Source organism: Pristiophorus japonicus, chromosome 6, assembly GCF_044704955.1.
Source record: "Pristiophorus japonicus isolate sPriJap1 chromosome 6, sPriJap1.hap1, whole genome shotgun sequence".
NCBI classification, from domain to species: Eukaryota; Metazoa; Chordata; class Chondrichthyes; family Pristiophoridae; genus Pristiophorus; species Pristiophorus japonicus.
Window position 1 is genome coordinate 230,163,720 of NC_091982.1, and position 72,089 is coordinate 230,235,808.

Here is a 72,089-nt window from a genome sequence, read left to right on the forward strand (position 1 = left end):
GGATAGAGTTTACTCCAAACACGCAACCTGCATAATGCTCAATCTGTCTTCCAAATGCAGTAAGCAATTCTTCTGAGCTTGGAAAGTGAACAGCTGCGAGATAGGAGCTTTTATGGCAGTTTTGCAGCAGCCAAGCAATGAGATGATTCTGTGGTCATTCAGCTCCCGACCTGCTTACCTGATATGGGTCCCGAGCAGCATAGACCCCGTGGATGACCTCGTAAAATGTAAAGGTGAGCTCCAAATACTTCTTAATGTGTTGTTAACAAGGTTATAATGACCTGAATTGCCTCCCCCACTGCTGCATGTCGTGTCTGTTCAGCGCCGACAGACCCGACATCTGGGAAAGACGCATGGCGGCGGGTTGACAGCAGGGTCTCGACCCGATTTTTTTCCCATCCAACCTGCCACTGAACGCGCCCCCTGAACCCTCAAAATATTCATGGTCAAAATAACGTAATGTAACTGAGTACTGTAGACGTGAGTAAGTGTGACCTTAGCTCCTTTATTCAAACTCCAGAGTGTTGGTACAGCATGGGAGGCTTGTTTATATAGAGTGCTGCCCAGGAATGCTTTGCTTGATGATTTGGACTGCCCGTTCTGCCTGGCCTTGAACGGGGCAGATATGACGTGCTTGATCCCATTGCGGGTCATGAATTCCTTGAATTCAGCGCTGGTGAAGCACGGCACATTGTGGCTGACAAGGACATCAGGCAGGCCGTGCGTGGCGAACATGGCTCGTAGGCTTTCGATGGTGATAGTGGACATGCTTACAAACATTATTACACACTCAATCCATTTTGAATAAGCATCCACAACAACCAAAAACATTTTGTGCCTAGAAACAGGCCTGCAAAGTCAACGTGGATCCGAGACCATGGTTTGGAGGGCAATGACCAAAAGCTTAGCGGTACCTCCCTGGGTGCATTGCTCAGTTGAGAACACGCATGACTCCAAATCTGAGTCGATGCCGGGCCACCACACATGGGATCTGGCTATAGCTTTCATCATTACTATGCCTGGGTGGATACTGTGTAGGTCGCGTATGAATGTTTCTCTGCCTTTCTTAGGCAAAACCACACGATTGCACCACAAAAGACAGTCCGCCTGTATGAACATTTCATCTTTGCGCCGCTGGAATGGCTTGATATCTTCATGCATCACCACTGGGACTCTGGATCAGCTCCCATGGAGGACAGAGTTTTTTACAAGGGACAGTAAAGGATGGTGGCTGGTCCAGGTCTTGATCTGGGAGGGCTGTAATGGGTGACTTTTCATTTTCAAATGCATCCATCACCAAGAGCAAGTCTGTAGGCTGTGCCATTTCCACCCTGGTGGTGGGCATTGGTAGCTGACTGAGGGCATCAGCGCAATTCTCTGTGCCTGGTCTGTGGTGGATTACATAGTTATATGCAGACAGCGTAAGCGCCCATCTTTGGATGCAGGAGAGGCATTGGTATTAATCCCTTTGCTCTCTGAGAATAGCAATATGAGCGGCTTATGGTCAGTTTCTAACTCAAACTTGAGACCAAACAGATGCTGGTGCATTTTTTTCACTCCGTAAACGCATTCCAGAGCTTCTTTTTCAATCATGCTATAGGCCCTTTCGGCCTTGGACAAACTCCTGGATGCATAAGCGACCAGTTGCAATGTTCCCAATTCATTTTCTTGTTGTAGCACACACCCAGCCCAGTACGAAGACGCATCGCAAGCTAGCACTAAATGTTTACATGGGTTATACAGAACAAGCAGTTTGTTGGAATGTAACAGATTTCTGGCTTTCTCAAAAGCAACCTCTTGTGATTTCCCCCATACCCAGTCATCTCACTTGTGCAGCAGCACATGTAGGGGTTCTAGCAAGGTGCTTAACCTGGGCAGGAAATGACCAAAATAGTTGAGTCCCAGGAACGACCGCAGCTCTGTCACGTTCTGTGGCCTCGACACATTCTTGATGGCCTCTGTCTTGGTGTCGGTGGGTCTGATGCTGTCTGCTGCGATTCTTCTCCCTAAGAATTCGACCTCTGGTGCCAGGAAAACACACTTTGAGCATTTCAACCTGAGTCCCATGCGACCTAGCCAAGTTAGATCCTCTTCCAGGTTCTTCAAGTGACCTGTGACCAGTATGTCGTCCTGGAAAACCACAGTACGTGGAACCGACTTTAGCAGACTCTCCATGTTCCTTTGAAAAATTGCGGCAGCTGATCGAATCCCAAACGGGCATCTATTGTAAATTAACAGTCCTTTGTGCGTGTTGATACAGGTGAGGCCTTTCGAAGATTCCACCAGCTCCTGCGTCATGTAGGCCGAGGTCAGGTCCAACTTGGTGAATGTCTGTCCTCCAGCCAGGCTTGCAAATAGGTCGTCTGCCTTGGGAAGCGGGTACTGGTCCTGAAGCGAGAAACGGTTAATCGTTACTTTATAGTCCCCACAAATTCTTCTGACCGTGCCATCACCTTTAAGAACCGGAATAATTGGGCTGGCCCACTCATTCAACTCCACCAGCACGATGATGCCTTCTCGCTGCAGCCTGTCCAGCTCAATTTCCACTTTCTCAATATGGGAACCAGATGGGGAAGTTGAGTGGTCAGCAATTTTGTAGGAATAGGGTTGAGAGAGCAGGAGGTTGGTCTCATTGACAAGATGAGCTTTGAAAGTACAAGAGGGGAATTAGGAGCGAAACTAGAGAAATATGCAAATTTAAGGTTGGAGCAGGGGAAAATGGAGAGGACATAAAGCTCGGTGGGCTAGGGGAAGAGAGGGAAGTAGCAGTGGCAGTTGAACGGATGTTGTTGATGTCTTTAACAAACAAGTCCATGAGCTCCACATTTATTGTTGAAGGTGAGGGAGGAGGAGTTAGGGGAGGATGGTTTGAGAAGACCTTTAATGCTGGAGAAGAGAAGCCTGGTGTTATCTTTTCCATCCGGGATGATCTTAGAATAGTGGCCGGTTTTAGTGAAGGAGAGCAGGACCCGATAGTGCTTTATATGATCTAACAATATCTAATGATGAATGGTTAGACCAGTTATCTGCCAGAGATGTTGAATTCTGAGACCTTTGGACATAAGTGAGTGGAGATGAGGGGTAAACCATGGGGAATCTCTAGGGTGAGAGTGTATTGATTTTAATGGGGACAAGGGCATCAAAGTGGTGGAGAGGGTGTGATTTAACAAATCAGTAGCTGCAGAAATGTCATGAAAAATGTTATGTATGGAGAAAGAGTCAGACTGAACACTGTGAGCTCAAAATAAAGTGTGACCTTAGTCTTTTATTGCAGGTCTCCAGAGTGCCTCTCCAACCTGTGTGGCCTCCTTAAATACCAGTGCTCCCAAGGGATTATGTGATCCCTTGGGACTCCAGGGGATGAGCCCTCTAGTGGCTGTACAGAGTATATACAAGTATACACTTATAACAACACTCCTCCCCAAAGTCAATAGCGTAACTATTTACAATGTGAGTCGATCTGGGCCCCTTCCTGCCCTGGTTGATCATCTCGGTGTGATGGTTTTGGAGAATCAATTGTTGGGCCCTCGCTGGGCTGCTGTGCAGCTGGCTTTGCTGTGCTGCCTGGTGTGTTGGGCCCTGCTGGGCTGCTATTGGTGTCGGTTGCCACTAATGTGTATGTTGGGGGTCAAAGAAGGTAGGGTCCAAAGTGGGTTGCTCAGGACAGTCCGTGAATCTGAGTTTGATTTGGTCCAAGTGTTTCCGGTGAATGAGTCCATTTGAAAGTTTGACCCGAAACACCCTGCTCCCCTCTTTGGCCACAACAGAGCCAGGAAGCCACTTGGGACCTTGTCCATAATTCAATACAAATACAGGATCATTGATTTCAATTTCGCGTGACACCTTGGCGCTATCATGGTGTGTACTTTGTTGAAGCCGCCTGCTCTCTACCTGTTCATGCAGATCAGGGAAAACTAACGAGAGCCTTGTCTTAAGTGCTCTTTTCATGAGCAGTTCAGCAGGTGGGATCCCAGTGAGCGAGTGGGGTCTCGTGCGGTAGCTAAGCAGGACTTGGGATAGGCGAGTCTTCAGTGAGCATTCCGTTACCCTCTTCAAGCCTTGCTTGATGGTTTGCACTGCTCTCTCATCCTGATCATTAGACGCTGGTTTAAATAGGGCAGATGTGACATGTTTGATCCCGTTGCGGGTCATGAATTCTTTGAATTCAGTACTGGTAAAACATGGCCCGTTGTCGCTCACCAGGACATCAGGCAGGCCGTGTGTGGCAAACATGGCCCGCAGGCTTTCAGCAGTTTCAGTGGACGTGCTAGCCGACATTATATCACATTCAATCCATTTGGAGTACGCATCTACAATGACAAGGAACATTTTATCCAAGACCGGGCCTGCATAGTCGACATATACATTAGACCACGATTTGGAGGGCCAAGACCATAAACTTTGCAGCGCCTCCCTGGGTGCATTGCTTAACTGCGAGCATGTATTACATCTGTGCACACAGGACTCTAAGTTCGCACCAATACTGGGCCACCAGACGTGGGCTCTGGCTACCACTTTCATCATTACAATGCCTGGGTGGGTAAAGTGGAGATCTCTGCCCTTCTTGGGAACCACTGCACGATTTCCCCACAGAAGGCAGTCTGCCTGTATAGACAATTCATCTTTGTGCTGCTGGAATGGCTTTATCTTCTTCTGCATTTCTACAGGGACACTGGACCAGCTCCCGTGAAGCACACAGTTTTTGACTAGGACAATTAGGGGTTCTGGCTCGTCCAAGTTTTGATCTGCCGGGAAGTGACGGTTGATTCCTCACTCTCAAATGCTTCCTTAACCATGGCTAAATCTGCGGGTTGCGCCATTTCCACCCCCGTAGTGGGCAATGGCAGCCTACTGAGAGCACTGGCGCAGTTTTCTGTGCCTGGCCTGTGACGGATGGCGTTGTTGTATGCGGTCAACGTGAGCGCCCATCTCTGGATGCGGACCGAGGCATTTGTATTTATCCTTTTACTCTCGGAAAACAAAGATATAAGTGGCTTATGGTCAGTTTCCAATTCGGATTTTAGCCCAACCAGATATTGATGCATTTTCTTTACTCCATAGACACACACTAACGCTTCTTTTTCAATCATGCTGTAGACTCACTCAGCCTTACACAGGCTCCTGGATGGGTAAGCAACCGGTTGCAGTTTCCCAAAATCATTAGCTTGCTGCAATACACACCCAACGCCATAGGACGATGCATCACATGCTAGTACCAAATGCTTACATGGATCATACAACAAAAGCAATTTGTTTCAGCATAACAATTTTCTAGCTTTTACAAAGGCATTTTCTTGGCTTTTGCCCCATGCCCATTCATCCCCTTTTCGCAGTAAGACATGCAGTGATTCTATCAGTGTGCTGAGACCTGATACGAAGTTACCAAAGTAGTTCAGGAGTCCTAGAAACGACCGTCGCTCCGTCACATTCTGTGGCCTTGATGCCTTCTCGATTGCCTCCGTCTTCGCGTTCGTGGGCCTGATACCGTCCGCCGCAATCCACCTTCCCAAGAACTCCACTTCAGGTGCCAGGAAAACACACTTCGAGCGTTTTAACCTGAGCCCCACGTGGTTGAGTCGACTAAGAACCTCCTCCAGGTTCTGCAGATGCTCGACTGTGTCCCGGTCTGTAACCAGAATGTCGTCCTGAAAGACCACAGTGTGCGGGACTGACTTCAGTAAGCTTATCATGTTTTTCTGGAATATCGCCGCCGCTGATCGAATTCCAAACGGGCATCTGTTATAAATAAAAAGACCTTTGTGCGTGTTGATGCAGGTGAGGCCCTTCAATGATTCCTTCAGTTCTTGCTTCATGTAGACTGAAATCAGATCCAGCTTCGTGAACATCTTTCCTCCCGCCAGCGTTGCAAAGAGGTCGTCGGCCTTTCGTAGTGGGTATTGGTCCTGCAGGGAGAACCGATTGATAGGTACTTTGTAATCGCCACAGATTCTGACGGTGCCATCTCTCTTGAGTACTGGGACAATAGGACTGGCCCACTCGTTGAACTCGATCGATGAAACGATGCCTTCTCTTTGCAGCCTGTCTAGCTCGATCTCTACCCTTTCTCTCATCATGTACGGTACTGCTCTTGCCTTGTGATGGATGGGTCGCGCCCCCGGAATTAGGTGGATCTGTACTTTTGCTCCTTGGAATTTCCCGATGCCTGGTTCGAACAGCGAAGGAAATTTGTTTAAGACCTGGGCACATGAAGTGTCGTCAGTGGGCGATAACGCTCGGACGTTGTCCCAGTTCCAGCATAGCTTTCCTGGCCATCTCCTGCCGAGCAGCGTGGGACCATCGCCCGGTACAACCCAGAGTGGTAGCTTGTGCACCACTCCATCGTAGGAGACCTTTATGGTAGCACTGCCGATTATGGGAATCAGTTCTTTTGTGTAAGTTCTTAGTTTCGTGCGAACTGGAGTTAAGACTGGCCTTGAGGTCTTGCTGCATCACAATCTTTTGAAAGTCTTTTTGGCCATGATTGACTGGCTCACGCCCGTGTCCAGCTCCATTGACACCGGGAGTCCATTTAGTTCAACATTCAGCATTATCGGGGGACACTTTGTGGTGAACGTGTGCACTCCATGTACCTCTACCTCCTCAGTCTGAAGCTCTGGTTCATCGTGATCCTCCGTGGATTTGTCCTCCTCCGCAGCTTGTTGGTTTGCAGGTTTAACAGGGTTTGCAGCTTGCCTGCACATACATTGGAGGTGTCCCATTGTTCCACAGCCCCTGCATCATACCCTTTGAATCGGCATGAACAGAAACAATGATTAATGAGCTTGCATTCATCACCTTGATGGTGGACTCTGAGACACTGCGGATGTGCAACTGCAGGCATGTGTGTCCTGCCCTGTACGTTACAATTTGAAAACAACATCACTTTGTTCACAGTACTTGTAGCAGCACTTGTGTGCTGAGAGATTTGCTTAGTATTGTCACTGGTGGCAATGAATGCCTGGGCTATTGCTATGGCCTTCCTCAAGGTTGGGGTCTCTACAGTCAAAAGTTTGCAAAGTATGGTTTCGTGGCCAATACCAAGTACGAAAAAGTCTGAGCATGTGCTCCAAATGTCCTTCAAATTCACAATGTCCTGCAAGGCATCTTAGCTCGGCGACATAACGCACCACTTCCTGGCCTTCAGATCTTTTATAGGTGTAGAACTGGTACCTCGCCATCAGACCGCTTTCCTTCGGGTTCAAATGCTCTCAGACCAGTGTGCACAAATTGTCATACGATTTCTCCGTGGGTTTCGCTGGAGTAAGCAGATTTTTCATGAGGCCATACGTTGGTGCCCCACAGATAGTGAGGAGGATCGCCCTTCGTTTGGCAGCGTTCTCTTCTCCTTCTAGCTTGTTGGCTATGAAGTATTGGTCGAGTCGCTCCACAAAAGTTTCCCAATCATCTCCCTCCGAGAATTTCTCCAGGATGCCCACTGTTTTCTGCATCTTTGGGTTCGCTATCTTTATCGCGTCGCCAGTTGTTATGTATGGAGAAAGAGTCAGACTGAACAATGTGAGCTCGAAGTAAAGTGTAACCTTATTCTTTTATTGCAAGTCTCCAGAGTGCCTCTCCAACCTGTGAGGCCTCCTTAAATACCTGTGCTCCCAAGGGATTATGGGATCCCTTGGGACTCCAGGGGATGAGCCCTCTGGTGGCTATACAGAATAAATACAAGTATGCATATATAACAAAAAATTGTTAGACAGTTGAGAATTCGAAAGTGCAGTGGTAAGCGATTAAAGGAGAGTTTTTTTCCAGGGATGGACACAAAAATGTACAGCCACTTTTCCAGCAATGCCCACCTTGAAGAAGTTCTGCTCTTCTCTCCAACAGGATTTCCATTTGTCTCTTTAACTTTGTTCATCTTCATTGCTTTCTGTTTCCCCTCTCGTGTTTGATCAGGTTTCTTCCAAAACATACCTTCACAGGCACATCTCTTTCCGCAGCAACTGTCTTCAGCTCTGACTTATTCCACATTCATTGTGGTGGGGGCATAGATTCCAACTGAAATGACACACTTCATGTTTTGGATCCACCCAGAATTATAGGTCTCTGTTAAGTATGGAAGAACTCCACAAGACTGAGTACTGTGAGCTAAAAATGATGTGACCTTAGTCTCTTTAATACAACTCCAGAGTGCCTAAGCAGCATGGCAGACAACCTTTTATACTCCCTTGCATGAGGTGTGCAGGTGACCCTTGGGCCTCCAACAGTTGCGCCCTCTGGTGGCAAGTCTTACACAGTTACAATGTTTACATACATAACAATCTCCAAGCTATTCAGCGTTTCTCGAACCATTGCTCTCGCCGCATCCTGAGTTCAACGCTGTGTGCCGTCATATGCACGCTCTTAATCTCTCTCTTCAGCAGCACCGACTCACTCTATCTAAAAGCTGTCTTGGTCTGCAGTTCCATTTAATCATCTGGCGCTTTAACAAAAAAATATTTTCTCTTCCTTTCAGGTGTCAAGGATCGGATCACAAGCTTCAACAATTCTTGGATACCATCCCTTCGGAACCTTCTTCCCTTTCACATTCGTTTGACCATATCCCTTCTTCCAATCTCACCCCCTGCAGCATTTTCACTAATGTCTCTGACCTTTTCCTCTCTGATCCCGAACGATCAGTCCCCAGCAAAAGCCTGAGCTTCATCCCCCTATGCCCCCACCTCAATGAATTTTGAGCTCGGAACAATGTTGAGCTCTTTTTCTGTCGCCTTCACCTCTGCGTGCACTTTGTCCAGAAGTCTTCTCCCTGTAAAGCGAGCCCTTTCTCCCATCTTCAGAATTCTAATTCTACTTGGATCCCTCCCTCTGGCCTACTCCTGCTCCTATTTCTTATGTTCTTATTAAAGGTTGTTGTTTTGAGAAGAGGGGTGGTGATGGCAGATTTGAAGGCGAGGGGAACAATACCTGAGGAATTAGATACATTAACAGTGTCCGGTAATATGGGAACCAGAAAGGGAAGTTGAGTGGTCAGCAATTTATTAGGAATAGGATTGAGAGAGCAGGAGGTTGGTCTCATTGACAAGATGAGCTTTGAAAGTACAAGAGGGGAATTAGGAGCGAAACTAGAGAAATATGCAAATTTAAGGTTAGAGCAGGGGAAAACGGAGAGGACATAAAGCTCGGTGGGCTAGGGGAAGAGAGGGAAGTAGCAGTGGCAGTTGAACAGATGTTGTTAATGTCTTTAACAAACAAGTCCATGAGCTCCACATTTATTGTTGAAGGTGAGGGAGGAGGAGGCAGGGGAGGATGGTTTGAGAAGACCTTTAATGCTGGAGAAGAGAAGCCTGGTGTTATCTTTTCCATCCGGGATGATCTTAGAATAGTGGCCGGTTTTAGTGAAGGAGAGCAGGACCCGATAGTGCTTTATATGATCTAACAATATCTAATGATGAATGGTTAGACCAGTTATCTGCCAGAGATGTTGAAGTCTGAGTCCCTTGGACTTAAGTGAGTGGAGATGAGGGATATACCATGGGGAATGACTAGAGTGAGAGTGTATTGAGTTGAATGGGGACAAGGGCATCAAAGTGGAGAGGGTGTGATTTAACAAATCAGTAGCTGCAGAAATGTCATGAAAATTGTTAGCGAAAGGCTAGACAGTTGAGAATTAGAAAGTGCAGTGGTAAGGGATTGAAGGAGAGTTTTTTTCCAGGGATGGACACAAAAATTTACAGCCACTTTTCCAACAATGCACACCTTGAAGAAGTTCTGCTCTTCTCTCCAACAGGATTTCCGTCTGTCTCTTTAACTTTGCTCATCTTCATTGCTTTCTGTTTCCCCTCTCGTGTTTGATCGGGTTCTACCAAAACATACCTTCACAGGCACATCTCTTTCCGCAGCAACTGTCTTCAGCTCTGACTTATTCCACATTCATTGTGGTGGGGGCATGGATTCCAACTGAAATGACAGCCTTCACATTTTGGATCGACCCAGAATTACAGATATCTCCAAGCTATTCAGCGTTCCTTGAACCACTGCTCTCGCCGCATCCTGAGATCAACACTATGTGCTGCCATATGCACGCTCTTAATCTCTCCGGCAGCACCGACTCACTCTATCTAAAAGCTGTCTTGATCTGCAGTTCCATTTAATCATTCACCTCATCTGGTGCTTTAACAAAAAACATTTTCTCTTCCTTTCAGATGTCAAGGATAGGATCACAATCTTCAACAATTCTTGGATACCATCCCTTCGGAACTTTCTTCCCTTTCACATTCATTTGACCACATCCCTTCTTCCAATCGCACCCCCTGCCGCATTTTCACTAATGCCTTGACCTTTTCCGCTCTGACCCCGAATCATCAGTCTCCAGCAAAGGCCTGACCTTCATCCCCCTATGCCCCCACCTCAATTAATTTTGAGCTCGGAACAATGTTGAGCTCTTTTTCTGTCGCCTTCGCCTCCGCATACACTTTGTCCAGAAGTCTTCTCCCTGTAAAGCGAGCCCTTTCTCCCATCTTCAGAATTCTCATTCTACTTGGATCCCTCCTTCTGGCCTCTGACCGTGTCTCAATCTTTGCATTGGGAACTGCCACCATGACATCAGCCATCTCAATTTCTCTGCTCCCCTCGCTCACTCCAACTTACCTCCCTCTGAACTTGGAGCACTCCATTCTCTCAAATCCAACCCTAACATTGTTATTAAACCTGCTGACAAGGGTGGCGCTGTTGTTGTTTGGTGAACCGACCACGACCTTGTGGAGGCTGAGCGCTAACTCTCTGATACCTCCTCTTACCACCCCGTGGACCATGATCCCACTGCCCAACATCAAGCCATAGTTTCCAAGACTGTTTCTGACCTCATCTCCTCTGGAGATCTTCCTTCCATGGTGTCGAACCTCATAATCCCCCCAGTCTCGCACAGCTCACTTCTATCTCCTTCCCAAGATTCACAAACAGGACTGCCCTGGTAGACCCATCATTTCAGCCTGTTCTTGCCCCGTGGAACTGATTTCTCCCTATCTCAACTCTATTTTTCTCCCTTTGTCCAGTCTCTTCCCACCTACATTTGGGACTCTTCTAACACCCTCTATCAGTTCAACAGTTTCCAGTTTCCTGGCCCTAAGCGTCTTCTTTTCACCATGGTAGTCCAATCCCTCTACACCGCCATCCCCCACCAGGATGGCCTGAGGGCTCTCAAGTTCTTTCTTGATCTGAGACCCAACCAGTCCCTGTGCACCACCATCCTCCTCTGCCTGGCTACACTTGGTCTCACATTGAACAACTTCTCCTTTGACTCCACTCACTTCCTCCAAATAAGAACATAAAAATTAGGAGCTGGAGCAGGCCATATGATCCTTCGAGCCTGCTTTGCCATTCAATAAGATCATGGCTGATCTTCAACCTCAACTCCACTTTCCCGCCCGATCCCCAAATCCCTTGATTCCCCTATCCAAAAATCTATCTATCGCTGCCTTGAATATGTTCAACGACTCCGCATCCACAGCCCTTTGTGGTAGAGAATTCCAAAGATTCACAATCCTGTGAGTGAAGAAATTCTCCTCATTTCAGTCTTACATTGCCAACCCCTTATCCTGAGAGTGTCCCCTAGTTCTAAATTCTCCAGCCAGGGGAAACAACCTTTCAGCATCTATCCTATTCATCCCCTTCAGAATCTGATATGTTTCAATGAAATCACCCCTCATTCTTCTAAACTCCAGAGAGTATAGGCCTAATTTACTCAATCACTCCTCATAGGACAACCCTCTCATCCCAGGGATAAATCCAATGAACCTTCGTTGCACCTCCTCCAAGGCATGTATGTCCTTCCTCAGATAAGGAGACCAAAACTGAGCACAGTACTCCAGGTGTGGTTTCATCAAAGTTTTATACAATTTAATAACACTTCCTTACTCTTGAGGGCTGAAAGTCACCCCTGCCCGAAACGGGTCGCACCTTCAGCTATTGAAGTGATTTCTCTGCTGTGTTGGATGAGGTGGCCTCTTTTGCGAAATTCAGCTCTTTGTCGTTTTTTTTGAAGTGGACCAGAAGTCGGTCATAATGGGGGCGGACGTGGGGCGGTGAGCACTCTAGAGCGGCAGAAGTGAAGGCGGGACGGAGTCTCTGCCGCTGTCAGTCAGCAGCAGAGCGGTCATGACACCATTACGCGTGTGTGTCACCACGTCTCTCCCCTTCACTTAAAGGGGAGGGAAGCAGCGATTCTTTAGGTTCAGTCCACTGGGCCACCAGGGAGGGTTTCGGCCAGGCCAGCGATCTGGCACCCAAGAGGTGGTGCCAGGCTGCCTGTTAGCGGCCTGGCCAAACCCGGGGGCACAATTGTCCGGCTGACCTGGAAGTCGACTGGCAAAATCACTAAAATGGCAGTGGGCCTTCGCCTTTAATGGCTGCCGCGCAGCCAAGGCCCACACACAGACGACAGGGTGTGCCGACAGAAAAAGCTGTCGGGGGCACCACTTGGCGGATCAAGGATTTTTACAGCTAAATTTGACTGGAGGTGCGGGAGATTGATGGTGCATGCTTTGATCACGCACTTAGGACCGGTTGGCAGCGGCAGGGCGGAAGTGGGGACCGCCAGAATATTCCCCGAGCTGAATTTCGCTGGCGGCGGACATTGGACCGAAAATCGACGGCCACTCAACTCCGCCGCTTTCCAGTGGTAAGCGGCCTTTTTGGGGAGCTGAATTTCCCCTTGTACTCCAACCCCCTTACAATAAAGGCCAGCACGCTAACATTTTGTGTTTGCTGTACGAGGACACCTAAATCACACCAACATTTAATAGTTTCTCACCATTTTAAAAATATTGTGTTTTTCTATTCTTCCTACCAAAGTGAATAACCTCACATTTCCCCACATTATACTCCATCTGCCACCTTATTGCCCACTCACTTAACCCTTTGCAGGCTCTGTGTGACCCCCTCACAGCTTTCTTTCCCACCTAGCTTTGTATCATCATCAAATTTGGATACATTGCACTCGGTCCATTCATCTAAGTCATTAATATCGATTATAAATAACTGAGGCCCCAGCACTGATCCGTGTGGCACCCGCTAGTTACAGCCAGCCAACTGGAAAATGACCCGTTTATCCCTACTCTCTGTTTTCTGTTCGCTAATCAATCCTCTATCCATACTAATATATTACCCCAACCCTATGAGCCCTTACCTTGTGTAGCAACCTTTTATGTGGCACCTTATCGAAGACCTTTTGGAAATCCCAATCTACTAGATTTGAATAGAATCATACAATGGTTACAGCACAGTGGTTGGTAATTTAGCCCATCGAACAAATGCTGGCTTTCTGCAAGAGCACCTCAGCTAATCCCACTCACCTGTCCTTTCCCCATAACCCTGCAAGTTTTTTCTTTCAGGTACTTATCCAAATCCCTCCGAAAACCATGATTGAGTCTGCCTCCACCACCCTTTCAGGTAGTGCATTCCAAATCCGAACCACTCACTGTGTAAAAAGGTTTTTTCTCTTGTCGCCTTTGGTTCTGTTGCCAATCACCTTAAATCTGTGTCCTCTGGTTCTCGATTCTTCTGCCAATAGGAACAGTTTCTCTCTATCTACTCTGTCTAGAGCCATCATGATTTTTAACACCTCTTATCAGATCTCCTCTCAACATTCTTTACTCCATGGAGAACAACCCCAGCTTCTCTAGTCTATCTACTACATCTGCTGGTTCAGCTTTATCTACCCTACTATCAATCATTCTCACCTCAGCTTTGGAATACAACTCTTTTGTCCATGTTTGAACCAAGGCTGTAATGAGATCTGGAGCTGAGTGGCCCTGGCAGAACCCAAACTGAGCATTGGTGAGCAGGTTATTGGTGAGGAAGTGCCACTTGATAGCTCTGTTGACCACTCCTTCTATCACTTTGTAGATGATTGCTGGTCAGGTGATAGGACGGCGATTGGCCAGGTTGGAATTGTCCTGTTTTTATGGATAGGCCATACCTGGGGAGTTTTCCATATTGTCGGGCAGATGCCAGTTTTGTAGCTGTACTAGGACAGCTTGGCTAGAGATAGGGCTATTTCTGGAGCACAAATCTTCAGCACTGCAACCTGGATGTTTTAAGGACCCAGAGCCTTGGCTATGTCCAGTGCACTCAGCTGTTTCTTGATATCACATGTAGCGAATCAAATTGGGTGGATACTGGCATCTATGATGGTGGGGACATCAGGAGGAGGCTGCGAAAGATCATCTACTCGGCACTTCTGACTGAAGATCGTTATGAACACTTCAGCTTTGTCTTTTGCACTCATGTGCTGGGCTCTGTCATCATTAAGGATTGCTTAATTGTCCACCATCATTCATGACTGGTTGTGGCAGGACTGCAGAGCTTTGATTTGATCCATTGGCTGTGGGATTGCTTAGCTCTGTTTATAGCATGCTGCTTCTGCTGTTTAGCATACATGTAGTCCTGTGTTGTAGCTTTACCAGGTTTCCATCTCATTTTCAGGCATACCAGGCACTGCTAATGGCATGTTCTTCTACACTGTTCATTGAATGAGGGGTGATCATCTGGCTTGATGGTGATGGAAGAGTGAGCGATATACTGGGCCATGAGGTTAAAGATTGTGGTGTAATACAATTCTGCTGCTGCTGATGGCCCACAGCGTCTCATGGATGCCCAGTTTTGAGCTGCTAGAACTATTTTAAAGTTCTCCCACACAGCATGGTGATAGTGCTACATGACATGATTGTGGTTGCCCTCAGTGTGACGATGGGACTTGGTCTCCACAAGGATTGTGCAGTGGTCACTCCGACTAATATTTTCCTGGACAGATGCATCTGCAACAGGCAGATTGGTGACGACGAGGTCAAGTATGTTATAGCCTGATGTTGGTTCTCTCACCTCTTGCCGCAAGCCCAGTGTGGCAGCTATGTCCTTCAGGACTTGGCCTGCTCGGTCACTTGTGGTACTTCCGAGCTACTCTTGTTGAAGGACATTGAAGTCCCCCATGCAGAATATATTGTGTGCCCTTGCTACCCTCAGTGCTTCCTACAAATGGTGTTCAACATGGAGGAGTACTGATTCATTACCCGATGGAGGGTGGGAATCAGCAGGAGTTGTATATCATATGTGGTGTGATGCATGATATGCCAAGAATGGGACACTGGATGTAGAGTATTTGGAGTGAATATATGTGAAGATAGTTTGTCTGATTTAAAAAATATATATTTCTCAACTTCATGATTCTCTCTCTGGCTCAGTTAGTTAATCCAGTGAGTAGCAGATCCACACAATCCAGGAATGCCTACGATTCAATCCTTGGTCTGTGCTGAATTAGCTCATTTCAGCCAGGGCCTGTAAGGGTCTAAAATGGTCCTGATTGGGATTGGCAATGATGCATACCCTTCTAATACCAACAGTCAATGCTCACATATAATTAATGGGCGACTTACTGTAGACAGTGCACATGGAGCTGTACCTCTGAAAGAGTCAACATCTTCAGGGGAAAAGAGATGGGAAGAAAATTGGCAAGATAAAACTATTGCTCAACTTTTTACAATGTATTTGGAGTGTTGGTAAAGACACAGTAATTTGAGGAAAACAAATCAACATCATGAAAGCAGTATCATTGATTTATCAATACATCCTCAATGTTGTCCTCACCTGAATACAATGACAACTATTTTTGATAATAAATCCTATTGTACTATTTATTGATAAGTTAATGAGGAAAGCATTTTCTGTAATAACATCAGTAAAGACACCTAAAGTATCATAAAACAAGTGAAGCCGCTTCATTTCATTGCCACTTTATCAAAACCGAACAATTATATTATTTTTTGTGGAAAGAAAGCAGTTGATATATTAGTGAATTGCAAATGCTTTCAGTTCACAGAAGTGTCATAAATATCAGTTATTAATCACTTCTTGATAGGATTCACAAAATATAAAAATGAAATTCTGATTTTAGTTTTTTCATGTAAATCCTATGAAATAAAACTAGACTGTTTTGATACAATTCATTTTCTAATTTGTTTTTATAGTAACCAAAATCTTTTTTAGGCCAGTAACGATAATGCATTTGCAAAGACTGTAATTAGAAACCTTCTTGTTATAGTGAACATTAACCTGATCCCTGTAGAACGGTCACCATAGCCAACAGAGGAGAACATTATTTTGTTACTGTTCATGGCTTCCTAATAACAAGGCTGGACTGTATTTCTGAAACACTCTGGAAGCGAAATCTATGCTATTTCAGAAATTAAATGAAGTTCAGTGGCCAATATATTAATGGTTCTTTAGTACATTCAAATTAAGTTAACAATAGTCTTCTTTGTGCTAGAAATCTCTGCCTCTTATTAATTGAGGAAAATATTTCGTCTTATCTGCATTGGCTATGCTTTGATATTCTAAATTTACAGCTGACAACCTTCCTTTCTTAGCACCTCTTTAGCCCTGAATGGGCTATGAAGGTGCTCAGCTTTTGATCACATTAGATGGGTTACACAGCTTCACAATGACGGAGTGTGAAATAATATAGCCACAGGGAGTGTATTAATATGACAATTTTGCAATTATGTGTTGAAATAGAATTGGCACTGTAAATTGTAATGTAAACAACTTCATATTAAAATATACACACATACCAAACCAAAAATGAATCCAGCATGCAGTCAGAGACAAATTCTTTTCTCAATCTGCTTATTGCTGATCAAATATAAAAATGGTAAAGATTCTTCTATGTGTTCTAGACAGTAACTGAGTGATGTTAACAATAAGTTGAAAGTGTGTTATAAGGAAATAGCAGAATGAGGTTTACAGCTGATATCATAAACTGTAAAAGTGATGTTTCAGTGATTTATCATATGAATCCTCTGACATATGTTACTGTCTGGAAACAGACTTCTACATATATTTCCCATCACTCCTTGTTGGGGTATGTTCCATGGGCATTGCTCACCCTTTCATATTTTTCCCAAGTGACCATTCTTATGGGTAGAAATGAGTCTACACCTGCTTTCAGACTCGGTGCTGCGTGAGCAATACATGCCTGAATACAGAGGTCTGAGGCTGTCTCAAAATTGACCCTCAGGTCTCATCTACATCTTTGGCCCAATAAGAAAAAATAATTTAGGGCCACCGGCTGCGGCCCTCAGGTCTGTTTAGGGAGGGGTTTGGATCAGGCAATGGGAGAGGGTGCGATCGCCAGGATTGTGGAAGCGAATCGAGTGCTTCTATTCCTCCTGGCTCCACAGAAAGGTTTTACTTACTTTTGATTGGTGACCACAGGAGCCGCCGAAGAATCCTGAGTGGTGCAGGCCTGATAGCTTCGTCACTCATTGGGACATATTCCTTTGTGTGGCTGAAACCCACTCCGCACCACTTAGATGGAAGTTGGCAGGCGGCCAAGGGATGCCCGATCTATGCCCGCCAGTTCCGGGCAGAAAGTGGACTGGCGGCATTTAAATGAAGCCTGGCAGTTAAAATCACTGTCTGCTGCCTTTGCCTGCTGTGAAATCAACTTGCTTGAACAGTTTCCCACTGTGAACCTGCTCTGAGATAGTATCCACCCCAAGGTTTGTAATGTAGTAAAGACATAATAAAATGGAAAAAGTAACAAGAAAATATTGAAATGATTTATACAGTTTCCATCAGTAGCCTATGCTTCACTGGAAGACTCAACTTCATGGGGTTTCCAAGCATCATTACTGTAGTGCTCGACTATGTCAACGTCCAAGCCAGGGATCGCAAGGATGTGCGCATCACCCGTGCCATGACAGGAGCTAACGACTGCTAGATAGGAGCTAACGATTGCTGGACCACCGCCTAATCTGTCCCATCATCAACATCAATATAGCCCCAAAGCGGCGATGGCAGCAGAAGCAGTGCCGCAAAAGAATCAACGTTGGAGCACTCAAAGACCCAGCTAAGAGAGCTCTATACAGCCAGCGCCTCATAGCTAACCTGGCAACCCTTGATGATCCCGAGACGCAGAATGCCCACAGTGCTTGGTCTGCCCTCCAGGCCACCACAATCAGTGCGAAGAGACAGTTGGTCACTCAACCAGGAAACATCAGGACTGGTTTAATGAGAATGACCAGGAGATCCAAGAGCTAATAAATCGCAAGCGCAAGGCATTTCTGAACCTAAAACAACAATCCAACTTGGGAGCAGCAAAGCAGCTTTACAGACGGCTTAAGGCTGAGGTCCAACAAAAAATCCGTGACCTAAAGAATAGATGGTGGGTGGAGAAAGCACAGGAGATTCAGCAGCTGGCTGACAGCCATGATGTGCGAGGATTCTTCACCGCAGTCAAGGCCCCCTATGGCCCAAGGCCCCACCCCACTGCTGGCCAAGAACAGGGAGACACTCATCAAGGACACCAAGGCAATCAGGGCCCACTGGAAGGAGTACTTCGAAGATCTCCTTATCCGAAATTCTGCCTTTGACTCGAGTGTCTTTGACACGATCCAGCAACATGCTACCTGCCACTATCTCAGCAAAACCCCAGCTCTACACGAGGTAGAAAAGGCCATCCGCCAGCTCAAGAACAACAAGGCAATCGGAGCGGATGGAATCCCCGCTGAGGCACTAAAGCATGGCGGAGAGGCACTATTGGCATGAATGCATGACCTCATCTCTCTCATCTGGAAGGAGGAGAGCATGCCGGGAGATCTGAGATGCAGTTATCGTGACCATCTTTAAAAAAACGGACAAGTACGGCAATTTCAGAGGAATCTCTCTGTTATCAGCCACTGGGAAAGTCATCACTAGAATTCTCCTCAACAGTCTTCTCCCTGTGGCTGAGGAACTCCTCCCGGAATCACAGTGTGGATTTTGTCCCCTACGGGATACAACGGACATGATTTTTATGGTGCGACAACTGCAAGAGAAATGCAGGGAACAGCACTAACACTTGTACATCGGGACCTGGGGGTACTTGTGCATGAAACACAAAAGGATAGTATGCAGGTACAGCAAGTGATTAGGAAGGCCAATGGTATCTTGGCCTTTATTGCAAAGAGGATGGAGTATAAAAGCAGGGAAGTCTTACTACAGCTATATAAGGTATTGGTGAGGCCACACCTGGAATACTGCGTGCAGTTTTGGTTTCCATATTTACGAAAGGATATACTTGCTTTGGAGGCAGTTCAGAGAAGGTTCCCTAGGTTGATTCCGGGGATGAGGGGGTTGACTTATGAGGAAAGGTTGGGTAGGTTGGGCCTCTACTCATTGGAATTCAGAAGAATGAGAGGTGATCTTAATCTAAATGTATAAGATTATGAGAGGGCTTGACAAGGTGGATGTAGAGAGGATGTTTCCACTGATGAGGGAGACTAGAACTAGAGGGCACGATCTTAGAATAAGGTGCCGCCCATTTAAAACAGATGAGGAGAAATTTCTTCTCAGAGGGTTGTAAATCTGCAGAATTCGCTGCCTCAGAGAGCTGTGGAAGCTGGGACATTGAATAAATTTAAGACATAAATAGACAGTTTCTTAAACGATAAGGGAATAAGGGGTTATGGGGAGCAGGCAGGGAAGTGGAACTGAGTCCATGATCACATCAGCCATGATCTTATTGAATGGCGGAGCAGATTCGAGGGGACCGTATGGCCTACTCCTGTTCCTATTTCTTATGTTCTTATATACATGGCCTTCTTTGACCTTTGACTGAGATGATATGCAAGCTGTGATCCTGACCAATGGATCCATCACAGACCCTATCCATGTCCGGACCGGGGTCAAGCAGGGCTGCGTCATCGCGCCAACATTCTTCTCGATCTTCCTCGCTGCACTGCTCCACCTCACACTCAACAAGCTCCCCGCTGGAATGGAACTAAACTACAGAACCAGTGGGAACCTGTTCAACCTTTGTCGCCTCCAGGCCAGATCCAAGACCATCCCAACTTCTGGCATCGAGCTACAGTATGCAGACGACGCTTGCGCACATTCAGAGACTGAACTCCAAGTCATAGTCAACATCTTCACTGAGGCATACGAAAGCATGGGCCTTACACGAAATATCCGTAAAATAAAGGTCCTCCACCAACCTGACCCGGCCACACAGCACTGCCCCCCAGTCATCAAGATCCATGGCGCGGCCCTGGACAATGTGCACCACTTTCCATACCTCAGGAGCCTATTATCAGCAAGGGTAGACATCGACGACGAGGTTCAATACTGCCTCCAGTGCGCTAGCGCAACCTTCAGCCACCTGAGGAAGAGAGTGTTCGAAGATCAGGCCCTTAAATCTGGCAACAAGCTCATGGTCTACAGGGCTGTAGTGATACCCGCTCTCCTGTATGGCTCAAAGACGTGGACCATATACAGTAGACACCTCAAATCGCTGGAGAAATACCACCATCAATGTCTCTGCAAGATCCTGCAAATCCCCTGGGAGGACAGACGCACCAACGTTAGCGTCCACAATCAGGCCAACATCCCCTGCATTGAAGCACTGACCACACTCGACCAGCTCAGTTGGGCAGGCCACATTGTTTACATGCCTGACTCAAGACTCCCAAAGCAAGTGCTCTACTCGAACTCCTACATGGCAAGTGAGCCCCAGGTGGGCAGAGGAAACATTTCAAGGACACCCTCAAAGCCGACTTGATAAAATGCAACATCCCCACCGACACCTGGGAGCCCTGGCCAAAGACCGCCCTAAATGGAGGAAGACACAAATAACCTTCCGGAAATACTAGGGAACCGAGGGTTTAGTGAGAAGGAGGAACTGAAGGATATCCTTATAAAGCGGGAAATTGTGTTAGGGAAATTAATGGGATTGAAGGCCAATAAATCCCCAGGGCCTGATAGTCTGCATCCCAGAGTACTTAAGGAAGTGGCCCGAGAAATAGTGAATGCATTGGTGGTCATTTTCCAACATTCTATAGACTGGATCAGTTCCTATGGATTAGAGGGCAGCTAATGTGACCCCACTTTTTAAGAAAGGAGGGAGATAGAAAACAAGGAATTATAGACCGGTTAGCCTGACATTGGTAATGGGGAAAATGTTGGAATCAATTATTCAAGATGTAATAGCAACGCATTTCGAAAGCAGTGACAGGATCAATCCAAGTCAGCACGGATTTATGAAAGGGAAATCATGCTTGACAAACCTTCTAGAAATTTTTGAGGATGTAACTAGTAGAGTAGACAAGGGAGAACCAGTGGATGTGGTGTATTTGGACTTTCAAAGGTCCCTCACAAGAGATTAGTGTGCAAAATTAAAGCACATGGTATTGGGGGTAATGTATTGATGCAGATAGAGAACTGGTTGGCAGACAGGAAGCAAAGAGTAGGAATAAACAAATCCTTTTCAGAATGGCAGGCAGTGACGATTTGGGTACTGCAAGGTTGAGTGCTGGAACCCCAGCTAGTTACAACATCAATGAATTAGATGAAGGAATTGAATGTAATGTCTCCAAGTTTGCAGATGACACTAAACCGGGTGGCAGTGTGAGCTGTGAGGAGGATGCTAAGAGGCTACAGGGTGACTTAGACAGGTTAGATGAGTAGGCAAATGCATGGCAGATGCAGTATAATATAGATAAATGTGAGGTTATCCACTTTGGTGGCAAAAACAAGAAGGCAGAATATGATCTGAATGGCGGCAGATTAGGAAAAGGGGAGGTGCAACGAGACCTGGGTGTCATGGTACATCAGTCATTGAAAGTTGGCATGCAGGTACAGCAGGCGGTGAAGAAGGCAAATGGCATGTTGGCCTACTTAGCTATGGGATTAGAGTATAGGAGCAGGGAGGTCTTACTGCAGTTGCAGAGCAGTGAGGCCACACCTTGAATATTGTGTACAGTTTTAGTCTCCTAATCTGAGGAAGGACATTCTTGCTTTTGAGGGAGTGCAGCAAAGGTTCACCAGACTGATTCCCGGAATGGCAGGACTGACATATGAAGAAAGACTGGATCTACTCGGCTTATATTCACTGGAATTTAGAAGAATGAGAGGGGATCTCATCGAAACATATAAAATTCTGACGGGACAGGTTAGATGCAGGAAGAATGTTCCAGATGTTGAGGAAGTTCAAAACCAGGGGTCACAGACTAAGGATAAGGGGTAAGCCATTTAGGACTGAGATGAGGAAAAACTTCTTTACTCAGAGAATTGTGAACCTATGGAATTCTCTACCACACAAAGTTGTTGAGGCCAGTTCATTCGATATATTCAAAAGGGAGTTAAATATGGCCCTTACGGCTAAAGGGATCAAGGCGTATGGACAGAAAGCAGGAATGGGGTACTGAAGTTGCATGATCAGCCATGATCATATTGAATTTTGGTGCAGGCTCGAAGGGCCGAATGGCCTGCTCCTGCACCTATTTTCTATGTTTCTATGTTTCTATGGGAGGGCGCTGAGCACCTCGAGTCTCGTTGCTGAGAGCATGCAGAAAGCAAGCGCAGGCAGCGGAAGGAGCGTGCGGCAAACCAGTCCCACCCTCCCTTACTCTTCAATGATTGTCTGTCCCACCTGTGACAGGGGCTGTAATTCCTGTATTGGACTGTTCAGCCACTTGAGAACTCACTTTTAGAGTGGAAGCAAATCTTCCTCGATTCCGTGGGACTGCCTATAATGATGGACTGTGGTGTAAAGATACTCAACATCATGGCAGATGACAATTCATAGCATGTATCCGAGCCACTTTAATTAGCTCAATTAAAAAGTAACTTATATTTGTTCTTTGAGTATAACATTTCAAAACTAGATTTAGAATAGACTTTTCAGTTTTTTGTGAGATCACTTTGCTGAAGAGAATCATGTAACTTATTCTGATCAAGGAGTTGTATATTTAAAAATACAGCATGTTACATGTGTAAAGAATGCAACTGTATTTTTAAATATTTGTATTTTGTAACAGTATGGTTATAGTAGTTGCATTTCTTTATTTTATGCAGTACAGAGGGACCTGGGGGGGGTCATATGAACATAAGAACATATGAAATAGGAGCAGTAGGCCATTTGGCCCCTCGAGCCTGCTCCGACATTAAATAAGATCATGGCCGATCTGATCTTGAGCTGTGCTCCACTTCCCTGCCTGTTACCCAAAACCCTTCACTCCCTTATCGCTCAAAAATCTGTTTATCTCCACCTTAAATATGTTCAATGACCCAGCCTCCACACCTCTCTGGGCCAGAGAATTCCACAGATTTATGACTCTCTGAGAGAAGAAATTCCTCCTCATCTCAGTTCTAAATGGGCGACCCCTTATTTTTAAACTATGCCCCCTAGTTCTGGATTCCCCCACGAGTGGAAACATCCTCTCTGCATCTACCTTGTCAAGCCCCCTCAGTATCTTATGGCCCAGAAATCTCTATTTCTTCTTCCCGTGGGCGTTCGATGAAAAATAAGAGGAAAGATGCGCACTTACCTTTTAGTCGAATGCCCGCCAGAGATCCCGGATTCGAGGCCTCCTCTTCTTGCACAATGGAGCGCGATCATGTGGGCCTGGATACCCAAACATGGTAAAGCATTTTCTCATTGATAGTAATAGGAGTTTCGAATCTGAAACTCCTATTACTATGAATAAGAAACACCCCTCAAACACCCAAACACTGCATAAAACATTAAAAAAATACTCAATAGAAATTAAAGTTGAGAGGAATGTTTTTTAAAAGAAAAACATTTGCCTTTTTTAAAAAAAGTTTTAATTATGGTTAAAAATAAATGTAATGTAGTGGGCAGGGTTTTTAAAAATAATATATTGTTTTTTAAATTTAATTTAATTATAATTTTGTATGTTTTAAAACTCTTACGCCTGTAAAAGTAGGCTATGCTTTTATCAGGCACAAGAGTTTTGAGGACGTTTGCTGGGCAAGATATGGATAAATCCTGCAATCTTGCCCTGGCAAATGTCCTCGCTCCCGAGATACGGAGGATCTGTCAAGGCAGAAACTTGACAGATCGGAAAAGCTGCTTTTCAGCGCATGCGCACTGTGTGCTGAAACCCTTTTTTTCCGATGCCTTCCTGGGTCAGCAGAAACTTCGTATGGACCCAGGGAGGCTATGATTTCTGGGCCTATATGTTTCAATAAGATCACCTTTCATTCTTCTAAACTCCAATGCGTATAGGCCCAACTTGCTCATCCTTTCTTCATTAGTCAACCCCCTCATCTCCGGAATCAACCTAGTGAACCTTCTCTGAACTGCCTCCAATGCAATATATCCTTCCTTAAATAAGGAGGCCAAAACTGTATGCAGTACTCTAGGTATGGCTTCACCAATACCCTGTACAGCTGTAGCAGGACTTCTCTGCTTTTATACTTCATCCCCCTTGCAATAAAACTAATATTCCATTTGCCTTCCTAATTACTTGCTGTACCTGCATACTAACATTGTGTATTTTGTGTATAAGGACCCCCAGGTCCCTCTGTACTGCAGCATTTTGTAGTTTCTCTCCATTTAAATAATAATTAGCTTTTTTATTTTTCCTGCCAAACTGGATAACCTCACACTTTCCCACATTATACTCCATCTGCCAAATGTTTGCCCACTCACTTTGCCTGCCTATATCCTTTTGCAGATTTTTTGTGTCCTCCTCCCAACATGCTTTCCCACCCATCTTTGCATCATCAGCAACCTTGGCTACATTGCATTCAGTGCCTTCATCTAAGTCATGAATATAGATTGTAAATAGTTCAGGTCCCAGTACCGATCCCTGTGGCAATCCACTAGTTACAGTTTGCCAACCAGAAAATGACCCATTTATCCCCACTTTCTGTTTTCTGTTATTTAGCCAATCCTCAATCCATGCTAATATATTACCCCCAACCCTGTGAACTTTTATCTTGTGCAGTAACCTTTTATGTGGCACCTTATCGAATGCCTTCTGGAAATCCAAATACACCACATCCAGTGGTTCCCCCTTATACACCCTGCTCGTTACATCCTCAAAGAACTCCAGCAAATTTGTCGAACTTGATCTCTCTTTCATCAAACCATGCTGACTCTGCTTGACTGTATTATGCTTTTCCAAAAGTCCTGCTACTGCTTCCTTAATAATGGATTCCAACATTTTACCAATGACAGAAATTAGGCTAACTGGTCTATAGTTTCCTGCTTTCTGTCTGCCTCATTTTGTAAATAGGGGCGTTACATTTGCGGTTTTCCAATCTGCTGGGACCCCTCCAGAATCCAAAGAATTTTGGTAGATTACAACCAATGCATCCACTATCTCTGCAGCCACTTCTTTTAAGACCTTAGGATGCAGGCCATCAGGTCCAGGGGACTTGTCTACCTTTAGTCTCATTATTTTACCGAATACTTTTTCTTTAGTGATGGTGATTGTTTTAAGGTCCTCCCTCCCTATAGCCCCTTGATTATCTATTATTGGGATGTTATTCGTGTCTTCTGCCATGAAGACCGATATAAAATATTTGTTCAAAGTCTCTGCCATTTCCCTGTTCCCCATTATTATTCCCCAGTCTCATCCTCTAAGGGACCAATGTTTACTTTAGCAATTCCCTTCCATTTTATATACCTGTAGAAGAGGTGGGACCAGTACAAACCAGATGGTCTGCAACTGAGCAGGACCAGAACCAATGTCCTAGGGTGGTGTTTGCTAGTGCAGTTGGGGAGGGGTTAAAATAATATGGCAGGGGGATGGGAACCTATGGAGGGAGACAGAGGAAAGTAGAATAGGGGCAGAGGCAAAAGATAGAAAGAAAAAAAGTAAAAGTGGAGAACAGAGAAACCCAAAGCAAAAAGCAAAAAGGGCCACATTACAGCAAAATTCTAAAGGGGCAAAGGGTTTTAAAAAGACAAGCCTGAAGGCTCTGTGCCTTAATGCGAGGAGTATTCGCAATTAGGTGGACGAATTAACTGCGCAGATAGCAGTTAATTAACGGATATGATGTAATTGGCATCACGGAGACATGGCTCCAGGGTGACCAAAGCTGGGAACTCAACATCCAGGGGTATTCAACATTTAGGAAGGATAGACAGAAAGGAAAAGAAGGTGGGGTGGCGTTGCTGGTTAAAGAGGAAATTAATGCAATAGTAAGGAAGGACATTAGCTTGGATGATGTGGAATCGATATTGGTTGAGCTACGGAATACCAAAGGGCAGAAAATGCTAGTGGGAGTTGTGTACAGACCACCAAACAGTAGTAGTGAGGTTGGGGACAGCATCAAACAAGAAATTAGGGATGTGTGCAATAAAGGCACAGCAGTTATCATGGGCGACTTTAATCTACATATTGATTCAGCTAGCCCAACTGGTAGCAATGCGGTGGAGGAGGATTTCCTGGAGTGTATCAGGGATAGTTTTCTCGACCAATATGTCGAGGAGTCAACTAGAGGGCTGGCCATCCTAGACTGGGTGATGTTTAATGAGAAAGAACTAATTAGCAATCTTGTTGTGTGAGGCCCCTTGGGGAAGAGTGACCATAATATGGTAGCATTCTTTATTAAGATGGAGAGTGACACAGTTAATTCAGAAACTAGGGTCCTGAACTTATAGAAAGGTAACTTCGATGGTATGAGACGTGAATTGGCTAGAATAGACTGGCGAGTGATACTTAAAGGGTTGACGGTGGATAGGCAATGGCAAACATTTAAAGATCACATGGATGAACTTCAATAATTGTACATCCCTGTCTGGAGTAAAAATAAAACGGGGAAGGTGACTCAACCGTGGCTAACAAGGGAAATTAAGGATAGTGTTAAATCCAAGGAAGAGGCATATAAATTGTCTGGAAAAAGCAGCAAACCTGAGGACTGGGAGAATTTTATAATACAGCAGAGGAGGACAAAGGGTTTATTAAGGAGGGGGAAAATAGAGTAAGAGAGAAAGCTTGCTGGGAACATAAAAACTGACTGCAAAAGCTTCTATAAATATGTAAAAAGAAAAACATTAGTGAAGACAAATGTAGGTCCCTTGCAGTCAGATTCAGGTGAATTTATAATGGGGAACAAAGAAATGATGGACCAGTTAAACAAATACTTTGATTCTGTCTTCACGAAGAAAGACACAAATAACCTTCCTGAAATACTAAGGGACCGAGGGTCTAGTGAGAAGGAGGAACTGAAGGAAATCCTTATTAGGCGGGAAATTGTATTCGGGAAATTGATGGTATTGAAGGCTGATAAATCCCTGGGGCTTGATAGTCTGCATCCCAGAGTACTTAAGGAAGTAGCCCTAGAGTTAGTGGATGCATTGGTGATCATTTTCCAACAGTCTATCAACTCTGGATCGGTTCCTATGGACTGGAGGGTAGCTAATGTAACACCACTTTTTAAGAAGGGAGGGAGAGAGAAGTCGGGTAATTATAGACCGGTTAGCCTGACATCAGTAGTGGGGAAAATGTTGATATCAATTATTAAAGATGAAACAGCAGCACATTTGGAAAACAGTGACAGGATCTGTCCAAGTCAGCATGGATTTATGAAAGGGAAATCATGCTTGACAAATCTACGAGAATTTTTTGAGGATGTAACTGGTGGAGTGGACAAGCGGGAACCGGTGGGTGTGGTGTATTTGGACTTTGAAAAGGCTTTTGACAAGGTCCCACACAAGAGATTGGTGTGCAAAATTAAAGCACATTGTATTGGGGGTTATGTGCTGACAGGAATAGAGAACTGGTTGGCAGACAGGAAGCAGAGAGTCGTGATATACGGATCCTTTTCAGAATAGCAGGCAGTGACTAGTGGGGTGCCGCACGGCTCAGTGCTGGGACCCCAGCTATTTACAATATACATTAATGATTTGGATGAGGGAATTGAGTGTAATATCTCCAAGTTTGCAGATGACACTAAGCTGGGTGACGGTGTGAGCTGTGAGGAGGATGCTAAAAGGCTGCAGGGTGACTTGGAGAGGTTAGGTGAGTGGGCAAACGAGTGGCAGATGCAGTATAATGTGGATAAATGTGAGGTTATCCACTTTGGTGGCAAAAACACGAAGGCAGAATATTATCTGAATGGCGGCAGATTAGGAAAAGGGGAGGTTCAACGAGACCTGGGTGTCATGGTACCTCAGTCATTGAAAGTTGGCATGCAGGTACAGCAGGCGGTGAAGAAGGCAAATGGTATGTTGGCCTTCATAGCTAGGGGATTTGAGTATAGGAGCAGGGAGGTCTTACTGCAGTTGTACAGGGCCTTAGTGAGGCCTCACCTGCAATATTGTGTTCAGTTTTGGTCTCCTAATCTGAGGAAGGACGTTCTTGCTATTGAAAGAGTGCAGCGAAGGTTTACCAGACTGATTCCCGGGATGGCAGGACCTACATATGAGGAGAGACTGCATCGACTGGGCCTGTATTCACTGGAGTTTAGAAGGATGAGAGGGGATCTTATAGAAACATATAACATTCTGACGGGACTGGACAGGTTAGATGCAGGAAGAATGTTCCCGATGTTGGGGATGTCCAGAACCAGGGGACATAGTCTAAGGATAAGGGGTAGGCCATTTAGGACTGAGATGAGGAGAAACTTCTTCACTCAGATAATTGTTAACCTGTGGAATTTCCTACTGCAGAGATTTGTTGATGCCAGTTCATTGGATATATTCAAGAGGGTGTTAGATATGGCCCTTACTGCTAAAGGGATCAAGGGGTATGGAGAGAAAGCAGGAAAGGGGTATTGAGGTGAATGATCAGCCATGATCTTATTCAATGGCAGTGCAAGCTCGAAGGACCGAATGGCCTACTCCTGCACCTATTTTCTATGTTTCTATGTTTCTATGTTTCCCACTCCGCTGGCCTCCCACTAATCTTGGCAACTTTGAATTCCATTTTTTTCCAATTTGATACCATCTTTTACTTCCTTCTTTAAATATGGATGGTTCTCCCTTCTCTTTAATGATTTCCTTCTCACTCGAATATAATTTTGTTGAGTGTTATGAAATATCTCCTTAAATGTTTATCAACCGTCTAACACTTTAATCAATTTTCCTAGTCCACTTTAACCAACTCTACCTTCATAGCTTTGTAATCGTTTTTATTTAAGCTTAGGACACTGGTTTGAAATCCAACTTTCTCACCCTCCAACTGAATTTGAAATCCAACCATGCTATGGTCACTCTTTTCTGGAGGATCCTTTACTATGAGATCATTTATTAATCCTGTCTCATTACACAGTACCAGATCCAAGATAGCCTGCTCCCTGGTTGGTTCCACAAGCCTGACATCAGTAGTGGGTAAAATGTTGGAATCAATCATTAAGGATGAAATAGCAACGCATTTAGAAAGCAGTGACAGGATCGGTTCAAGTCAGCATGGATTTTTGAAAGGGAAGTCATGCTTGATGAATCTTCTGGAATTTTTTGAGGATGTAACTAGCAGAGTGGACAAGGCAGAACCAGTGGATGTGTTGTATTTAGACTTTCAAAAGGCTTTTGACAAGCTCCCGCACTAGAGATTGGTGTGCAAAATCAAAGCGCATGGTATTGGGTGTAATGTACTAATGTGGATAGAGAACTGGTTGGCAGACAGGAAGCAGAGAGCCGGGATAAACGGGTCCTTTTCAGAATGGCAGGCAGTGACTAGTGGAGTGCCGCAGGGCTCAGTGCTGGGACCCCAGCTCTTTACAACATACATTAATGATTTAGATGAAGGAATTGAGTGTAATATCTCCAAGTTTGCACATGACACTAAACTGGGTGGCGGTGTGAGCTGTGAGGAGGACGCTAAGAGGCTGAGGGTGACTTGGACAGATTAGGTGAGTGGACAAATGCATGGCAGATGTAGTATAATGTGGATATATGTGAGGTTATCCATTTTGGGGGCAAAAACACGAAGGCAGAATATTATCTGAATGGCGGCAGATTATGAAAAAGGGAGATGCAACGAGACCTTGGTGTCACCGTTCATCAGTCATTGAAAGCTGGCATGCAGGTACAGCAGGCGATGAAGAAGGCAAATGGTATGTTGGCCTTCATAGCTAGGGGATTTGTGTATAGGAGCAGGGAGGTCTTACTGCAATTGTACAGGGCCTTAGTGAGGCCTCACCTGGAATATTGTGTTCAGTTTTGGTCACCTAATCTGAGGGAGGACGTTCTTGCTATCGAGGGAGTACAGCGAAGGTTCACCAGACTGATTCCAGGGATGGCTGGACTGTCATATGAGGAGAGACTGGATCAGCTGTGCCTTTATTCACTGGAGTTTAGAAGGATGAGAGGGGTTCTCATAGAAACGTATAAGATTCTGACGGGACTGGACAGGTTAGATGCAGGAAGAATGTTCCCGATGTTAGGGATGTCCAGAACCAGGGGACATAGTCTAAGGATAAGAGGTAGGCCATTTAGGACTGAGATGAGGAGAAACATCTTCATTCAGAGAGTTGTTAACTTGTGGAATTCCCTGCTGCAGAGAGTTGTTGATGCCAGTTCATTGGATATATTCAAGAGGTAGTTAGATATGACCCTTACGGCTAAGGGGATCAATGGGTATGGAGAGAAAGCAGGATAGGGGTCCTGAGGGAATTATCAGCCATGATCTTATTGAATGGTGGTGCATGCTCGAAGGGCCGAATGGCCTACTCCTGCACCTATTTTCTTTGTTTCTATGTTTCTATGTACTGTTCAAGGAAACCATCTCGGAAACTCTCTAGGCTACACTCTTCTTCAAGGCTACCTTGGCCAATTTGATTTGTCCAATCAATATGAAGATTAAAAGTGCCTATAATTATATGCCGTACCTTTCTTACAAGCCTCTATTATTTCTTGATTTATACTTCATCCTACAGTGTGGCTACTGTTAAGGGACTTTAGACTACGCCCACCAGTGACTTCTTCCCCTTATTATTTCTTATCTCCACCCAAACTGATTCTACATCTTGATCTTCTGAGCCAATATTATTTCTCACTACTGCACTGATCTCATTCTTTATTAATAATGATAAGCCGCCTCCTTTTCCTTTTTGTCTATCATTCTGAATTGTCAGCTTCTCCTGAATATTCAGTTCCCAGTCTTGATCACCTTGTAACTACATCTCTGTAATGGCTATCAGACCATACCCATTTATATCTATTTGTGATGTCAACTCATCTAACTTATTATGAATGCTGCGTGATGATGATGATGATGATGGTTATGAATGCTGTGTGCATTCAGATAAAGAGCATTTAATTTTTTCTATTTACCATTTTTCCCTGCTTTGACCCCACTTTCTGATACACTCTTATTTTTATACATTCTCTCCCTTCCTTCACACGCCGGTTATCATTTCCCCCACCGCTACCCTATTCTATTGCCTTCTCCTTGCTCTTTGACTTTTTACATTTCCGCTCATCTGAACCCTCTCCCCCCACTAATTATTTTAAAGTCCTCTCTACAGCCTAGTTATTTGATTCACCAGGACCCTAGTCCCAGCCTGGTTCAAGTGGAGTCCATCCCAACGGAACAGCTCCCTCTTACCCCAGTACTGATGCCAGTGTCCCATAAATCGAAACTCATTTCTCCCACACCAATCTTTGAGCCACATGTTCATCTCTCTTATCTTATTTACCCTATGCATATTTGCTCGTGGCTCAGGTAGTAATCCAGAGATTATTACCTTTGTGGTTCTGCTTTTTAATTTCGCCCCTAACTGCTCATACTCCCTCAGCAGATTGTCTTTCTTTGTTCTATCTATTGGTAACTACATGAACCATGACAACTGGATCTTCTCCCTCCCACTCCAAGTTCCTCTCCAGCCCAGAGGAGATGTCCTTAACCCTGACACAGCCTTTAGGACTCACGCTCTCGGTTGCAGAGAATAGTATCTATCCCCCTAATGATAGTGTGCCCTACCACTACAACATTTCTTTTTATTCCCCCCCGCTTGAATGGCCCCCTGTACTACGGTGCTGTGGTCAGTTTGTACAGTCCCTGCTCTCGTTCACACAGGGAGTAAAAGCCTTGTCCCAGTTGGTGCTCACATAGACATAGTGAAGGAGGAGGTAGAAGAGATACCAGATGTGAAAAAATTGATAAAGATGGGATACTAGAAAGGCTGGCTGTACTTAAAGTAGATAAGTCACCAGGACCGGATGGGATTCATCCTCGGATGCTGAGGGAAATGAAGGAAGAAATCGAGGAAGTACTGGCCATAATCTTCCAATCCTCTTTAGAAACGGAGGACTGGAGAATTGTAAATGTTACATCCTTGTTCAAAAAAGGGTCTAAAGATAAACCAAGCAATTCTAGGCTAGTCAGTTTAACATCAGTAGTGGGAAAGCTTTAAGAAGCAATAACTAGGGACAAAATTAATAGTCACTTGGACAAAAGTAGATTAATTGAGGAAAGCCAGCATGGATTTATTAAAGGAAAATCGTATTTCACCAACTTGATTGAATTTTTTGATAAGGTAACAGAGAGGGTTGATGAGGGCAATACGGTTGACATGATGTACATTGATTTTCAAAAGGCGTGCGACAAAGAGTCACATAATAGGCTTGCCAGCAAAGTTGAAGGCCATGGAATAAAAGAGACAGTAGCAGCATGGATATGAGTTTGACTAATAGACAGGAAACAGAGAGTAGTGGTGAACGGTTGTTTTTCAGACTGGAGGAAGGTATACAGTGGTGTTCCCCAGGGGTTGGTACTGGGACCACTGCTTTTCTTGATATATATTAAAGATTTGGATGTGGGTGTGCAGGGCACAATTTCAAAATCTGCAGATGACACAAAACTTGGAAGTATAGTGAACAGTGAGGAGGATAGTGATAGACTTCAAGAGGACATAGACAGGCTGGTGGAATGGGCGGACACGGGGCAGATGAAATTTAATGCAGAAAAGTGTGAAGTGATACATTTTGGTAGAAAGAATGAGGAGAGAAAATATATACTAAAGGGGCTGCATGAACAGAGAAATGTAGGGGTAGATGTGCAGAAATTGTTAAAGGTAGCAGGGCAGGTAGGGAAAGCAGTTAAAAAAGCTTACTGGATCATGGGCTTCATGAATAGAGGTATAGGAGTACAAAAGCAAGGATGTTATGATGAACCTGTATAAAACACTGGTTCGGCCTCAACTGGAGCATTGTGTCCAATTCTGGGCACCGCACTTTAGGGTGGATGTGAAGGCTTTAGAGAGGGTGCAGAAAAGATTTACGTCAATGATTCCAGGAATGAGGGACTTCAGTTACGTGCATAGACTGGAGAAGCTGGGGTTGTTCTCCTCAGAGCAGAGAAGGTTGAGAGGAGATTTGATAGAGGTGTTAAAATCATGAGGGGTCTGGATGGAGTTGATAGAGAGAAACTATTCCCATTGGCAGAAGGGTCGAGAACCAGAGGTCATAGATTTAAGGTGATTGGCAGAAGAACTAAAGACGACATAAGAAAAAACTTTATCACGCAGTGAGTGGTTAGGATCTGGAATGCACTGCCTGAAAGGATGGTGGAGGCAGACTCAATCATGGCTTTCAAGAGGGAGTTGGATAAGTTCCTGAAAGAAAACAATTTGCCTGGCTAGAGGGAAAGGGTGTGTGAGTGGGACTAGCTGAAGTGCTCTTGCAGAGAGCTGGCACGGGCTCGAAGGGCCGAATGGCCTTCTTCCATGCTGTAACCATTCTATGATTCTATGAATCATACTTATTCTAGACCCATCTTTTTTTCATTACTTGTCTCATTACCATCATCATTATTCGCCTTGCACCATCATCACTTTTTAATCATTTAATGTCTCCTGCCTTCCACCCTTTCACAAATCTTCATGTTTGTTCTTTCCCACTTTCCTTGCCTCTGTACGTGCTTAAAACCTGTTTCATCTCTAACTTTTTCCAGATTTGACGAAAGGTCATCGACTTGAAACGTTAACTCTGTTTTTCTCGCCACAGATACTGCCTGATATGCTGAGAATTTCCAGCATTTCCAGTTTTTATTCCAAATAGATTCAGTCCTAAAACCATCTAGTATATGCTTTCTATTTAGAACTGTATCATCATCCTTAATCAATACTGCCACGTCCCTTCTCTTTCCTTCTCTATTATTCCAAATACTTGGTAAACAGGAATATTAAAAACCCAGTCCTCGCTTTGTTTGAGCCATGTCTCTGTTAATGCAACCACTTCATAATCCCATGTGGCAAATTGTGTCTGCAGCTCAGCAACCTTATTAGTTCATCATAGGCAGTCCCTCGAATCGAGGATGACTTGTTTCCATGTCAAAAAGTTCACAGGTGTTTCAATGAAGGACCCAAAATTCCAGGTCTCAAACGAAATCTTGAAGGGTAGAAGATGCCAGTGCGTGGATTTTTTTTAATGTGTGGTAGCCATTGCACACCAGCCACCATGAACTTTATTAGTTACACTACAGACATTGACGGACAGAAAATGTATTACCTTTCTTCACTTTTGCTATTTTCCTCAATCTGGTCCCTGCAATTTTTGGGATTATTCTAATTATACTGCTGTTTATATCTCTCTGTTCTCTGACCTCATTGTTGCTCCTTTCTGCGATTTTCTGGTTCCCCTCCACCCCACTAAATTAGTTTAAACCCTCACCAACAGTATTAGTTAACCTCTCGATGAGAACAATGAGGTAATCCTTTTTTTGTGGTGCAGTTTCAGGGATAAATTTTGGCCAGATCATTGGAGTGAACGTTCCTGGTCTTCTTTGAATAGTGCCACGGCATCTTTGACATTCACCTGATATGGCAGACAGGGTCTCATCTCATCTCTCCACTCTCAAAGGCGAAAACTACCCACTGGCTGGAATCATACCTAGCACAAAGGAAGATGGTTGTGATTGTTGGAGGTCAATCCGGGAGTGGGCGGGAGCGGGACTCGGTGGCCGACATCACTACTGTGTGTCAGTTGGAGGCTTCTCCATTCGGAGATCTTCGGAGGGCCTCCACTGAGCATGTGCGAGATTTTGGGTTTTGATTTTTTTGCAGTTTTCTTGATCCGATGTGTACTCCTTTCGTGGCCCTTGGAGGCTGACTGGGGAACTGCGCATGCACATAAAAGGAGAGCACTTTATTTCACCTGTGAGTGTGAAAGGGGAGAGGAGAGGGTTGGAAGTTAGAGAGCAGAGAGGTGGCATTACGGAGGACAGAGTTGGAAGTTAGAGAGCAGAGAGCTGGCATTGGAGAAGGGGCAGTCTGAGTTACAGAGGGGGCAGTGTGAGAAATTTCAACCCACAAACTCTTCAGCAGCCATTCCTCTCATCATTGGGGATGAGTGGCCAGAAATCTTCAATGAAGACTGCCAGAACCAGGTCCAGAGCTCCCTGGTTTCAGGAACAGGAATTGGAGGAGCTAGTGATGGAGGTGGAGTGCAGGTACAACAAACTCACCTGGGATGGTCGTGGCAAGCCTCCACCAGCCCAATACCGACGTCTTTGGATGGAGATCGGTGAGATGGTGACTGCAATGGGCAATGTGGAGCGGGATAGGGGCCAATGCCGCAAACGTTGGAACGATTTGCTGGCGTCAGCTATAGTGAGCACAAATGTATTCGCCCCCTCCTCTCCAAGGCCAAAAACGTTGTACGCCAAATGTGTGTATGTGTGTGGGAGTGTGTGTGTGTGGGGGGGGGGGGGTGCCGGGGGGCATCAGCAAAGGGACTAAAGGCTGCAATGTTTCTTTGTGCAGAAAAAACAAGCAGCCAACCAAGCAAGCCTGAGTGCGACCGGACGGGGTCAGAAGAGGTGGTCGAATTGACCAGGCTGGAGGAGCATGCGTTGGCATTGGTGGGTGACCACCGCCGTGCAACCACACACATTGATGCAGATCCGGTGCTACCATGTGGTAAGGTTATACTCATCTCTGGTGTCAGCAACGCTCATGGTATGAAAGTACATGCAATGTTAAGGCACTCGCGGTTGAATGCACACTTTGTCGCCCATTATTGGTGTGGACATGTACAGATGGTACTCTTTGCTGGCATAATGTGAGATGGAACGGCTCACATCTCCGCTTCACCACCACCACCCTTTCCCTATAGACTGAAATGTTGTCCTCTACTTACAGATGCTGAGTCAGACAGCATGGATCTGGAGAGACCATCCACCTCTGGCCTTCACAGAAACTGTCAGATCCCAGCCTCTCCCACCCCGACATTCTCCACACTCGAAGACACTGGATCCTCCCTCCAGCCTTCCACAGCCCCCCCACTCCCCCAGCTCCCCAGATCACCGATTTCCACCGCTACCACCTCCACTACCCAGGGCCAGGAAGAACAGGAGAGAGAGGAGGGAGAAGGGCCCATCTTTCTGCCCCTTGACCTGGAGGAGCCGATGCGGCTGACATCAGCCTTCTGCCATGTGATCCAAGTGTCCGCAGAACCTCGGCGTCGGGCTCCGATTTCCTGGGCTTTCCAACGGACTCCACAGACGCAAGCTCTACCAAGCACAGAGGCCGTGGCTCGAAGGGAAGCAAGGCCCCAGCACCCAGCAGCAGTGAGAAACCATCTGCGGATACATCACGGCTCCCTGTACTCAACCAGATGGTGCAGCTATCAAGCACTGGCGTGGAGATAGGTCGCGACATGCTGCAGACCATGGCTGGGATAGCTGGCAGCATCACCTCCTTTACCCAGCAGTATGATCAGAGGATGGACCGGCTCATTACAGTCTTAGAGCACACAACGGAAAGCATTGAGGCCATGAGGCAAGTGATGGCTTCTGTGCATGTAGTGTAAGCCCCCAACCCCACACCCTCAAGGCAGACAGATCCGGAGGAGCAGGAGATCCCGCTGCCTTTGGTCCCATGCCCTACCTTTTCACCAAGACGCACACATCTGTAGACACCCTGCTACCCTCCTGCACAACCTCCACAACCAGAGGCAGCGATGGGCAAGGGAGGGCCATGCCGTCGTGTAGGCGTGGAGAGGAGGACATCGGGCATTGCTGCTAGGGGGTAAGAGAGGTGGTGGTGCCAGGTAGAGAGGTGGGCGTTGCTCCTGTAAATTGATGTAAATGTAATAATCTTATGTAACCTTTGTTATTGTGCACTTGTAAACACACTCACATTGCTGACCCTCTGTTTGTGCATGTCATTTTAACATCATGTGTGGTGTGGTGCGAGAAACACAAATCTGTCCCTCAGGTCATCTGCTTCATCAGGAATATCTTCCCATCCACATCTGACTGCAGTGTATAATGGGTCCTGTCATCCGGTCATCACAAGACGACAAGGAAGGGTCACCAATGGAGGAAGCCTGCCATTCAATGATTCTCAGTTTACCTACTTGCAGGGCAGACCTTAAGGCTTGCACTTCAACCCTATTTTCTTGTGGCCAAACATGGAGGAGTACCACCCCTGAGATGACATGGTCATCAGTTACATTGCAGTACATTGTGTCACACAGTTAATGAATCAGCTTGGATGTACAACATGTGACATGCTGAACACTTTTCAGTTACTCATATTGACCCAGAAATTTTGGCCTTGCGGGTCTGTACGGAGTGTGTACGGACCCGGGAAGGCATCACAAAAGCCGGTTTTCAGCGCACAATGCGCATGTGCTGAAAATCGGCTTTTCCGATCTGTCAAGCTGGAGCTGGAGCATCTCCACAGCTAGAACATTCGCATGGGCAAGATTGCAGTATTTACCCATCTCTTGCCCAGCGGATGTCCTGAAAACTCTTGCGCCTGATAAAAGCAGGCGCATAGCCTACTGTTACAAGCGTAAGAGTTTTAAAACACACAAAAACATAATACAATAAAATAAAAAAAAAAACACATTTTATTGTTAAAACCATCCCCACTTTGGTAAGTGTATTTTAAATCATAATTAAGAAAACTATTTAAAAAATTGAAAAAATATATATTTTTTATAATACATAAATAACTTTAATTTAAATTAATAAAACTATGAGGTGCATTTTTTCTAATTTTTATTTGTGTTTAGGTGTTTGGACGGGGGGGGGGCGGGTTTCTCAATCATTTAGTAATGGGAATTCCAACTTCGGGAGTTCCCATTATTATGAATGAGTATATACTTTACCTGGATTGGCTGCTCAGGGCCATGTGACTGCAGCTCCAGCCTTGCGCACGTCCTGACGTGCACGCGCTGCAACGCACAGTCAGTGAAGACCTCAGGACCAGGATCCCTTGTGGGCGCAGCAGCTTCAGGTAAGTGCGCATCATTTTTAACTTTTTTATCCGATCGCCCGCGGGAAGCAGCTGACTGGGATTTCTAGGCTAATAACTTTCCCTTCGCCATTGGGCTTCTCAATGAAGGACTTTCAGCAAGGTCCAACAAAAAAGCCTCCATCAGCTTAGATACATTTCAGTCGCGTTTATGACATCCAATTTAAACATCATCATCAAAGTAATGCAACATGTACCTAACTTTTTTCTAGCAGCCCCACTCATAATATGCAGCATCCACCCAGCTGCTGTGATGTGATGGCCTCCAGCACTCCCTCCCACCCCTTCTACATGCTGCCCGACTGCCATCCACCTCTCCCTCCCTCCCTGACACCCGATCTCACTGCTGCCCAACTGCAGTCCACTTCTCCCTCCCTCCTTCCCACCTGATCTCACTGCTGCCCAACTGCAGTCCACTTCTCCCTCCCTCCTTCCCACCCGATCTCACTGCTGCCCAACTGCTGTCCACCTCTCCCTCCCTCCCTGACACCCGATCTCACTGCTGCCCAACTGCTGTCCACCTCTCCCTCCCTCCCTCCCACCCGATCTCACTGCTGGCCAACTGCTGTCCACCTCTCCCTCCCTCCCTGACACCCGATCTCACTGCTGCCCAACTGCAGTCCACTTCTCCCTCCCTCCCTCCCACCCAATCTCACTGCTGGCCGACTGCTGTCCACCTCTCCCTCCCTCCCTCCCTCCCACCCGATCTCACTACTGGCCGACTGCCATCCAGCTCTCCCTCCCTGCCACCTGATCTCACTGCTGGCCGACTGTCATCCAGCTCTCCCTCCCTCCCACCCGATCTCACTGCTGGCCGACTGCTGTCCACCTCTCCCTCCCTTCCTCCCACCCGATCTAACTGCTGCCTGACTGCCATCCAGGTCAGACCTGCTTTTCCCGAGGTGGTCCTTTTGGCGGGCAGCAGGTCGACTGGATGCCAACATAACTGATGAAAATGGCACTTTTCCAATATCCAGCATGGGCGGGCAGCACGATCTGGCGTCGGTGGAACCCTTTTCCGCTGGGCAGAACCTCAATGGCAGATGGGTGGTTCCGGAGGAATCGCCCAGAAAACTGACATTTGCAGCGGGACCTCGGCTGATGCGGGCGGAACAATTTCGGCCCCCAAGTGTAATGGAACCAAGTTTGCTGATGATACAAAAATAGGTGGGAAAGCAAGCTGTGAGGAAGACACACAGAATCTACAAAGGGATATAGATAGACTAAGAGAGTGGGCAAACATTGGTAGATGGAGCATAATGTGGGAAAATGTGAGCTTATCCACTTTGGGAGGAAAAATAGAAGAGCAAATTATTATTTAAATGGGGAGAAATTACAAAATGCTGAGGTATAGAGGGATCTGGTGGTCCTTGTACATGAAACACAATAAGTTAGTGGTATATATGCAACCCTCTTTAACCAGTATCATACTGACACCAGAGGGCGTACCTGTTGGAGTCCCAAGGGATCCCAGCATCCCTTGGGAGCACTGTATATAAGTAGGACTCCCATACTGTACCAACATTCTGGCGTTAGAATAAAGGAGCTAAGATCACACTTACTGACTCCACAGTACTCGTTACATTACTTTATTATGAACATAACAACTGGCGACGAGATAATGAACCATCACGTGAAAATGCAGAGAACTGTTGGTATCCTGGAGAAATTCTCAGAAGAGGACGATTGGGAGACCTTCGTGGAGCGACTTGACCAATACTTCGTGGCCAACGAGCTGGAAGAGGATGAGAAAGCTGCCAAACGAAGGGCGATCCTCCTCACCATCTGTGGGGCAACAGCCTATGGCCTCATGAAGAATCTTCTAGCTCCGGTGAAACCAACAAACAAATCATATGAAGAACTGTGTACGCTGGTTCGGGAGTACCTAAATCCGAAGGACAGCATTCTGATGGCAAGGTATCGATTTTACACAAGTCAACGGTCTGAAGGCCAGGAAGTGGCGAGCTACATTGCCGAACTAAGGTGCCTTGCATGACATTGTGAATTCGATGGATTCCTTGACCAAATGCTAAGAGATTTCTTTATGCTTGGCACTGGCCATGAGGTTATCCTTCGCAAACTATTGACTGTTGAAACACTGAACCTGAGCAAAGCCTTAACGATAGCCCAGGCATTTATGTCCACCAGCGATAACACCAAACAAATTTTTCAGCATAAAGAGGTTTCGGCAAGTACTGTACACAAAGTAACATCGTTTTTAGGCAGGAATGCATATGGCAGAATGTACACGCCTGCAGCTGCATGACCTCAGATGACCCAGAGTCCGCCATCAAACGTTAACGCGAGGCAGTTAACACCTTGTTGGCACTGCGGAGGTGATCATCGAGCCCATCAATGCCGCTTCAAACACTATGTGTGCAAAGGCTGTGGAACAATGAGACACCTCCAGCGAATGTGCAGACGAGCTGAAAACCCTGCAAACCACCATGTTGCAGAGGAAGATCGATCCTCTGCAACATGGTGGATCAGGCTGAACTAGAGACTTGAACCGAGAAGGCAGAAGTGTATGGGGTACACACCTTCACCACGAAATGAAACCAATCATGTTAAAAGTTGAACTGGATGGAATTCCAGTATTCATGGAACTGGACATGGGTGCGAGTCAGTCTATCATGAGCAAAAAGGCCTTCGACAGGCTGTGGTGCAACAAGGCACACAGGCCCTCGCTTAGCCCCATTCATACCAAGCTGAGAACTTACACTAAAAAGCTGATCCCTGTAATTGGCAGTGCAGTTGTAAAAGTCTCCTATGATGGAGCGGTGCATGAACTACCACTATGGATTGTACCAGGAGATGGCCCCACACTGTTCGGCAGAAGCTGGCTGGGAAAAATCCGCTGGAACTGGGATGACATCCGAGCGCTTTCGTCCATCGACGACGCCTTATTTGCCCAGGTTCTGAGCAAGTTTCCATCGTTGTTTGAGCCAGGCATCAGAAGTTTCTCAGGAGCAAAGATGCAGATTCACTTGGTTCCCGGTACAGGACCCATCCACCACAAGACATGTGCGATGCCATACATGATGCGAGAGAAAGTGGAAATCGAGCTGGACAGGCTGCAGCGAGTAGGCACCATCGCGCCGGTGGAATTCAACGAGCGGGCCAGTCCAATTGTTCCAGTTCTCAAGGGTGATGGCTGTCTTGTATGTAACCACAATGTAACACCACTGTATTATTGTAGACACTCAATCTAGATGCACACCTTGACCACAAGGGGTGAACTTGTGGGAGATACTCCTTACCTGATAACACAGGTATAAAAAGGGAGGTCCCACGCAGGGTCACGGCTTTTGGAGTCCTGTGTATAAAGAGTTCAGGTCAGCGAGTGACCTTGTCCCCAGAATGAGCCTCGTGTGGTTTCATACTGTAGAGTAAGGACTTTACATTGGCGACGAGAAATGGGAATTCATGACTCACGAGAGTGGCCACCGGTAGCACAGAGGAATGGTACTGTGTTGGGGAAGACTGGGACAATTTTGTTGAGAGGGTTCAGCAAAGCTTCGTTATGAAAGAATGGCTGGGGGATGCAGCGGCCGACAAGCGAAGGGCTCATCTCTTGACCAGCTGCGGACCAAAGACTTATGCACTCATGAAGGACTTACTAGCACCTGAAAAGCCGACGGACAAAACCTTTGAAGAACTTAGCAAATTAATTGGGGAGCACCTCAAACCGGCGATTAACACATATATGGCCCGACACAGATTCTACACACACTGACATCATGAAGGACAGAGCTAACTGGACTTTGTAGCGGACCTCCACCATTTGGCCAGCCTCTGTAAGTTCACAGACGCCTGCAGAGGGGAGATGCTAAGGGACTTCTTTATCGAGGGCATCGATCATGCGGGAATTTTCCACAAATTAATTGAGACCAAGGATTTGACCTTTGAAGCGGCGGCGTTGATGGCTCAAACTTTCGTGGCGGGGAGGAAGAGACGAAAATAATATACGTGCGCAATTCTGCCTCTAACGCGGTGATGGATCAGGGAGTCAACATCATCAATGCGACTCAGAGCCCCGCAGGCAGGCAGGGGCAGTCTGAAGCAATAGACCCTACAGCAGGACTTAACAGAGACAATGGCAGGCTGAACGGACATTCACGCCATCACAGTGGACAATGCGACCCGGGATGGGGCCATTGACACCCAACAATAGGGCACTAAGAACAGTCAAAGGGACAGTCAGTGCGGAATGCCTGGCCATAGCCCTTTTGTTCCCAACAATGGAAACTTTAACTCATGCTGGAGGTGGGGGGGAAACACTCAGCTAAGACAGATTGCAAAAGCTTCTATAGATATGTAAAGAGAAAAAGGTTAGTAAAGACAAATGTAGGTCCCCTGCAGTCAGAATCAGGGGAAGTCATAACGGTGAACAAAGAAATGGCAGACCAATTGAACAAGTACTTTGGTTCGGTATTCACTAAGGAGGACACAAACAACCTTCCGCATATAAAAGGGGTCAGAGGGTCTAGTAAGAAGGAGGAACTGAGGGAAATCCTTATTAGTCGGGAAATTGTGCTGGGGAAATTGATGGGATTGAAGGCTGATAAATCCCCAGGGCCTGATGGACTGCATCCCAGAGTACTTAAGGAGGTGGCCTTGGAAATAGCGGATGCATTGACAGTCATTTTCCAACATTCCATAGACTCTGGATCAGTTCCTATCGAGTGGAGGGTAGCCAATGTAACCCCACTTTTTAAAAAAGGAGGGAGAGAGAAAACAGGGAATTATAGACCGGTTAGCCTGACATCGGTAGTGGGTAAAATGATGGAACAATTATTAAGGATGTCACAGCAGCGCATTTGGAAAGAGGTGACATGATGGGTCCAAGTCAGCATGGATTTGTGAAAGGGAAATCATGCTTGACAAATCTTCTGGAATTTTTTGAGGATGTTTCCAGTAGAGTGGACAAGAGAGAACCAGTTGATGTGGTGTATTTGGACTTTCAGAAGGCTTTCGAAAAGGTCCCACACAAGAGATTAATGTGCAAAGTTAAAGCACATGGGATTGGGGGTAGTGTGCTGACGTGGATTGAGAACTGGTTGGCAAACAAGAAGCAAAGAGTAGGAGTAAATGGGTACTTTTCAGAATGGCAGGCAGTGCCTAGTGGGATACCGCAAGGTTCTGTGCTGGGGCCCCAGCTGTTTACATTGTACATTAATGATTTAGACGAGGGGATTAAATGTCGTATCTCCAAATTTGCGGATGACACGAAGTTGGGTGGCAGTGTGAGCTGTGAGGAGGATGCTATGAGGCTGCAGAGTGAATTGGATAGGTTAGGTGAGTGGGCAAATGCATGGCAGATGAAGTATAATGTGGATAAATGTGAGGTTATCCACTTTGGTGGTAAAAACAGAGAGACAAACTATTATCTGAATGGTGACAGATTCGGAAAAGGGGAGGTGCAACGAGACCTGGGTGTCATGGTACATCAGTCATTGAAGGTTGGCATGCAGTTACAGCAGGCGGTTAAGAAAGGAAATGGCATGTTGGCCTTCATAGCGAGGGGATTTGAGTACAGGGGCAGGGAGGTGTTACTACAGTTCTACAGGGTCTTGGTGAGGCCACACTTGGAATATTGTGTACAGTTTTGGTCTCCTAACTTGAGGAAGAACATTCTTGCTATTGGAGGAGTGCAGCAAAGGTTCACCAGACTGATTCCCGGGATGGCGGGACTGACATATCAAGAAAGACTGGATCAACTGGGCTTGTATTCACTGGAGTTCAGAAGAATGAGAGGGGATCTCATAGAAACGTTTAAAATTCTGATGGGTTTAGACAGGTTAGATGCAGGAAGAATGTTCCCAATGTTGGGAAAGTCCAGAACCAGGGGTCACAGTCTAAGGATAAGGGGTAAGCCATTTAGGACCGAGATGAGGAGAAACTTCTTCACCCAAAGAGTGGTGAACCTGTGGAATTCACTACCACAAAAAGTTGTTGAGGCCAATTCACTAAATATATTCAAAAAGGAGTTAGATGTAGTCCTTACTACTAGGAGGATCAAGGGGTATGGCGAGAAAGCAGGAATGGGGTACTGAAGTTGCATGTTCAGCCATGAACTCATTAAATGGCGGTGCAGACTCGAAGGGCCGAATGGCCTACTCCTGCCCCTATTTTCTATGTCTTTTATGTCTATGTCTATCTTGCAGATTTTAACAGTTTGTCTGCAGGAACAGCAATCTCAGTGGCCATTTAGTTCGAATGTGCAGGAAACCTGCAACCAGACTAATATATGAGGCGGATGGACCAGAAGAGGGTTCTTTGAGGCAGGATGACCTTTGGGGCAAATCGATGGATGCCGAGGTTCAGCGGGTCCATGTGGCGAATATTCACAGTTCATACACCAAAACGCCACCAATGATGATCAGGGTTTTATTAAGCAGTATCCCTGCATGCATGGAGCTCGACACTGGGGCCAGCCAGTCACTCATGGGCGTTCAGCAATTTGAGAAGCTATGGCCACTTAAAGCCAGTAGAACCAAATTAGCATGAGTCGACAGACAATTACGAACTTACACGAAAGAAATCATTCCGGTGCTAGGCAGTGCAATGTTGGCTGTCACACACAATGGGTTAGTGAATCGGCTACCACTTTGGATTGTCCCGGGCAATGGTCCCACACTGTTGGGGAGGAGCTGGTTAGCCGAGATGAACTGGAAATGGGGGGATGTTCACGCAATGTCATCTGTGGAGTGAAGTTCGTGCTCACAAGTCCTACAACAGTGTCGCTGAGGCATGAGTCCAGGGTCGGCGAGAGGCCTATAAAGGCCGCGAGTTTAGCAATCGGGAGGTGCGTCGCTGAGGCATGAGTCTGGCGTCGGTGAGAGGCATATAAAGGCCACAAATTCAGCAGTCGGGAGGTGCGTCACTGAGGCGTGAGTCCGTGAGTCGGCGAGAGGCCTATAAAAGGCCCAGCTTGTGCAACTACAGGGAGAAGGCAAAAAAGAAGTAGAAAGAAATAGAAAGGTGATGTCACAGCCAAGGGGGTAAGTGATTGGCTGGTGATTGGTAAGTAGTTTTTCTTTTTTCTCTTCTATATCAGTGAGTAACTTTTAGCACTGTTGTTGCCAATTTAAGCTAATCTAAGGGTTAAGTCATGGCAGGAGAGCTCGGACACATGTTATGCACCTCCTGTAGAATGTGGGAAATCAGGGATGCCTCTGGTGTCCCTGACAACTACATGTACGGGAATTGTATCCACCTCCAGCTCCTGACGGACCGCGTTGCGGAATTGGAGCTGAAGGTGAATTCATTCTGGAGCATCCACGATGCTGAGAATGACGTGAATAGCACGTTTATTGATTTGGTCTTACTGCAGGTAAAGGGTCCACAGCCAGATAGGGAATGGAAGACCAACAGGAAGAGCAGTGCAAGGAAGGTAGTGCAGGAATCCCCTGCGGTCATCCCCCTGCAAAACAGATACACCCGCTTTGAGTACTGTTGAGGGGGATGACTCATCAGGGGGGAGCAGCAGCAGCCAAGTTCATGGTACCATGGCTGGCTCTGCTGCACAGGAGGGGAGGAAAAAGAGTGGGAGAGCGATAGTGATAGGGGATTCAATTGTAAGGGGAATAGATAGGCGTTTCTGCGGCCGCAACTGAAACTCAAGGATGGTATGTTGCCTCCCTGGTGCAAGGGTCAAGGATGTCTTGGAGTGGGTGCAGGACATTCTGAAAAGGGAGGGTGAACAGCCAGTTGTCGTGGTGCATATAGGTACCAATGACATAGGTACAAAATGGGATGAGGTCCTACGAGGCGAATTTAGGGAGCTATGAGCTAAATTAAAAAGTAGGACCTCAAAAGTAGTAATCTCAGGATTGCTACCAGTGCCAGTGCTAGTCAGAGTAGGAATCGCAGGATAGCTCAAATGAATATGTGGCTTGAGGAGTGGTGCAGAAGGGAGCGATTCAAATTCCTGGGACATTGGAACCGGTTCTGGGGAAGGTGGGACCAGTACAAACCGGACGGTCTCCATCTGGGCAGGACCGGAACCAATATCCAAGGCGGAGTGTTTGCTCGTGCTGTTGGGGAGGAGTTAAACTAATATGGCACGGGGATGGACCCTATGCAGGGAGACAGAGGGAAATAAAAAGGTGGCAGAAGCAAAATATAGAAAGGAGATTAGTAAAAGTGGAGGGCAGAGAAACCCAAGGCAAAAAACAAAAAGGGCCACATTACAGCAAAATTCTAAAGGGGCAAAGTGTGTTAAAAAAAACAAGCCTGAAGGCTCTGTGCCTCAATGCGAGGCGTATTCGGAATAAGGTGGATGAATTAACTGCCCAGATAGCAGTTAACGGATACGATGTGATTGGCATCACGGAGACATGGCTCCAGGGGGACCAAGGCTGGGAACTCAACATCCAAGAGTATTCAGCATTTAGGAAGGATAGACAGAAAGGAAAAGGAGGCTGGGTGGTGTTGCTGGTTAAAGATGAAATCAATGCAATTGTAAGGAAGGACATTAGCCTGGATGATGTGGAATCAGTATGGGTGGAGCTGCGGAATACCAAAGGGCTGAAAACACTAGAGGGGGTTGTGTATAGACCACCAAATAGTAGTAGTGAGGTTGGGGACAGCATCAAGCAAGAAATAAGGGATGTGTGCAATAAAGGTACAGCAATAATCATGTGCGACTTTAAGCTGCACAGTGATTGGGCTAACCTAACTGGTAGCAATGCGGTGGAGGAGGATTTCCTGGAGTGTATTAGGGATGGTTTTCTAGACCAATATGTCGAGGAACCAACCAGGGAGCTGACCATCCTAGACTGGACGATGTGCAATGAGAAGGGACTAATTAGCAATCTTGTTGTGCGAGGCCCCTTGTGGAAAAGTGACCATAATATGGTAGAATTCCTTATTAAGATGGAGAGTGACAAAGTTAATTCGGAAACTAGGGTCCTGAACATAAGGAAAGGTAACTTTGACGGTATGAGGCGTGAATTGGCTAGAATAGACTGAAAAACGATACTAAAAGGGTTGACTGTGGATAAGCAATGGCAAACATTTAAAGATCACATGGATGAAGTTCAGCAAATGTACATCCCTGTCTGGAGTAAAAATAAAACTGGGAAGGTGGCTCAACCATGGCGATCAAAGGAAATTAAGGATAGTGTTAAAGCCAAGGAAGAAGCATATACATTGGCTAGAAAAAGCAACAAACCTGAGGACTGGGAAAAATTTAGAATTCAACAGAGGAGGACTAAGGTTTAATTAAGAGGGGGAAAATAGAATACGAGCGGAAGCTTGCAGGGAATATAAAAACTGACTGCAAAATCTTCTATAAATATGTGAAGAGAAAAAGATTAGTAAAGACAAATGTAGGTCCCTTGCAGTCGGATTCAGGTGAAATTATAACGGGGAACAAAGAAATGGCAGACCAATTGAACCAATACTTCGGTTCTGTCTTCACGAAGGAAGTTACAAACAACCTTCCGAAGGTACTAAGGGATAGTGGGCCAAGTGAGAAGGAGGAACTGAAGGATATCCTTATTAGGCGGGAAATTGTGTCATGGAAATTGATGGGATTGAAGGACGATAAATCCCCGGGGCCTGCTAATCAGCATCCCAGAGTGCTCAAGGAAGTGGCCCTAGAAATAGTGGATGCATTGGTGATCATTTTCCAACAGTCTATCAACTCTGGATCAGTTCCCATGGACTGGAGGGTAGCTAATGTAACACCACTTTTTAAAAAAGGAGGGAGAGAAAACGTGTAATTATAGACTGGTTAGCTTGACATCGGTGGTGGGAAAGGTGTTGGAATCGATCATGTAGAACGAAAAAACAACGCATTTGGAAAGCGGTGACAGGATCAGATCAAGTCAGCATGGATTTATGAAAGGGAAATCATGCTTGACGAATTTTCTGGAATTTTTTGAGGATGTAACTAGCAGAGTGGACAAGGGAGAACCAGTGGATGTGGTGTATTTGGACTTTCAGAAGGCTTTTGACAAGGTACCGCACAAGATATTGTTGTGCAAAGTCAAAGCACATGGTATTGGGGGTAATATACTGACGTGGATAGGGAACTGGTTGGCAGACAGGAAGCAGAGAGTCGGGATAAACGGGTCATTTTCAGAATGGCAGGCAGTGACTAGTGGAGTGCCGCAGGGCTCAGTGCCGAGACCCCAGCTCTTTACAATATATATTAACGATTTGGATGAAGGAATAGAGTGTAACATCTCCAAGTTTGCAGATGACACTAAACTGGGTGGCGGTGTGAGCTGTGAGGGGGACGCTAAGAGGCTGCAGGGTGACTTAGACAGGTAAGGTGAGTGGGCAAATGCATGGCAGATGCAGTATAATGTGGATAAACGTGAGGTTATCCATTTTGGGGTCAAAAACACGAAGGCAGAATATTATCTGAATGGCGGCAGACTAGGAAAAGGGGAGGTGCAACAAGACCTGGGTGTCATGGTTCATCAGTCACTGAAAGTAGGCACGCAGGTACAGCAGGCGGTGAAGAAGACAAATGGTATGTTGGCCTTCATAGCTAGCAGATTTGAATATCGAAGCAGAGAGGTCTTACTGCAGTTGTACATGGCCTTAGTGAGGCCTCACCTGGAATAATGTGTTCAGTTTTGGTCTCCTAGTCTGAGGAAGGACGTTCTTGCTATTGAGGGAGTGCAGCGAAGGTTCACCAGACTGATTCCAGGGCTGGCTGGGCTGTCATATGAGGAGAGACTGGATCAACTGGGCCTTTATTCATTAGAGTTAGAAGGATGAGAGGGGATTTCATAGAAACATATAAGATTCTGATGGGACTGGATAGATTAGATGAGGGAAGAATGTTCCCGATGTTGGGGGAGTCCAGAACTAGGGGACATAATCTTAGGATAAGGGGTAGGCCATTTAGGACTGAGATGAGGAGAAACTTCTTCACTCAGATAGCTGCCGCAAAGAGTTGTTGATGCCAGTTCACTGGATATATTGAAGAGGGAGTTAGATATGGCTCTTACGGTGAAGTGGATCAAGGGTTATGGAGAGAAAGCAGGAAAGGGTTACTGAAGGAATGATCAGCCATGATCTTATTGAATGGCGGTGCAGGCTCGAAGAGCTGAATAGCCTACTCCTGCACCTATTTTTCGATGTTTCTATGATTCACTATTCCAACCTGGCGTCGGGACTTTCAAAGGCACTAAAGTAGTGATACACATCACCCTGGACGCCAGGCCAGTGCACCATAAAGCCAGAGCGGTGCCGTAAGTGATGCGGGAAAAGATCGAGAGCGAACTGGACCGGCTGTTGAGAGGAGCACCATCTCGCCTATCGAATTCAGCGACTGGGCGAGCCCCATCGTTCCCGTCCTAAAAGCGGATGGCTCTGTCAGGATCTGTGGCGACTACAAGGCCACCATCAATCGGATGTCCCTACAAGATCAATACCCGCTCCCGAGAGCGAAGGACTTTTTCGCCACGCTGGCAGGCGGCAAGCTGTTCACCAAGTTGGACCGCACTTCAGCCTATATGACCCAGGAACTGGCCGACTAAACTGCTGACCACAATCACCGCGCACAAGGGGCTGTTCGTTTATAACAGGTGCCCGTTTGGCAGTCGATCAGCGGCCGCAATTTTTCAACAAAACATGGAAAGCCTGCTTAAGTCCATTCCTGGAATTATCGTATTCCTGGACGACATCCTCATCATGGGTCGAGACACCGAGGAACACCTCCACAACCTGGAGGAGGTGCTACGCCGACTGGACCGGGTAGGCCTGCGACTCAAGAAGTCTAAATGTTTGTTCTTAGCCCCTAAGGTTGAGTTTCTGGGCAGGAGGGTTGCTGCAGATGGGATTTGGCCCACCGAATCCAAAACAGAGGCGATTCGCCGAGCACCCAGACCCTGCAACACATTGGAGTTGCGTTCATTCTTGGGACTGTTGAACTATTTCGGGAACTTTCTGCTGAACTTGAGCACGTTGTTGGAGCTGCTACACGTGCTCCTGCGTAAGGGTTGCGATTCGTTTTGGGGGGACTGTCAGGAACGGGCTTTTAATCGGGCGCGAAACCTACTTTGTTCAAACAAGTTGTTGACCTTGTACGACCCCTGTAAAAAATTGGTTCTGACATGTGATGCATCGTCCTATGGGGTTGGGTGCATGTTGCAGCAGGGCAATGCTGAGGGTCAACTACAACCTGTGGCTTATGCCTCTAGGTCGTTCTCTCAAGCAGAACAGGGATATGGGATAGTCGAGAAGGAAGCGCTTGCATGTGTCTATGGTGTAAAAAAAATGCATCAGTACCTATTTGGTAGGAAGTTTGAATTAGAGACAGACCACAAGCCATTAACATCCCTGTTGTCAGACAGCAAGACTGTCAATACCAACGCATCAGCTTGCATACAGCGATGGGCTCTCACGCTGGCTGCTTATGACTACTCCATCTGGCACCGGCCCGGCACTGAAAATTGCGCTGACGCGCTCAGCAGGCTTCCACTGGCCACCACTGAGGGGGCAGCGGAGCAAAGCACCGAGATGGTCATGGCTGTCGATACCTTTTGACAGCGCAGGCTCCCCCATCACAGCCCACCAGATCAAAATCTGGACAAACAGATCCCCTCCTATCCCTGATTAAGAAATGTGTCCTGACTGCGGATTGGGCACCCGCACACGGAGCATGCCCTGAGGAGGTCAGACCATTCAACAGACAGATGGATGAGCTCTCCTTCCAAGCCGACTGCCTACTATGGGGCAGCCGGGTAGTTATGCCCCAGAAGGGCAGGGAGGCATTTATTAGGGAACTCCACAGCGAGCACGCAGGCATTGTGCTGATGAAGGCCATTGCCCGGTCACATGATTGGTGGCCTGGAATTGATGCAGACCTGGAACACTGTGTTCGCAGGTGCACGACGTGTGCCCAGCTTGGTAATGCCCCCAGGGAGGCCCCGCTTAGCCCACTAGGCCATGGTCACGCATTCATGTTGACTACGCGGGCCCGTTCATGGGTAAGATGTTCCTTATTGTGGTAGATGCGTACTCGAAATGGATCAAGTGCATCATTCTGAATTCATGCACGTCATCCACCACCGTGGAAAGCCTACGTGAGATCTTTGCAACCCATGGCTTGCCGGACTTCCTGGTTAGCGATAATGGCCCATATTTGACAAGCTACGAATTCCGAGAGTTTATGTCGGGCAATGGCATCAACCACATCAGGACTGCACTGTTCAAGCCGGCCTCCAATGGCCAGGCAGAACATGCGGTCGAAATCATTAAGCAAGGTATGCTCAGGTTTCAAGGGCCCTCCCTACAATGCCGCCTATCGCGCCTCCTGCTGGCTTATAGATCCCGACCGCACTCGCTCACTGGGGTCCCGCCCACAGAGCTACTAATGAAATGGGCACTCAAAACTCAGTTGTCCCTCATTCACCCAGTCCTGATCGACATAGTTGAGGGCAAGCGCAAGTCACAAAATGAGTACCATGACCGTAATGCGAGGGGGAGATGTATAGAAATAAATGATCCTGTATTTGCCCTCAATCACGCCATGGGGCCCAAATGGCTGAGTGCACTGTAATTGACAAAGAGCGGAATAGGGTCATCGTGGTAAAACTCAACAATGGTCAGATATGCCGTAAGCATCTGGACCAAGTAAAAAAAAGGTTCAGCATCGACACGGAGGTACCTGAAGAAGACCATGAGATGGAGCTCACCACACCACCAGTGAACGAGCAACAAGAGCAATCAAAAGAATGCACAGTCCCTTCGGTCAGCCCGGACAGGCCGGAATCACCACAAGTGACAGACACTCACATCAGTGTCCAACAACCAGAGCCCCAACTGCAGCGCTCCACGAGGGAGCGTAGACCGCCTGAAAGACTAAACCTATGATTCCAATAAGACTTTGTGGGGGGGGGGGGGAGGTGATGTCATGTATGTAATCACAATTTAACACCACTGTATTACTGTATACACTCACCTAGATGCACACCTTGACCACAAGGAGTGAACTTGTGGGAGACACTCCTTACCTGATCACTCAGGTATAAAAAGGGAGGTCCCACGCAGGGTCACGGCTTTTGGAGTTCTGTGAATAAAGAGTTCAGGTCACCGAGTGAGTTTGTACCCAGAATGTACCTTGTGTGGTTTCATACTATAGAGTAAGGACTTTACAATGGCATGGTCATAATTTGTGGGGACTATAAAGTAACGATTAACCATTTTTGGCTCCAGGACCAGTACCCGCTACCCAAGATAGATGATCTGTTTGCGACCCTGGCAGGAGGGAAGACGTTCACCAAGTTGGACCTGACCTCGGCCTACATGACGCAGGAGCTGGCGGAATCTTCGAAAGGCCTCACCTGCATCAACACGCACAAAGGTCTGTTCATCTACAATCGATGCCCTTTTGGGATTCGATCGGCCATGGCTTTTTCAAAAGAACATGGAGAGCCTGCTGAAGTCGGTTCCGCGCACCGTGGTTTTCCAGGACGACATATTGATCACAGGTCGGGACACCATCGAACACTTGAAGAACTCGGAAGAGGTTCTTAGTTGGCTAGATCGCATGGAACTCAGGTTGAAACGCTCAAAGTGTGTTTTCCTGGCACCAGAGGCCGAGTTCTGAGACACAAGAATCGAGGCAGATGGCATCAGACTCACCAATGCCAAGACGGAGGCCATCAAGAATGTGCCGAGACCACAGAACATGACGGAGCTGCGGTCATTCCTGGGACTCCTTCATTATTTTCGTAATTTCCTAGCCGGGTTAAGCACCTTGCTAGAACCCCTTCATGTGCTGCTACGCAAGGGAGATGACTGGGTATGGGGGAAATCACAAGAGGCTGCTTTTGAGAAAGCTAGAAATCTGTTATGTTCCAACAAACTGCTTGTTCTGTATAACCCATGTAAAGGTTTAGTGCTAGCTTGCGAAGCATCGTCTTACGGGGTTGGGTGTGTGTTACAACTAGCAAACGAATCGGGAACATTGCAACCGGTCGCCTATGCATCCAAGAGTTTGTCCAAGGCCGAAAGGGCCTATAGCATGATTGAAAAAGAAGCTCTGGCATGCGTTTATGGGATGAAAAAAATGAACCAGTATCTGTTTGGTTTTAAGTTTGAGTTAGAAACTGACCATAAGCCGCTCATATCGCTATTCTCAGTGAGCAAAGGGCTTAATACCAATGCCACTGCCCGCATCCAAAGATGGGCGCTCACACTGTCTGCATATAACTATGTAATGCGCCACAGACCAGGCACAGAGAACTGTGCTGATGCTCTCAGTCGGCTACCATTGCCCACCACCGAGGTGGAAAGGGCACAGCCTGCAGACTTGTTCTTGGTGATGGATGCATTTGAAAACAAAAAGTCACCCGTTACGGCCCGCCAGATCAGGACCTGGACCAGCCAGGATCCTTTACTGTCCCTTGTAAAAAACTGTCATCCATGGGAGCTGGTCCAGCGTCCCAGTGGAGATGCATGAAGAGATCAAGCCGTTCCAGCGGCGCAAAGACGAAATGTCCATACATGCCGACTTTTTTTTGTGGGGCAATCACGTGGTTTTGCCTAAGAAAGGCAATGAAACATTATTACACGACCTACACAGTACCCACCCAGGCATAGTAATGATGAAAGCTACAGCCAGATCCCACGTGTAGTGGCCCGGCATCGACTCAGATTTGGAGTCATGCATGCGCCAATGCAACACTTGCCTTCAACTGAGCAATGCACCCAGAGAGGCACCACTAAGTTTGTGGTCATGGCCCTCCAAACCGTGGTCTAGAATCCACGTTGACTTTGAGGGCCCGTTTCTCGGCAAAATGTTTTTGGTTGTTTGGATGCTTATTCAAAATGGATTGAGTGTGTAATAATATCTGTAAGCACGTCCACTGCCACCATCGAAAGCCTATGAGCCATGTTCGCCACGCACGACTTGCCTGATGTCCTTGTCAGAGACAATGGGCCGTGCTTCACCAGTGCTGAATTCAAGGAATTCATGACCCGCAATGGGATCAAGCATGTCATATCTGCCTCGTTCAAGCCTGCATCCAACAGCCAGGCTGAATGGGCAGTCCAAACCATCAAACAAACCTTGAAACGCGTGTCGGAAGGCTCTCTGCAGACTTTCCTGTCCCGAGTCCTGCTCAGCTACTGCACCAGTCCCCACTCGCTCACCGGGGTTCCCCCAGCCAAGCTGCTCATGAAAAGGGCGCTCAAAACACGGCTCTCTCTTGTCCACCCTGATCTCCATGATCACGTCGAGGACAGGCGGCATCAACAAAGCATGTACCATGATCGCGCAAACTTCTCATGTGATATTGAAGTCAATAACCCTGTATTTGTACTCAACTATGGACATGGTCCCACATGGCTTGCTGGCTCTGTCATAGCCAAAGAAGGGAATAGGGTGTTTCAGGTCAAACTTGCCAATGGGCTAACTTGCAGAAAGCATTTGGACCAAACCAAACTGCGATTCACAGACAGCTATGAGCAACCCGAAGAGGACACCACCAACATCGATCCTCCAAAGCACACACAAGTGGCAACCGACATCACGGTTGACCACGAAGCTCAACTCACCATTCCCAGCAGCCCAGCAAGGCCAGCTGCCCAGCAGCCCAGCGAAGAACCAACCAACTGACCTACACCTGCATTTGTACCGAGACGATCGACAAGGGAGCGTAAAGCCCCAGATTGTCTCATCCTGTAAATAAGTGTTTGACTATTGACTTTGGGAGGGAGTGATGTTATATATGCAACCCTATTTAACCAGTATCATACCGCCATCAGAGGGTGTACCTGTTAGAGTCCCAAGGGATCCCAGCATCCCTTGAGAGCACTGTATATAAGCAGCACTCCCATGCTGTACCAACATTCTGGAGTTAGAATAAAGGCTCTAAGGTCACACTTACTCACGTCTACAGTACTCAGTTTCATTACTTTATTACGAACATATGTGTTAGCATGCAGGTACAGGAAGTAATTAGGAAGGCAAATGGAATGTTGGCCTTGATAGTAAGGGGATTGGAGTATAAGAACATTAGAACAGGAGCAGGAGTAGGCCATACGGTCCTTCGAGCCTGCTCCGCCATTCAGTAAGATCATGGTTGATCTGCTCATGGATTCAGCTCCACTTCCCCGCCCGCTCCCCATAACCCCTTATCCCCTTATCGTTTAAGAAACAGTCTATTTCTGTCTTAAATTTATTCAATGTCTCGGCTTCCACAGCTCTCTGAGGCAGCAAATTCCACTGATTTACAACCCTCTGAGAGAAGAAATTTCTCCTCATCTCAGTTTTACATGGGCGGTCCCTTATTCTAAGATCATGCCCTCTAGTTCTAGTCTCCCCCATCAGTGGAAACATCCTCTCCGCATCCACCTTGTCAATCTCCCTCATAATCTTATATGTTTCGATAAGATCATCTCTCATTCTTCTGAATTCCAATGAGTAGAGGCCCAACCGACTCAACCTTTCCTCATAAGTCAACCCCCTCATCTCTGGAATCAACCTAGTGAACCTTCTCTGAACTGCCTCCAAGCAAGTATATCCTTTCGTAAATATGGAAACCAAAACTGCACGCAGTATTCCAGGTATAGCCTCACCAATACCCTGTACAGCTGTAGCAAGGCTTTTATACTCCATCCCCTTTGCAATAAAGACCAAGATTCCATTGGCCTTCCTGATCACTTGCTGTACCTGCTTACTATCCTTTTGTGTTTCATGCACAAGTACCCACAGGTCCCGCTGTACTGCAGCACTTTGCAATCTTTCTCCATTTAATTAATAACTTGTTCTTTGATTTTTTTCTGCCAAAGTGCATGACCTCACACTTTGCAACATTATACTCCATCTGCCAAATTTTTGCCCACTCACTTAGCCTGTCTATGTCCCTTTGCAGATTTTTTGTATCCTCCTCACACATTGCTTTTCCTCCCATCTTTATATCATCAGGAAACTTGGCTACATTACACTCAGTCCCTTCTTCCAAGTCGTTAATATAGATTGTAAATAGTTGGGGTCCCAGCACAGAACCCTGCGGCAGCCCACTAGTTACTGATTGCCAACCAGAGAATGAACCATTTATCCCGACTCTCTGTTTTCTGTTAGTTAACCAAACCTCTATCCATGCTAATATATTACCCCCAACCCCGTGAACTTTTATCTTGTGCAGTATATCTTGTATAAAAAAAAAGTCCTGCTACAACTGTAAAGGGTATTGTTAAGGCCACACCTAGAGTACTGCATACAGTTTTGGACTCCATATTTAAGGAAGGATATACTTGCATTGGAGGGCTTTCAGAGAAGGTTCACGAGGTTGATTCCTGAGATGAATGGGTTGTCTTATGAAGAAAGGTTGAGCAGGGTGGCCCTATACTCATTGGAGTTTAGAAGACTGAGAAGTGATCTTATTGCAACGTATAAGATTCTGAAGGGGCTGGATAGGGTAGATGCAGAGAGGATGTTTCCCATCGTGGAGTAATCTAGAACTAGGGGCATAGTTTCAGAATAAGGGGTCGCCCATTTAAAATGGAAATGAGGAGGAATTTTTTCTTTCATAGTGTCGTGAATCTTTGGAATTCTGTACCCCAGAGAGCAGTGGAGGCTGGGTCATTTAATATATTTAAGGTGGAGATAGACAGATTTTTGAATGAAAGGGAGTTAAGGGTTATAGGAAGCGGGCAGGGAAATGGAGTTGAGGCCCAGATCAGATCAACCATGATCTTATTGAAAGGCGGAGCAGACTCGAGGGGTCCTGCTCCTATTTTTTATGTTCTTATGCAGAACACAGATGCATTCATTTCATAAACTTTAAAAACACCCACAAACATCAGCTGGCAGCTAATATTATTGGAGCCAGTACAGCTACTGTTTGGGTCGCTCCTTTCTTCCCTGTTCCCCTACTCTGCAAGTGGGAGACAGTGATGACCTTTGGCCCCCTTCTGTTATTAGTGCTGCAAAGAGCACATTACACCAGAAAATCAACTCCACACTGATGTTAATGAACAAGTCGTACCAAAATGGCAGTACTGCCTGTGCTCTCTTGGCCAGTGGCTCCAATTTTTAGCCCTACCTTTATAACTCCCTCTGTTTACTCCCTTCGAACCAGTTTTAAATCCCATTTATCTTCTTCCCCAAATTCTGTACCCATTAAATTTCTCCTATAGTCTCCTGTGTTGTACAAAGTTCAAGTACACTGCATCAACTGCATTTTCCTCATCTACCATGTCTGTTACTTCCTCAAAGAACTCTGAGATTTGTCAAATGCGATTGTCCCTCTTAAAATTTGTGCTGTCTCCTTCTAACAATTTTCTCTTGATCTAGATACATGGTAATTTCATGTATAATTAAAATTTTCCCTACCACAGATGTTAAACAAACTGGCCTGTATTTGTTTTGTCTCCCTTTTTTAAAAAAGGGGTTTATATTGGCTAATCTCCAGTCCTCTGGCATATATCTACACTCAATAGAGCCTTGAAATATAAATTTGAGGGCCTCTGCAATTTCCCGCCTCATTTCTGTCATTGGCGGGAGGCCTGTAATCTACATGCACCTCAGAGCCTTGTAGTGCTGTTTCCATTCGTCCACGAGGAACGTGTTGAAAATGTTTGCTTTAATAAACAATGGCATCAGTCATCTGCTTAATGCAAACATCGACTTCAGATCAATCGATGTTGCTGATAATCCCTGTTGCAGCCTGAATGAGCCCGAGGCAAACAAGCTCAGGGCTGTAATGATTTTGGCTGCAACAGGTAATACAGTGCTAGCTGTGGCAGCAGGCTTCATATCTTGTTACAGGAGGCGATACAATTCTATTGCAGTCTCGCTAGAGAAGTATAGCCTTCTTACTCCTCAGAGAAGTGCAAGTATGTTATTCTGGGCCTATAGACACTGATTAGAAGGTAAGGATTCCTGCAAGCTCGCCTTCTTCTTGCTGATTCCCCTGCAGCTACAGCTCTATGTTTCAATTTCATATGTTGCTGCTACTTCTCTATCCAGAATGATATTGCTAGAAGGCTGCACACTTTAAAAAAACATTGCATTGCCAGTAGCCCCTTAAGATTTCAGAAGGTTTTAAAGCTACTTCAAGCACTTTAAAATTGAATAATTTACCAAAAAACACTAAACTGCCAGTAAAATGTCTCCCAAAACTTGCAGGGTTTTAAATGAGAGCAGGTGGATATCCCTTTAAGTACTGCTGGAAATGGGTGCCAGTAACCTGTACCACTTATAATTTGTGGGACCTGACAACATCCCAGCTGTCGTGCTGAAGACTTGTGCTCCAGAACTAGCCACCCCTCTAGACAAGCTGTTCCAGTACAGCTACAACATTGGCATCTACCCTGTAATGTGGAAAACTGCCCAGGTATGTCCTGTCTACAAAAAGCAGGACAAATCCGACCAATTACCGCCCCATCAGTCTACTCTCAATCGTCAGAAAAGTGATGGAAGGTGTGGTCGACAATGCTACCAAGCGACACTTATCAATAACCTGCTCACCGAAGCTCAGTTTGGGTTCCGCCAAGACCACTCGGCTCCAGACCTCATTTCAGCCTTGGTCCAAAAATGGACAAAAGAGCTGAATTCCAGAGGTGAGGTGAGAGTGACTGCTCTTGACATCAAGGCAGCACTTGACCGAGTGTGGCACCAAGGAGCCCTAGTAAAATTGAAGTAAATGGGAATCATGGGGGAAAACTCTACACTGGCTGGAATCATATCTAGCACAAAGGAAGATGGTTATGGTTGTTGGAGGTCAATCATCATAGCCCCAGGACATCGCTGCAGTAGTTCTGCAGGGCAGTATCCTAGACCCAACCATCTTCAGCTGCTTCATCAATGACCTTCCCTCCATCATAAGGTCAGAAGTGGGGATGTTCGCTGATGACTGCACAGTGTTCAGTGCCATTCGCCTGAGAAAATGAAGCAGTCCATGCCACATGCAGCAAGACCTGGACGACATTCAGGCTTGGGCTGATAAGTGGCAAGTAACATTCACGCCACACAAGTGCCAGGCAATGACCATCTCCAAAAAGCAAGAGATTAACCACCTCCCCATGATATTCAATGACATTACCATCGCCGAATCCCCCAAAATCAACATCCTGGGGCTCACCATTGACTAGAAACTTAACTGGACCAGCCACATAAATACTGTGGCAACAAGAGCAGGTTAGAGGCTGGGTTTTCTGTGGTGAGTGTCTCACTTCCGGACACCTCAAAGCCTTTCCACCATCTACAAGGCACAAGTCAGGAGTGTGATGGAATACTCTCTACTTGCCTGGATGAGTGTAGCTCCAACAACACACAGGAAGCTCGACACCATCCAGGACAAAGCAGCCTACTTGATCAGCACCCCATCCACCACCTTCAACATTCACTCCCTCCACCATCGGCGCACCGTGGCTGCAGTGTGTACCATCTACAAGACGCACTGCAGCAACTCGCCGTGGCTTCTTCGGCTGCACCTCCCAAACCCCCAACCTCTATCACCTAGAAGGAAAAGAGCAGCAGGGGCATGGGAGTACCATCACCTGCAAGTTCCTCTCCAAGTCACACACCATCCTGACTTGGAAATATATCGCTGTTCCTTGATTGTCACTTGGTCAAAATCCTAGAACTCCCTCCCTAACAGCACTGTGGGAGTACCTTCACCATATGGACTGCAGCGGTTCAAGAAGGCGGCTCACCACTACCTTCTCAAGGGCAATTAGGAATGGGCAATAAATGCTGGCCTTGCTAGCCACGCCCACATCCCGGAACGAATAAAAATTAAAAAATTGAGGAAGTAGTGGTGGCAGAGCTGATTGACATGAATATCGCATTGGGATCTTAACCGTGCCATCTGACCCTTACTTGAATATATTCATTGAGCCCTTGTCAGCTTCCAGCAGTCGCACTGGCCATCTAAATCAAAGACCACCAGAAAATACGAATGGGCAGCCCTCCGAATGTGAGTTGCTGTTTTGTTTTCTTTCAATTTTCATCTGACTACTGCCCATTTATGCTGCTTAAAAAATATGAAATAACTTACTTTGTGAAAACTTGGGACCTCTTAAAACTAATAAAATTACAGGCTATGTCTAAAAAATCTGGTTCTGCTCACAGTAATGAAATCTGAAACCTGCAGTTAGTAATTAATCAGTGCCTATGGAAACATTGAAAAAAATTGGGACTTCTTAGAAAGTTTTTTTTATTTAAAAAAAAATAATGGCTACTAAGTACTGAAGTTTAAAAATCAAAGTCTTATGGAAGAATTGGACCACTTCTTAATAATGAAATTGGGATCAGTAGTGATTAAAAAAAATGTCACATTTACATTGTGCATCTTAGTCCTGCCCCCTGTGTACTTAAACCATCCCAATGTGCTTCCTAACCTGATACATTCTAAGTGCTTCCTGGCCTGGCCTGAGCTAGTCGCAACTATTTCCCAGTGGAGCTAACCCTACGGTTTGCGCTTCCCTGTCTGCTCTAAGAATTTTCTGACCCAACCCACATCTCATCTTCACCATCTGGGCTAGACTCCTGGATTTTTGGCTGTATCCATTCCTTCGAGAATGAAATTCTGGGTCCAGCTTTCTGATCTCTCCTGCATCCATGCAGGACTGTCTTTGTTACACGTCTTTTGCTTCCAATAGGTGACTTTGATTGTAGATAGTAGATTGTCTAGTAATATTAAAGATATATAAACCAAATGTAATATTTCCAAGTTTATTGATGACACAAAACTAGTGTGAGTTGTGAGGAGGATGCAAAGACGCTGCAAGGTGATTTAGATAGGTTGAGTGAGTAGGCAAACACATGGCAGATGCAGTATAATGTGGACAAATGTGAAATTATCCACTTTGGTAGGAAAAACATAAGGACAAAGTATTATTTAAATGGTGATGGCTTGGGAACTGTTGAAGTACAGAGGGACCTGGGTGTCCTTGTACACCAGTCATTGAAAGCAAACATGCAGGTGCAGCAAGCAGTTAGGAAGGCAAATGGTATGTTGGCCTTCATTGCAAGAGGATTTGAGTACAGGAGCAAGGATGTCTTGCTACAGTTATACAGGGCCTTAGTGAGACCGCACCTGAGTAATGTGTGCAGTTTTGGTCTCCTTTCCTAAGAAAGGATATACTTGCCATAGAGGGAGTGCAGCGAAGGTTCACCAGACTGATTCCTGGGATGGCAGGACTGTCGTATGAGGAGAGATTGGGTCGACTAGGCCTGTACTCACTCGAGTTTAGAAGAATGAGAGGGGATCTCATTGAAACGTATAAAATTCTGACTGGGTTGGATAGACTGGATGCTAGGGAGGATGTTTACCCTGGCTGGGAAGTCTAGAACAAGGGGTCACAGTCTCAGAATACGAGGTAGGAAATTTAGGACTGCGATGAGGAGAAATTTTTTCACTCAGAGGGTGGTGAACCTGTGGAATTCTCTCCCACAGAAGGCTGTGGAGGCCAAGTCACTGAATATATTTAAGACGGAGATAGATAGATTTCTAGAAACAAAAGGCATCAAGGGGTATGGGGAAAAAGCGGGAATACTGGCCCCAAGTTTCCACATGATTTGCTCCTGATTTTTAGAAGCAACTGGTGTAGAACGGAGTATCTTAGAAATCGGAATTCTCCACATTTAGTTTTCTGCAGTTCTAGTCAGGTAGAACAGTTTCACTTTGGAACAGAATTTTTTTTCAAAAGGGGGCGTGTCCGGCCACTGACGCCTGATTTCAAAGTTTCCACAGTGAAAACGTACTCCAAACTATCTTAGAATGGAGTAAGTGAAGATTTTTGTACGCTTGAAAAAACCTTGTCTACACTTTAAAAAATCAGGCGCAGGTTACAAATTAGGCGTAGGGAACGAGGTGGGGGGGGGGAGTGGGGGGGGAAGGGAAGTCATTAAATTCTACAATCAATCTTTAGTTATACTTATACAAATATTATACAAATAAATCCAACCTGAATAAAAATTTATAAGCAAAAAAAAGATTAAATAAACCATGTTCCTACCTGTGTGAAAGTGCTTCAGGCAGGCCTTTCAGGCAGCGGTGTGGCGTCAGTGTCTCGACAGCAGTGGCAGAAAGCAGCCTTCAAGCTGAGCTGCAGTGCTTGAGGCAGGGGTGTGGCGTCAGTGTCTCGTCTCGACGGCAGCGGCAGGCAGCAAGCAGCCTTCGAGCTGAGCTGCGGTGCTTGAGGCAGGCCTTCATTCCCCGCGAAGATGCAGCACCCGGACGGACTTGAGGCCATTCGGCCATGGGATTGCAGCGGCGTCAGTGGCTGGCCGGGAGCTGAAGAAAGAACAGCAGCAGCTTTCGAGCTGTGAGGGGGACTGACTGAGGCCATTTGGACAGGGAGAAGCAGCCACATCGACATCTTTATATTTAAATTTGCAGAATGGGTGCACCACATATTATGCAATGGTTTGCTTCCTCATGCAAGAAATTCTTTGTTCTTGGTGGAAGTTGATCCATTGCAAAGTTGAATTGGCACTTTTATTTCTCCAAACACACAGACCTTAATTTGCAGACACCGGTTCTGCAAGTTTAGCAGTGAAAAGCTGAACTCACTGATTTCAGCAGGTGATTTATTCACCAGTGCTGCTAAAAGCACTCCCTCATACACAGAAATATCAAGAAAATTAAAATACAAGCCTTTGCAGGGGTCCAAGAAACAAATCTTCACTTTTTCTGCAGTACTTTTAAAAATGGCCGAGTGCCAATGTTTACTGATGACACAAAACTAGTGTGAGTTGTGAGGAGGATGCAAAGACGCTGCAAGGTGATTTAGATAGGTTGAGTGAGTAGGCAAACACATGGCAGATGCAGTATAATGTGGATAAATGTGAAATTATCCACTTTGGTAGGAAAAACATAAGGACAAAGTATTATTTAAATGGTGATGGCTTGGGAACTGTTGAAGTACAGAGGGACCTGGGTGTCCTTGTACACCAGTCATTGAAAGCAAACATGCAGGTGCAGCAAGCAGTTAGGAAGGCAAATGGTATGTTGGCCTTCATTGCAAGAGGATTTGAGTACAGGAGCAAGGATGTCTTGCTACAGTTATACAGGGCCTTAGTGAGACCGCACCTGAGTAATGTGTGCAGTTTTGGTCTCCTTTCCTAAGAAAGGATATACTTGCCATAGAGGGAGTGCAGCGAAGGTTCACCAGACTGATTCCTGGGATGGCAGGACTGTCGTATGAGGAGAGATTGGGTCGACTAGGCCTGTACTCACTCGAGTTTAGAAGAATGAGAGGGGATCTCATTGAAACGTATAAAATTCTGACTGGGTTGGATAGACTGGATGCTAGGGAGGATGTTTACCCTGGCTGGGAAGTCTAGAACAAGGGGTCACGGTCTCAGAATACGAGGTAGGAAATTTAGGACTGCGATGAGGAGAAATTTTTTCACTCAGAGGGTGGTGAACCTGTGGAATTCTCTCCCACAGAAGGCTGTGGAGGCCAAGTCACTGAATATATTTAAGACGGAGATAGATAGATTTCTAGAAACAAAAGGCATCAAGGGGTATGGGGAAAAAGCGGGAATACTGGCCCCAAGTTTCCACATGATTTGCTCCTGATTTTTAGAAGCAACTGGTGTAGAACGGAGTATCTTAGAAATCGGAATTCTCCACATTTAGTTTTCTGCAGTTCTAGTCAGGTAGAACAGATTCACTTTGGAACAGAATTTTTTTTCAAAATGGGGCGTGTCCGGCCACTGACGCCTGATTTCAAAGTTTCCACAGTGAAAACGTACTCCAAACTATCTTAGAATGGAGTAAGTGAAGATTTTTGTACGCTTGAAAAAACCTTGTCTACACTTTAAAAAATCAGGCGCAGGTTACAAATTAGGCGTAGGGAACGAGGTGGGGGGGGGAGTGGGGGGGGAAGGGAAGTCATTAAATTCTACAATCAATCTTTAGTTATACTTATACAAATATTATACAAATAAATCCAACCTGAATAAAAATTTATAAGCAAAGAAAAGATTAAATAAACCATGTTCCTACCTGTGTGAAAGTGCTTCAGGCAGGCCTTTCAGGCAGCGGTGTGGCGTCAGTGTCTCGACAGCAGTGGCAGCAAGCAGCCTTCAAGCTGAGCTGCAGTGCTTGAGGCAGGGGTGTGGCGTCAGTGTCTCGTCTCGACGGCAGCGGCAGGCAGCAAGCAGCCTTCGAGCTGAGCTGCGGTGCTTGAGGCAGGCCTTCATTCCCCGCGAAGATGCAGCACCCGGACGGACTTGAGGCCATTCGGCCATGGGATTGCAGCGGCGTCAGTGGCTGGCCGGGAGCTGAAGAAAGAACAGCAGCAGCTTTCGAGCTGTGAGGGGGACTGACTGAGGCCATTTGGACAGGGAGAAGCAGCCACATCGACATCTTTATATTTAAATTTGCAGAATGGGTGCACCACATATTATGCAATGGTTTGCTTCCTCATGCAAGAAATTCTTTGTTCTTGGTGGAAGTTGATCCATTGCAAAGTTGAATTGGCACTTTTATTTCTCCAAACACACAGACCTTAATTTGCAGACACCGGTTCTGCAAGTTTAGCAGTGAAAAGCTGAACTCACTGATTTCAGCAGGTGATTTATTCACCAGTGCTGCTAAAAACACTCCCTCATACACAGAAATATCAAGAAAATTAAAATACAAGCCTTTGCAGGGGTCCAAGAAACAAATCTTCACTTTTTCTGCAGTACTTTTAAAAATGGCCGAGTGCCAATGTTTACTTCAGACTGTGCGTGCGCGAACGCTCCAACGCGCACACGCAGGGTTGCCAGCACCAAGAAGCCTCATTTCAATTGTACCCGCCCCCTCCTACTTACAAAATCGGCGCGAGTGGTAGGCTCCGCCCCCTGTGCGCCGCGCCAAGCAGACATCGAGCTCCAAGGAGCTCGAGAATACCGCACTTTTTTTCCGGCGCCGTTTTCGACGCGAAAAACAGGCGCCCAGCTCTGAGGTGCGCCTTTTTCGCCGCGTGAGGAAACTTGGGGCCATGGTGTTGAGATAGAGGATCAGCCATGATCATATTGAATGGCGGTGCAGGCTCGAAGGTCCGAATACATAAGAACATAAGAACATAAGAATTAGGAACAGGAGTAGGCCATCGAGCCCCTCGAGCCTGCTCTGTCATTCATCAAGATCATGGCTGATCTGGTCGTGGACTCTGCTCCACTTACCCGCCCGCTTCCTATAACCCTTAATTCCCTTATTGGTTAAAAATCTATCTATATGTGATTTGAATACATTCAATGAGCTAGCCTCAACTGCTTCCTTGGGCAGAGAATTCCACAGATTCACAACCCTCTGGGAGAAGAAATTCCTTCTCAACTCGGTTTTAAATTGGCTCCCCCGTATTTTGCGGCTGTGCCCCCTAGTTCTAGTCTCACCGACCAGTGGAAACAACCTCTCTGCCTCTATCTTGTCTATCCCTTTCATGATTTTAAATGTTTCTATAAGATCACCCCTCATCCTTCTGAACTCCAACGAGTAAAGACCCAGTCTACTCAATATATCATCATAAGGTAGCCCCCTCATCTCCGGAATCAGCCTAGTGAATCGTCTCTGTACCCCCTCCAAAGCTAGTATATCCTTCCTTAAGTAAGGTGACCAAAACTGCACGCAGTACTCCAGGTACGGCCTCACCAATACCCTGTACAGTTGCAGCAGGACCTCCCTGCTTTTGTACTCCATCCCTCTCGCAATGAAGGCCAACATTCCATTTGCCTTCCTGATTACCTGCTGCACCTGCAAACTAACTTTTTGCGATTCATGCACAAGGACCCCCAGGTCCCTCTACACTGCAGCATGTTGTAATTTCTCCCCATTCAAAGATTATTCCCTTTTACTGTTTTTTTTTCCAAGGTGGATGACCTCACATTTTCCGATATTGTATTCCATCTGCCAAACTTCAGCCCATTCGCTTAACCTATCTAAATCTCTTTGCAGCCCCTCTGTGTCCTCGACATAACCCGCTTTCCCACTAATCTTTGTGTCATCTGCAAATTTTGTTACACTACACTCTGTCCCCTCTTCCAGGTCATCGAAGTATATTGTAAACAGTTGTGGTCCCAGCACCGATCCCTGTGGCACACCACTAACCACCGATTTCCAACCCGAAAAGGACCCATTTATCCCGACTCTCTGCTTTCTGTTTGCCAGCCAATTCTCTATCCATGCTAATACATTTCCTCTGACTCCACGTACCTTTATCTTCTGCAGTAACCTTTTGTGTGGCACCTTATCGAATGCCTTTTGGAAATCTAAATACACCACATCCATCGGTACACCTCTATCCACCATGCTCGTTATATCCTCAAAGAATTCCAGTAAATTAGTTAAACATGATTTCCCCATCATGAATCCATGTTGCGTCTGCTTGATTGCACTATTCCTATCTAGATGTCCCGCTATTTCTTCCTTAATGATAGTTTCAAGCATTTTCCCCACTACAGATGTTAAACTAACAGGCCTATAGTTACCTTCCTTTTGTCTGCTGCCTTTTTTAAACAGAGGCGTTACATTAGCTGCTTTCCAATCCGCTGGTACCTCCCCAGAGTCCAGAGAATTTTGGAGATTATAACGAATGCATCTGTTATAACTTCTGTCATCTCTTTTAATACCCTGGGATGCATTTATCAGGACCAGGGGACTTGTCTACCTTGAGTCCCATTAGCCTGTCCAACATTACCCCTCTAGTGATAGTGATTATCTCAAGGTCCTCCCTTCCCACATTCCCGTGACCAGCAATTTTCGGCTTGGTTTTTGTGTCTTCCACTGTGAAGACCGAAGCAAAATAATTGTTTAAGGTCTCAGCCATTTCCACATTTCCCATTATTAAATCCTCCTTCTCATCTTCTAAGGGACCAAAATTTACTTTCGTCACTCTTTTCCGTTTTATATATCGGTAAAAGCTTTTACTATCTGTTTTTATGTTTTGCGCAAGTTTACTTTCAGAATCTATCTTTCCTTTCTTTATTGCTTTCTTAGTCATTCTTTGCTGTCGTTTAAAATGTTCCCAATCTTCTGGTTTCCCACTAACCTTGGCCACCTTATACGCATAGGTTTTTAATTTGATACTCTCCTTTATTTCCTTGGTTATCCATGGCTGGTTATCCCTTCTCTTACCGCCCTTCTTTTTCACTGGAATATATTTTTGTTGAGCACTATGAAAGAGCTCCTTAAAAGTCCTCCACTGTTCCTCAATTGTTCCACCGTTTAGCCTGTGTTTCCAGTCTACTTTAGCCAACTCTGCCCTCATCCCACTGTAGTCCCCTTTGCTTAAGCATAGTTCTCTCGCTTGAGACACTACTTCCTCACCCTCAATCTGCATTACAAATTCAAACATACTGTGATCACTCATTCCGAGAGGATCTTTTACTTGGAGATCGTTTATTTTTCCTGTCTCATTTCACAGGACCAGATCTAAGATAGCTTGCTCCCTTGTAGGTTCTGTAACATACTGTTCTAAGAAACAATCCCGTATACATTCTATGAATTCCTCCTTAAGGCTACCCCGTGCGATTTGATTTGACCAATCGATATGTAGGTTAAAATCCCCCATGATTACTGCCGTTCCTTTTTCACATGCCTCCATTATTTCCTTGATTATTGTCCGCCCCACTGTGAAGTTATTATTTGGGGGCCTATAAACTACACCTACCAGTGACTTTTTCCCCTTACTATCTCTCATCTCCACCCACAATGATTCAACATTTTGTTCATCAGAGCCAATATCGTCTCTCACAACTGCCCTAACATCATTCTTTATTAACAGAACCAATCCACCTCCTTTCCCTTGTTGTCTATCTTTCCGAATTGTCAGATACCCCTGTATGTTTAATTCCCAGTCTTGGCCACCCTGCAACCACGTTTCTGTAATGGCCATCAAATCATACCCATTTGTAATGATTTGTGCCGTCAACTCATTTACTTTATTTCGGATGCTGCGTGCGTTTAGGTAGAGTGTTTTAATACTAGTTTTTAAACCATGATTTTTAGCTTTGATCCCTCCTGCAGCCCCTTTATATTCATACATATTGTCCCTTCCTATCACCTTGTGGTTTACACTTACCCCAGTGCTGCTCTGCTCTGTTGCCTCCTGCCTTTTGCATTCTTTCTTGGGGTCCTGTTCATCTGCGCTCTCACCCACTCTAACTAGCTCAGAGCCCTCTCCTGGGTTCCGAATACTCCTTGCATTGAGGCCCCGAGCTTTCGTGCTTGTCTTTTTATTACACTTTGACCCTTTAGAATTTTGCTGCACAATGGCCCTTTTTGTTTTTTGCCTTGGGTTTCTCTGCCCTCCACTTTTACTCATCTCCTTTCTGTCTTTTGCTTCTGTCTCCATTTTGTCTCCCTCTATCTCCCTGCATTGGTTTCCATCCCTGTGCCATATTAGTTTAACTTCTCCCCACAGCACTAGCAAACACTCCCCCTAGGACACTGGTTCCAGTCCTGCCCAGGTGCAGACCGTCCGGTTTGTACTGGTTCCACCTCCCCCAGAACCGGTTCCAATGCCCCAGGAATTTGAATCCCTCCCTGCTGCACCACTGCTCAAGCCACGTATTCATCTGAGCTATCATGCGATTCCTACTCTGACTAGCACGTGGCACTGGTAGCAATCCCGAGATTACTACTTTTGAGTTCCCACGTTTTAATTTAGCTCCTAGCTCCTTAAATTCGTCTCGTAGGACCTCATCCCTTTTTTTACCTATGTCGTTGGTACCAATGTGCACCACGACAACTGACTGTTCACCCTCCCCTTTCAGAATGTCCTGCACCCGCTCCGAGACATCCTTGACCCTTGCACCAGGGAGGCAACATACCATCCTGGAGTCTCGGTTGCGGCCGCAGAAACGTCTTATCTATTTCCCTTACAATTGAATCCCCTATCACTATTGTTTTCCTACTCTTTCTCCTGCCCTCCTGTGCAGCAGAGCCAGTCACGGTGCCATGAACTTGGCTGCTGCTGCCCTCCCCTGATGAGTCATCCCCTTCAACAGTACTCAAAGCGGTGTATCTGTTTTGCAGGGGGATGACCGCAGGGGACCCCTGCATTATCTTCCTTGCACTGCTCTTCCTGCTGGTCTTCCATTCCCTAGCTGGCTGTGGACCCTTCACCTGCGGTAAGACCAACTCACTACACGTGCTACTCACGTCATTCTCAGCATCGTGGATGCTCCAGAGTGAATCCACCCTCAGCTCCAATTCTGCAATGCGGTCCGTCAGGAGCTGGAGGTGGATACACTTCCCGCACACGTAGTCATCAGGGACACCGGAAGTGTCCCTGAATTCCCACATGGTACAGGAGAAGCATATCATGTGTCCGAACTCTCCTGCCATGACTTAACCCTTAGATGAACTTAAATTGGCAACAACAATGCTAAAAGTTACTGACTGATCTTGAAGAGAAAAAAGAATAACTACTTACCAGTCACCAGCTAATCACTGACCCCCTTGGCTGTGACGTCACCTTTCTATTTCTTTCTACTTCTTTTTTGCCTTCTCCCTGTAGCTGCACAAGCCTCTCACCGATGCTGCCCGACTCCTTGTCTCACGGCCTTTTGTAGGCCTCCACGCACCCCGGACTGTCGCCTCTCACCGACGCTGCCCGACTCCTGCACTCGCGGCCTTTTGTAGTCCTCTTCGACCTCGGATGTCCTACTACTGCTCACATTTTCTATGTTTCTATGTTTCTATGATGTATCAAATTAACTTTGGCTCCAATCTAGATATTTAACTGCAAAAAACTTTAGTTTTTTGATTGACATTTTCTTATATCAGAATTGTGTCTGACGGCATTGTTGTGTGTCTCATGCATAAAATAGTGATTGATATTTTAAAACCAGCTCCATTGCAACGGCCTGTGCTTCAGGAATCTTGCATTGGAGATATAAAACGATGTGTGATGTTGAGGGAGTAAGTTATTAATTGCATTTATATATACATAAGCAGAACTGTGCGCAATGAAATCTCCCATGGAGCAGGAAATTTGATTCTTATTGCATTCCTCCAAGGAGTCGTCACTCTCCCTGGTATTCAAAACTCGAGTGCCACTGGCTTGGGGGATTCCTGCAATACCTGCGTCTTCCTCCTACCCTGTCTGGTGGTCACCCATTCTCTCACCTCCTGCCCCTTCTGTAGCTGTGGGGTGACCACCTCATGGAACATATGTCCAGGGAAACTCTCAGACTCCCGGATGCACTGTGGTGACTCCAACCACTCCTCAAGCTCCGAAACTCAGAGCATGAACTTGAGCATCTGGCGGCACTTCACTCATGGTTATCCAGGACGTATTAAGTGTCCTGGAGTTCCGACATAGAACAGGATGCTCATGCAACGGGACCTGCTACCCTCCCATGGAAGTCAATCCACCGACCTCAAATCATGGAAACCCTGACCATGAAAACAGGCACCGGGCCTGTTTACATCAGCATTGGTGAGGCCACACCTGGAGTATTGTGTACAGTTTTGGTCTCCTAACCTGAGGAAGGACATTCTTGCTATTGAGGGAGTGCAGCGAAGGTTCACCAGACTGATTCCCGGGATGGCGGGACTGACCTATCAAGAAAGACTGGATCAACTGGGCTTGTATTCACTGGAGTTCAGAAGAATGAGAGGGGACCTCATAGAAACATTTAAAATTCTGACGGGGTTAGACAGGTTAGATGCAGGAAGAATGTTCCCAATGTTGGGGAAGTCCAGAACTAGAGGTCACAGTCTAAGGATAAGGGGTAAGCCATTTAGGACCGAGATGCGGAGGAACTTCTTCACCCAGAGAGTGGTGAACCTGTGGAATTCTCTACCACAGAAAGTTGTTGAGGCCAATTCACTAAATATATTCAAAAAGGAGTTAGATGAGGTCCTTACTACTAGGGGGATCAAGGGGTATGGCGAGAAAGCAGGAATGGGGTACTGAAGTTGAATGTTCAGCCATGAACTCATTGAATGGCGGTGCAGGCTAGAAGGGCCGAATGGCCTACTCCTGCACCTATTTTCTATGTTTCTATGTTTCTATAAGAGGATACCTCAGGCATGGCTTAACCATTTTCATCTTGGAAATCGGATTGTTTAATTGTATCAAATGAGTTTTTTTTGTTTCTGCAAAGGTTGGAGTTTTAATGATGTTGATATTTATTATTCGCAAAATTACATTTTTACTAACAGAACTAAGATGTAGTGAAGTTGGTGGAATGAAGTTAATTAGGAATTAAATTCCAGTCCTGTAAATTAATTGTAATTAAATCTGATTACAGGATTCCCTTCTGAAATTATGTAATATCTAATTCTGTTTCCTGATTGGTGGACCAGGTCCACGTGATCCCAAAGTTGCACCACTGGGATCCATGGGCTATTACGCTGCCCTCCAGTAGGCAGCGTCAGAGAGCAAGTTCACCAAGGAGGCCTCCGTCAGGTAGTTGTATATTCTTTTTGCAGGTTCGCAATATACTCTGAAGCTACGCATGGACCACAATCTTTTGGACCAATATCTTCAAATCTAAAGCACAAAGGAAATTACCATAGTGAATTTCAACAGTGAAAAAAATGAACATTTTAATAAAACAAACTAAGGGCTCAATTTTCTCCAGTGATTTGTGGCGTTTTTTTTGCGCGTGCCGCTTTTTATGGCCTAAATTAAAAAATACAAGTTTCCCCAAAGATTGTGCGCCAGCGTAACTCAGTTCGTTACGATTCTTTTAGGTTAATTTTTTTTTGTGTCATAGGGGGCGTAACCTGATGTCTGTGCCATTTAAGAAAGTTTAACATAAGAACTTAAGAAATAGGAACAGGAATAGGCCATACGGCCCCTCGAGCCTGCTCCGCCATTCAATAAGATCAAGGCTGAACTGATCCTGGACTCAGCTCCACTTCCCTGCCCGCTCCCCATAACTCCTTATCCCCTTATCGTTTAAGAGACTGTCTAATGCTGAGTTAAATTTATTCAATGTTCCAGCTTCCACAGCTCTCTGAGGCAGCAAATTCCACAGATTCACAACCCTCTGAGAGAACAAATTTCTCCTCATCTCTGTTTTAAATGGGTGGCCCTTTATTCTACGATAATGCCCTCTAGTTCTAATCTCCCCCATTCATGGAAACATCCTTTCTGCATCCACCTTGTCAAGCCCCCTCATAATCTAATACGTTTCGATAAGATCACCTCTCATTCTTCTGAATTCCATTGAGTAGAGGCCCAACCTACTCAACCTTTCCTCATAAGTCAAC